Source organism: Populus alba, chromosome 5 (genome assembly GCF_005239225.2).
Source record: "Populus alba chromosome 5, ASM523922v2, whole genome shotgun sequence".
Classification (NCBI taxonomy): domain Eukaryota; kingdom Viridiplantae; phylum Streptophyta; class Magnoliopsida; order Malpighiales; family Salicaceae; genus Populus; species Populus alba.
Window position 1 is genome coordinate 11,045,941 of NC_133288.1, and position 72,089 is coordinate 11,118,029.

General features: G+C 30.7%; 6 protein-coding genes across 16 annotated transcripts in view; 2 read left to right on the forward strand and 4 right to left on the reverse strand.

Moving 5' to 3' along the window:
- LOC118045715 (uncharacterized) overlaps nt 1-153 on the reverse strand; it is a 6,922-nt gene extending 6,769 nt beyond the window's left edge. For all 7 annotated transcript variants that reach the window (XM_073409191.1, XM_073409194.1, XM_073409189.1 and 4 more), the window contains exon 1: nt 1-153. This exon is cut by the window's left edge and continues 106 nt beyond it. The gene's annotated coding sequence lies outside the window, so the exon portion shown is untranslated.
- A 13,047-nt stretch (nt 154-13,200) lies between these two features.
- LOC118045785 (dof zinc finger protein DOF3.4) lies at nt 13,201-14,441 on the forward strand. The gene has a single exon (XM_035054496.2). The coding sequence runs from the start codon at nt 13,445-13,447 to the stop codon at nt 14,195-14,197; it is 753 nt and encodes a 250-aa protein (XP_034910387.1). The 5' UTR covers nt 13,201-13,444; the 3' UTR covers nt 14,198-14,441.
- An 11,258-nt stretch (nt 14,442-25,699) lies between these two features.
- On the reverse strand, nt 25,700-28,129 carry LOC118045786 (pentatricopeptide repeat-containing protein At3g50420-like). Its single transcript, XM_035054498.2, is given in 2 exon segments — nt 25,700-26,063; nt 26,065-28,129. Coding segments are annotated over 2 exon segments (2,088 nt in total). The 5' UTR covers nt 28,039-28,129; the 3' UTR covers nt 25,700-25,949.
- Nucleotides 28,130-34,630: 6,501 nt separating this feature from the next.
- On the forward strand, nt 34,631-40,260 carry LOC118045787 (uncharacterized). 5 transcript variants are annotated; one of them, XR_004687036.2, is made up of 12 exons: nt 34,632-34,852; nt 34,930-34,971; nt 35,058-35,144; nt 35,538-35,624; nt 35,715-36,332; nt 36,704-37,192; nt 37,365-37,426; nt 37,513-37,615; nt 37,753-37,832; nt 38,021-38,350; nt 38,910-39,236; nt 39,516-40,260. XR_004687036.2 is itself a non-coding variant. In XM_035054500.2 (11 exons), the coding sequence occupies exons 1-11, from the start codon at nt 34,745-34,747 to the stop codon at nt 38,941-38,943; spliced, it is 2,040 nt and encodes a 679-aa protein (XP_034910391.1). In that variant the 5' UTR covers nt 34,632-34,744; the 3' UTR covers nt 38,944-40,260. The 5 variants fall into 5 exon arrangements, 3 of the variants coding, with proteins under 3 accessions (XP_034910390.1, XP_073265662.1, XP_034910391.1); XR_012169981.1 differs by having other exon boundaries at nt 38,910-39,201; nt 39,296-40,260; XM_035054500.2 differs by having other exon boundaries at nt 38,910-40,260.
- Nucleotides 40,261-48,917: 8,657 nt separating this feature from the next.
- Nucleotides 48,918-50,705, reverse strand: LOC118045788 (salicylic acid-binding protein 2). Its single transcript, XM_035054501.2, has 3 exons — nt 50,224-50,705; nt 49,596-49,736; nt 48,918-49,512 (listed from the first exon to the last, which is right to left on the reverse strand). The coding sequence occupies exons 1-3, from the start codon at nt 50,596-50,598 to the stop codon at nt 49,234-49,236; spliced, it is 795 nt and encodes a 264-aa protein (XP_034910392.1). The 5' UTR covers nt 50,599-50,705; the 3' UTR covers nt 48,918-49,233.
- A 9,174-nt stretch (nt 50,706-59,879) lies between these two features.
- LOC118045789 (salicylic acid-binding protein 2) lies at nt 59,880-61,555 on the reverse strand. The gene is made up of 3 exons (XM_035054502.2): nt 61,070-61,555; nt 60,437-60,577; nt 59,880-60,353 (listed from the first exon to the last, which is right to left on the reverse strand). Exons 1-3 carry the CDS (start codon nt 61,442-61,444, stop codon nt 60,075-60,077), a joined length of 795 nt encoding a protein of 264 aa, XP_034910393.1. The 5' UTR covers nt 61,445-61,555; the 3' UTR covers nt 59,880-60,074.
- Nucleotides 61,556-72,089: the final 10,534 nt, after the last annotated feature.

Consider the following 72,089-nt stretch of genomic DNA (forward strand, 5'->3'; position numbering starts at 1 on the left):
ACATTACAAAGACAAATGTAAAAGCCAAATTTTACTCTTTTCAGCTTATTATACTTCAGTTTGTCGGTGCTGTCAGCAATAGTAGCGGTTAGGGATTTCAGATTTGGAAATTGGGAAATGGGAAGCGGGAATTGAAAATCATACTTCTAAATTACAAAACTATCCATTCGTTTAAAAAAAAAAAATTCATATATATATATAACAAAAAAACATAAATTCTAACCGTTGGTTTTGGATTAAGAACGGCCCGGCCTGTCCATGATTCAGGAGCCCAAATTCAAGACCCACGCAACTCATCAAAAGGATTGGATTTGAATAAGGGAATCTCTAGTAATTATCTCGTCGGGATAAAAAAAAAAAAAAAAAAACGGAAATAGATGGAACATATGGGATAAGACAAAGATACGGAGTTGTGTTGGCAAGGTTATACAAGATGATGAATATTTTTGTATTTTGTTTGAATGATGAGAAACAAAATAGAACAAAATGTAGAAAAAAGTTTGTTTTATCCTTGATTTACAATGTTTGAAACAATAAATAAATACCAGTATTTTTATTTTAGTCTATAGTGAGGATTATTGTTTTTAACTAACTTGAAATAATAATTTTTTTCATCCATCAAAACCATGCTAAAAAAATTATAATCATTGTAAAAAGAGAATACATTACTAAAAAAATATAATTAAGTTATAATTTACTCAATCATTAAATCATTTTTTAAATATATTTAATAATAAAATAAATAATTAAAACAATAAATTTATCATGCAAGATAATAATTTCATCACAAATATAAATTTTTTATTATCATTCAATCCCCATCTCTTCATCATTAAATACAATTTCTTTCTTTGACAACATGATCAATTTTCATTTCTCTATTATATTAATTTTTCAATAATGATATTAATTTTATTTTTAATTGTTATAAATTATTAAATTGTATAAAATAATTTATTTTATTTTTAGCACTTCATTTTCCCATGGTTTGATGAAATAAGAAAACCAAACTTTTAGTACAATTACATTCTTAAAAAAATAATCATACAAATTAATGTGATGTGTGTGTGATAAAACATATTTGAGTTAAAAAAAAAAAAATTATGTCCAAGCTTATAACCAAGCCCAATCACTACTAGGTTTGGAATTAAACCAAGACACTTGGGCTAAAAAACATTAACAACTTGTTATTTATCATTGTCTTTTCCAAACTCTATTTGGTTTTTGGATTTTTATTATTGAATTTTGATTAACTAACCAATCATTTTGGAAAAATATTAATTTATAGCTTCATTTCATATAAAAAAAATAGATGAAAACACTCCACTTAAAATTATAAACACAAAATTAACATTAAAAATCATTTTTTAACAACTAATCTACATAGAAATTCAATTTTAGATTTAGAACTCCAAATCTATGTATCTCTTGAATGAGATAATAAAATTGCCAAATTAGGTGTCTATGAGCTTCTTATTATAAGAGCTTGCATTTGGTGGGACCTTGTTCAGTAATTTGATTGGAATTCATCTAGTCATCATTTTTTCTTTATTTCTCTTTCTCTTTCTTGCTTATATTTTTCATATTTTTTATGAGTTTTGCATTTATATTTTTTGGTTTTCATATATTTAATAGTGAAAATTAAGTTAATTGAAATCAATGATATGTATCTCAATGTAATGATAGAGATTGAAATTTAGAAGCTTAATGAGACATTTATGGAAAAATAAAAATAATTATATCTCTATTTTTGCCTCTATATCCCTTCCTTTTAGATGGACAATAAAAAAACTAAAAATTATCCCAAGATAAAGATAGAAACCCATTTCTATCTTTATCCGTCTCTTATCTGAGAGTGGTTATGGATTTAAGCTTGACAACATTCTAATCTCCACTTTAACAATTATCAAGCATTGAACTTGCAGGATAGTGAGCTAATGATAGGTGTTGAACCCTTATGGATTATATGGGATCATATTAGTCTAACTCAACTTGATCATAATATCAAGGAAGATGCTGCATATATCAATATGATTATAGACATATATTCACCAATTCAAATACCCAGTGATCAATATATAAGGATAGGAACCGAGAATAGGTCCTCTAATTCTGGATCGAGTTCTCAAAATAAATGAAAGCTTATTCATTAAATATAGAAATAAATATAATACAAGACCTAAATATGTGTTTGCCAATTTGAATACTCGGTGGTCAACATCTAAATATAGAAGCCAATAACATGTCCTTTATTCTTAGGTTGAGTTCTCAAAATAAGTCACAACATATACACCATATATAAAATGAAGCACGTCATGAATGAAAAAAAAATACATATTCACCAATTCACATCTTCGATAATCAATGTCCAATGATAAGAGTAAAAAATGGATTATCTAATCATAAGTTGGGTTCTCGAATAAAAGGCATACAATAAACAACACACAAATATTCACTAACTCAAAGATTTAATGGTCAATATTTAAGGATATGAGTTGTTTAATAAGTCATCTAATCCTACTTTGAGTTCTCGAATAAAAGATAACTTTATACATAACATAGTCGGGGGGGATCATGAAAACAACACGAAGAAATATGTAAACATGTATCAACCAATTCTATCAATAGTCAATGTCCAAGGATAAGATTTGATAACATATCATTTGATCCTAAATTGAGTTCTTGAATAAAATATTATCGATACACAAACACAATCGTATATGCATCAAATTTCTATATCGAGACTAAACCATTACACCTTCGATCATTCAAACTCAAACTTGATCCTCCTAACTCCATTGTAAGGTATTGATTTTTATCCTTATTTCATCTTAAAAAATAAATCTACAATAGCTTCATCTCCTCAGGCTGCTACATAACAATGTAGACACACAACACTTCAAATATTCATCAATATATATATAAAAAATCAATATCATGTTAAAAATTACCCATAATAAATAATCCAATATGTTTCGGTTCCAAAATGACCTTTAAGAGTTACCAATACTAACTAGATACATCAAGACTGAATAATTTTGACGTATAAATAAATCAGGTGAATTGTGACACGAAAGCTTCACGCACCATCACTGGTTTATAAAAAAAAGGTTAAAACCATTGGATGTTGGGCCTCAATATAGGCAAAACAATTTAGGTTATTTTGGCTAGGATTTAATACAGATCTCGGGCTAATTTTTGGGTTGATTTTGGTGAGAAAAAGGTTATGATTTCAAGTTGAGGGATTAAGATAAAAAAGGAGGAAAGGTTTTTATATTATTAGTTATTTAGACATGAGGAATAGGGGTCATGATTGCTATGCCACTTGGTTTAGAGTGGGAGAAGAGGACAAAGGTTATTGTTTGTGATGTTTTTGTTGATGGGTTAGTTGTTTATAAATGGTTTGTCATGGGTTGGTTTGGGCGTATCTATGATATAATGTACGGTTATATTAGGGTTTTTTAATGGATTTGATTGGTTGTTTGGTCAAAGTAGAAATGAATGATGACTAGTAGTTTTAGGTCTGATGGTGATCCCTTAAGTGAAAGGTGATTGATTCAAGTGAAGTGAGAGGGGATGAAAATGGTTGTGTTGTAGTGGTGTGACCTAGTCTATAATTAAGGAGGAGGTTTTCAGTCAAAGAAAAAGAGTTTTTGGGTAGTGATTGTTAGTTAGAGAGAGAAAGGTCACTAACGGTGACCGAAGTGGACCATATGAACAGCCCAAAAGCAAGTGAGCCTGAACACCTTTGGACGGCTCATGCGGCTCACTCCGTTCATCATTTATAACCTTATTTCATATTGTTGAATTCATCTTGTCATGATTGTTTTTATAGTACTCGTGGTGCCATCATTAGAGCTTCAATGTCTTTGTGGTTTTTTTAGTTTCTCTCTCTCCTATCTCTTCATAAATTACAAGGAGGAGAGAGGAAAAACAAAAAATAAAGTGATGTGATCTTGGCTACGACATCAAAGAATCCATTAAGAGTGTCCATTGGGTCTATTATAAAGCCTAAAACAAAATGGATCCAAAAGAAGTTAAATAAGCTAAGTCAAATCCGCTACTCTAAAGTTTTGTTTACTTTTCGAATCATATTTGAAGCTACATGAGGATTTGAATGCGATTCCAATTGAATAAGAAACTAGATATTTGTACATTTCCAATGATATATGGTAGGCCCTTTAATTCATTAAAACGAGAAAAAACGATGTCTTTTAAGTTAAGCATAAAATATGTCAATAAAGTGCAAAAAAAAAAAGAAGATATTGTTTCCTTAAGAGTTATGGATTTCATTCACTACAAGGAGTCCTTAATGATTTTGGGAAACTTATATGACAACCTTTGGCTTACTTATTTTAATTACAAGGATTCCATATCAAACAAAAAGAATTAATTGGTCAAAAATTAATTCTTATTTTACAAGGCATTAGGATTTTATTCAGCAAGGATCCTTTAATAATTATTTATCTTGGGTATTTTTTACTATTATATACGGTAAAGGGTGAAAACTAATTTTAGATTGTTTTATTTATTTTTATTAGTTTGAAACCTTATTTTAATTAGTTTAGGCTTTATTTAAATTGGATGCATGTTTGACCCATAAACAATAGGGGCTAATCTAGGTTGGCTCGCCCTTTAAGAAAAAAAAATTGATGGTTGATATAAAAAAAAAAAAAACCATAAAGCCAATCTTGTTTTAAAAAAACCATTGTCGAATGATGAAAACAAAAAAAAAATACGTGAAAAAAAAGGATGTTGACCACCCGTTAATTTTCAAACTCGTGACTCCAGTCATTAGTTTGAAAGCATCATACATGAAGAAAACGCAAAGCCTAATCCCTTGCAAATTAAACGTTGAGTGATGAAATAAAGAAAAATAATCAATTACATAAAAGAATCTAAGATTAAAAAAAAAAAACAAGCAATTAAAAGAATAATGATGAAAATAGAAATAAAAAAATTAGAAGACAGCCTTAAATTCTGATTGGAGGGTTAAATAGAAAAGAAAATTAATTTTAACAAAAGGGAAAAAAAAGTAAAAAAAAAACACAAGGATCAAATTGAAAAAAAAAAAACATTATACCATAAACTTGAAAAATGAAATTGAAAACCGACAACACTTTTACAAAATATCCAAGGAAAAAAAATAGAAATCAAAAGAATAAGGATTGAATTGAAAAAAACAAAACATGATAAATTGGAATTGAATGAGTAAATCGAAAACAAATAAAGCTTGTATTAAAATTCAAAAAATAAAATTTAGAAATCAAAAGAATTAGGAATTAAATCAAAATACCAAAAATAAAAAGAACTAAGCTGTATTTTTTAAGTAGGAGAGAAAAAAGAAAAAACAAGCTCGTCGGCAACAAACTATCGCACCACCTCTAAGAGAATAAAGGTATAGGCATCTCCCACGCTTTGGCGTATGTACATCACTCATAAACTTTTTAATTTTTAGTATTAACTAATTGACCTAAAAGGACCCCTAATGGTTGTGCAAATAACAAAAAAAACCAATGTGAAAAGATCAAAGTCCTTTGGATGCATGTTTTTATTTTTTTATTGCAAAGCTAAAGATGTCTTTTCACTATATTTAAAAAAGTGAAAGACTAAAATACTCTCAGGTGATAATTTAATTTTTTTTATCTGAAGGGTATTGAATTTATTTTTCTCTTTCTAAAAACATGAAAAAGCCAGATATATCCGTGGTCAATTCATTAATGACCACTAGGTCATGCAAAAAGACCGAACTACCCCCTACTTATAGTCTTCTTATTCTTTCTTGGAAGGGCACAATGATCATTATACTTTAGCAATGAATAATAAATTTAGGCCCTGTTTGTTTGTTAGAAAGTAGTTTACATGGAAAATAGATTCCTAAAAAGTGAATTATTTTTCGATATTTAGTAGTGTCATGAAAAATGAGTTGAAAAAATATTTTTCAGTATTTGGCTATATCATGATAAATGAGTAGAGAATAATTTATTAATGTTTTCATTCTTTTTTCAAGTTTATTAAAAGAATGATGACCAAATTTTACAGATAAAAGAGATAGAGAAGGATAAAAATTGAAAAAAGAAATTCTAAATTCATAAATGATTTCAAATAAAATAAATAACAATCAAAATGATGAAGACTATATTTGAGAGATAAAAAAGTTGCAATATGATGGAATCTTTTCTAAAAAAATTATAATTTCATAAATTATTTCAAATAAAATAAATAGCAATAAAAATAATAGAGACCAAACTTGATAAATAAAAATATTTCAATTAACAAAAGGATAAGAGAAAAGCAAATAATAATAAAAAAAAAATAAGGATCAAAGTTGATATTAAAATTAAATAAAATCAAATTCTAATGGATGAGATTGAAAAAAAATTATTCAAAATAAAATATATAGCAATCAAAAGAATAAGGACTAAGTATGATATAATCAACAAATAACGAGTCATTTATGAAATTTTCACAACTTTTTAAAAGTGTTTTCCACCCAAAATAAAAATGAAAATATTTTTCTGGACATCAAGCTAAATGTTTTTTTATTAGAAAGTATTTTTCGCTGACCAACTTTTTTAATTATAAACAAACATAAAAAAACTTGGAAAATAATTTATAAAAAGTCATATTCCATAAAAACAAACGGGTCTTAAAATATATGAATTGTTTTCTTAACGGGTTTTAGAGTTTTTTTTTAATTGGTGAGGTAGAGCCATCTTGGTTTCCTTTTTAAAGAAGTAGCTATAAAAGTGAATTTTTTTTTAGCACTTTTTTTTAAATGAATAAAATAACAAAGTACATAAAATATTTAGGAATATAGTTTTTTTTTTTTTAAGAAGTGTTACAGTACAAAAATATTCTATATATGTTTTTGTTGGAAATTTAAGTGGATTCCTCGATGTGGTAATTTGTTTTATTGTTTATGGTGGTCTTCCTTTGATACTCGTAGTCAAATTTGTAACAATGCCTCTACTAACTCTTTTGTTCTACGATGGGACCCAAATAAACTGTTCTTTGTTTTATTATGAAATAAGTTTTCCACAACAATAGTCTCACTTTGTAAACGATTGAGATAACGTTTTGAATTCTCAAACCCTAAATTTAATGGATAGGCTCGGGGAAAAACACACTCTACCATCTTGACAATGACTAGAAAAACAAGGAAAGAAAACTGCGAATTGCCCAAAGCCGCCTCAGTCATCGAGATGTTTTGTCAGTGTCCATCCTATTCAATAAATGAAAAGATTTTCTTTTTTCAGGTGAAATAAAAAGATGATGGCATCAATGTATGGATCGATCGAATACAAGTGTTTTCCTTTTCTTTTTTCTTTTTTGGTGAGAATAATGAGTTGCATTTTACCACAGAAAATACAAGGTACAAGTACGTAAGGTAGCCAACAAGAGAATTGCTGCAACATATTCACTTTACAGAAGCAAATAACGAAAAAAACACAAGCAAAAACACTGCAGAGATCCTAGCTTTCCCTTGACATGCAAGTGTTCGAAGATAAATACTACGATGCTCCTGATAAGAGTTTCTTGCCTTCTGCGTCTCACTCCTGACATTAGTGGATTTAGCAAGAACATGACAGGATTTAAAGCTTCAAATTCCAACCCAACGAACTGCATGTTGGATATATATACTATATACAAGAATTCTACTCTGTTGATACCACACGCCCAAACAATACTCTATATCTAATCTTATCTTAACTGTAAGGTTTTATGTTTGTATTTTAGAAATTATTAGTTCGAGTCCTGCGAACTTTAGGGATACTGAAACTAACATAATCATTAATTTCAAGATACATAAAATTAATCAAAATATACGTAAACTGTCTAAAAACTCAATAATTAAAAAATAAATGCTCTATCTATATATCCCATTCAATCTTTGACTGAAACATATAGCTCAGAGTGACTTTGGTTACCAACCACCAACCAGATTCATTTGAATTCATCGCACCCCATGACAGATTGAAATGAAAAGGGTGATGATACATTGAAAGGATAATGTGTGTCCAAAGAAGGAAACAGTGCTGTTTGGTAATGAGAACAGTGAAGCGTAAAATCCGGCAAGAGATTGGTGGTTGTAGGAGAATAGTCAGAGAGGAGAGGAGAGTAGCTATTTGCTGGAAGCTAGGCATGGCTAGCTAGATAGTGGTACGGAGGAGGAAGGGAATCTGATGCCGACGTGACGCGTCCGAAATCAGAGGGAAGACCCAATTATTGTATCCCACGCTGCCCGACACCATGATTCTGTCGGCTCTGTCCCACCACCACCTCCCTTCCTTCTACTTCTATCTTATCAAAAGCTCCTCCCAGTCTCTCAAAATCCCTGTCCTCTGTTCTCACGCTTAGACTTGGCTTCTTGATTTTTATTATTTTTTATTTTGGCTCTCTCTAGCCTGTCCATTAGCCATATTATTTTTTTTTATCCAACAATTTTACTAATTATATAGTTTAGACCTTAGAGTGGGATTATGTTTAGGATCATGTGCAGCCTACCACGAATTCTATGCATTTGGGTGGCAACTAGGGATAGTAAAATATGTAGCATGAACTTGTAGTTTTATATTATATTGATGGATTTGGGTATCTTTGCTTTAGAATTGTGTTGTCACATTCTAGTTATGACTATGGAAGAAAGAAGTCGGCATATATTTTACTATTTTTTTTAATCTCACTGAGATATTATTGTTAAAATCTACTTTAAATAATTGCGTTTGCTATATAATATTAACGCAAGCAATGCTGGGATTTTCTTGCATGGTGAAGAAAAATATTGTGAGTTGCCATCTATAAGCCTTGATTTATTATATAATAGAGAGTAATATAAAATTACATCTTAAAATTTTATCTAATAATTTAAATTTTTAAATTGAAATAATTCTTTGACATGACATTAAAGTTGTGTTGACCAAACAGTTATGATTTCAAATCTACTATCTTTATTCTCTCTTCTAATTAAAAATAATTAATAATACAAGTTAGTATAATCTTGTACAAATTTTAAATTCAAAAAACTTTTACTTGACAAAATGTAATAAAAATTATATTTTATAAGACCTTCCATAACAACTTAATTTTTTTGATCGAGACAGTTCTTTGATGTTAAATCTTTAATTGGAAAAGAAATTAACTTTTAGATGAAATAATTTGTGATTTAGCTAGGTATACCTATGTATTACCTATAATTGCATTAATTAAGGTATAATTAGAACAATCTAAAAGAGAAAAAAAGAAAAGTTGTGTTCTCTTATAATGGCTGTATTATTTGAATTTGGAAGGTAGCTACTTGTTTGGATCTAGCTAATTCTTTTATCAGTACTATCTCTATCAAGCTGTAGTATTCTATCGGCTTGTTGACAAGGTGTATTTTCTTTTTGTTTTTTTTGTTCTCATTTTCCAATCCCATGTTTTTCGAGTTTCATAGCAGATCAACAAAGAATTAAAGTGGTGGTCCTGTTGGATTAATAATGCTAAAGTTTCTACCTAACTTATCACATCTCTTCCCCACCACCAAAGAAACAATGTCATTAAAAATTAAAAAAAAAAAAAAAAACATGATGATGTTGTACATCTTTGTATTATTATTTCGTGTCTTTGAAAAATCTTTGTATTTTTTTATTATATATTTATATTATCTCTATGCGTTGCATGATTATCATGTTTAGGTTATTTCATAAGTTATTATAAGTAATATGGTTAAATAATGATACATTTCAACTGCTCATAATATATAATATTTAATATTTCATTCATTGATGTATATTTTGATCCTAAGTTTTTTTAGATTTTTTATTTTAATCCCTGTATTTTATTTTTTATAAATAAGTCATTAATAATATTTTCTCAATGAAGCCCTATATATCAGATCTTAAACTTGATCAAAATATTTACAATAGATATGTGATGTTATTGAAAACAAAAAGTTTTTATTTTATTTTTGTGAGCATATCTGTTTAAAATCACTTAATTAGTTTCATCAATCAATTTTAATAATATAATTTTTTTATTAATAATAATATATTTATGATGATATGAGAAAAAAAATCAAAGTCAAAATAATAAATAAAAAATCTTGAATGACGTAACAATAGTCATTTATTTTTTTAATAAAAATTATTATTTTTCTATAATATCTTATAACTATTATTATGAGAATATATTTCTTCTATGAATAATTGTACTATAATATCAATGAGCTTGTTTTTTTCTAGACTTAATTTTTTATTAAAAAGAAATTATTATTGTTAGTTCATTGAAATGTTTTTACTCTGGCTTTGATTTTTCCCCCTCATATCATCATAATATTTGTTTTTCTATAATTTAAATGGGTTGATGGAAAAGATAAGGATTAAATCTTAAATAGATGTGACCATTGAAAAAATAAAAGTTATATATCCTCATAATATTCTTATGTTATTATATAAAATTCTTTTTATAGGAAATTAGATTATTATTTGAAATGTTTTTTTTTCATATCATCATAAATATAGACATCCTTTTTCTCAATAGGTTTTTCCAATAAGAATTAAGTGGATTTAAAAAGACATCCTTATTAAAAAATAAAACTTTTATTTCCAACGATATTATATATTTATTTTTACCATTGTGATCAAGACATGTAGGGATTTTACTGAAAAAATCATCTTGGGACTACATTGCTTCTATTGCAAAATACGAGGTCAAAAAATTCAATCAATGACTTATTTGTAATAAAATTAAAATATATGGACAAAAATATACATCAGTGAAAATATTACATGTTATGAGCAACTAACACATGTTATTATTTAATAATATTAGTGACAGTAATTAATGAAAGTAACTAATGATGAAAATTATATAGTATTGTTAATCCATCCTTTTTTTATATATATAGCATACTCTTACTTTCTTTATGATAATGTCATTTAAAAAAAAAACAAGGAAAATATTATTGATAAATTTATTCATAATCGTTAATGTAATTTTACTACACGATTTCCATTTGCAAGACATGATTAATGTGTAAAATCAATATCCTCATTCCTCTAGGCCCTCTTTGAGAGTAAATTACTAATCTTAAGACTGAATTGCATGACACAGTAATTTCAAAGTAATATTTATTTGAATTTTGTAGTTATGGAAAAATGAATAAAAGATTTTTTTTTCATAATTCAATTACAAGAATAAAATAAAATAAAATAAATTTGACATAAATAATACAATATAAACTTGATAAACTAATAACATTGATTAAATAATATTTTTGACGGATCCCGACTCAAGACCAATGTTGTAAATTAATAATTTGCTGAATTTATAAGATAATAAAAAAAATACATAGGTATCACTTAATGTATAAATTAATAATCTTATTATACTCACACACACAACTCAGTAAGATGATCTTTTGATGTAGGAGTAACTATTCAAGATTTGCTATATTTTCCTAATTAATTTAAGTTTTTTTTTTTATAACTCTTTTATTATTTTCTAGCTTTTTTTATGACTCTCATTGCTTTTCTTTTATTTTCAAGTTTTTTAATTTGTTTAGGTTAGTTTTTGAGTTTATTTAAGGAGATGTAAATCTCTTAGAAAGGTAGATTACTTGAAGAGAAAATGCTAAGTAATAAAATTTTTAATTAAGGTTTTTATATGATCCTTATTCAATATAATTTTGTGTTCATATGCTTATTATCTTTCTTGTGTTACTTCCGTATGTCATCTTTGTAAAATATGACTCCAGTGTTACTTGATTTCTCCTTAAATTGATCTCTCTGGACCTCATCTTTAACTTCTTTTAGTGAAAATAAGAAGTTCTAGTGTTGTGTTATTGATTGCCATAAAAAAATATACAATGTAATTGTTTCTTGGAGTGCATATTTGCATGAGATAGGCTCCAATATAGAAATATCATCTTCAATTTCATATTTTATGTTATTTTCACTGATGTTCTCAATAATTTACAAGATTCATTGTATCTAAAATATTTATCTTTTTTTGATTTGAGATCCTAATTTCATAATCTTCTAAAATATTTTGATAAAATCAATGATCATAATGCATCTTAAAAATTCATATGATCTCCATATCCTTTAAAGTATTTTATTACGAGAGAATGACCTAGTTGTAGCCTATAAAACAATAATGTTTTATTCATATTGAAAACATCTTTCATGAGAAAATGATCTAATTTCTCTTGTATGAACTTTAAATTGTTCTTCACAAGCTTTATATCTACTTATCTTATTCTTTGAAATGATAATAGTCTTGTTATCCTATCTTGATTTGAAGTGCTTGATCTAACTACAAGAAAAATATAATTCTAGTGTATGTACAGGGTGCATCATTTTAAGAAATCCCCTTTTCCTTTTTCATGATTAGTTCTTCGGTTATATTCGCATGTTCTTTGTATTGAACAAACCACTAATCAAAAACTTTCTCTACCTTAAGGATTTTTGTGGTTTTGTGTCTCTTGACATCATCTTTTTCAATATTGGTCATTGATATTGTTGTTTGGCTTACTTGCAAGTTAAATTTTTTGACACCCGTGATTACTATTGCTTTTGGTTGCAAGTTGAATTTTTTATATTGCACTCACACAAAGTTTTATGCATTTTATTCTTTATTGTTGATTTTTTTCCACCTTTGAAATGAGAATTCATTGTGTTTTGTTTTACCATTTGTGATATTGTATATTTTTATTTTATAGATGTGTTTGCTTTACCTAATATTCATGAAATATATTAATTCAGTATACATTACAATTCATAATTTTCAAATACAATTAGGTGAAAAAAAAAGTTCAATATATGAAAATAAAATAAAGAATACCTTTATAAGTTAATTTTTTATTAATTAATACATAAATTAATAAATTATTAATTAAATAATATCTCAATTAATTAATAAATTTTCATGGTGTCAATAATATTATACTATAAAGATTTAACTACAATGACAAAAGCTAATGAAATAAAACAACATTATTACATGGACTCCAAGTCAAATTCACCTCATAAACCAAGAAAAGAATAGGCAGACGCTAATCTGAATTGTGTAGTTAAAGACTATTACAAAGCAGCAGCAGCAGCATGTTGTTTCGAACCCACTAGCCGACCCCACCCCCTTAAGAAATCACCCGTTTCTGGAGCCGTCTGAATATGTCGTGTCTCTGCCTGCCTACTCCCGTATAACAGAACACTGTAAAAGTCGCTCTCGCTCTCGCTCTCTCTCCCTCTCTCTTCCCTGCCCCCTCCTATATCCCTCAGAATTCTCAGATTCTCCCCCCCTCGCCACCTCGCTCTCTCTCCCCATAAATTCCCTCTATCACCACCCCCTCTGTCTTCCACATTTCAATACCTGATCACAAACTCTGTTTCTATCTTCAAACACAGGAAAACATAACCAAACTTCAAGTATTCAACACTTTCTTTGCCACCAAAAGCCAAAAATGCCAACAGAGTTATCAAGCAGTGAAAAAACTAGGAGACCACCGCTATCGACAACACCAACATCAAATAAGCCTGGAGGGGCACCACCTCAAGAGCAAGAGCACTTGCCATGTCCACGTTGTGACTCAACAAACACTAAGTTTTGTTACTACAACAACTACAATTTCTCTCAGCCTCGTCACTTCTGTAAGTCTTGCCGCCGTTACTGGACTCACGGTGGCACCCTCCGAGACATCCCTGTTGGTGGTGGCACTCGGAAAAATGCTAAAAGGTCACGTACTTCAGCTGCCTCCTTTGCGGGTCCTATTATCGACAACAACATTGATAACTTACCGTTGCCTGCTACCCCAGTGCTGGTTCCCCTCACAGCTAGTCAGGGTTTTTCGGTACATTTTGGTGGTGGCGGTGATGGGAAGGGCAACGGTGGTTGTGGTAGTGGTGCTCTGGGTGGGAGTTTTACTTCTTTGTTGAATACTCCAGGCCCAGCTGGGATCTTGGCTCTCGGAAGATTTGGACATGGACTTGGGCACGGGCTTGAAGATGTGGGGTGTGGGCTTGGAAGAGGGCTCTGGTCTTTTCCCGTTATAGGAGATGGCGGTGCTGGTGTAGGTGGTCATGGCGGGGTTCCTGTCACAGCTGGATTGGACAACACATGGCAGTTTGGGAGTGCTGGGGAAAATAGTTTTGTTGGCGGGGATTGCTTTTCTTGGCCTGAGCTTGCAATTTCAACTCCTGCAAATGGTTTTAAATGATGGAGTAGTATGTTGTTTTGCTGTATCCTGTTTTTGTCTTCTGGATTTTGGTTCTAATTATGGATTGGGAGGGTCAAATTACTATGTAGTAAGTGTTGAGATAGTAAATTACGCTTGATATTTAGAAACAAAATTACTATGTAGTATTTAAGTGCTGTGATATCATTACATGGCCTTCTTAATTAAGTTGTTTGAGGACAATGATTTACCACTGCCAAGATTAATGATCGTTTATAATCTTCAAGAGCTGTCAGAAAGTGAGTTTGTTTGAGGACACATATTAATTTGTTTATTGGGATAATGATGGATCGGTTCAAATTGGATTACAATGAAAATGGTTGCTTTGAGAAGAAGAAGAAGAAGAAAGCAACTCAGAGAAGAAATGCGAGATGAGAGAGAGAGAGAGAGAGAGAGCGACAGGAGAGAATCGCAATTCATTTCGTTGATATATATTCTTTATGCAGTAATTCCTTAACAATATATCAATTCCATGAAGTATCAAGAGTACCACGACAAAGAGTTCTCCTTTTATTGTTACATAGATTACTTTTAAAATATTTTTTTATTTAAATAATATATTTTTTAATTGTTTAAAATTAATTTTTGATATTAGTACATTAAAACGATATAACAACATAAAAAATAATTTAATTTGAAGCTAATAAAACTTTAAAAAATTTCAAAAATATAGTTGGACCGCAATGTCAAACATCACCTCAGTAAAACAATGTGTATACAAGGCAACTTCTTACACAACTAGAAAATTGATTTACATCGATGAAATACTCTGTCAGTGTATAAACCGTATTTCCATCAATATAATAATCACTGATGGAAACGTCATCTACGAGTGTCTCATCAAGCACCATCAAAATATTGCATATCACTAACAAAATATTCCATTAATGTTTACACACTAATTCAGTCAGAAATAATCTTTTCGATGGAATTAAATACAAAAAAATATTGTAAGAAAACATATCATCAGTGATTTCTATTATGTTGATAAATCAGCCAATAATATATTCTCTAATATCTATAAATATCATGTCAAACAAAAAAAATTACTGGCATCCATTGGGTTGGCAAATCCATCAATGATTATGGCATATTACCGACAAAATAAACCATTGGTAAGTCCATCTGTGATCATATGCATATTACTGACAAAATTAAACCATAAAGATTTACATCTAATAATTGCAGGTGTTGTAGATGTTTTTCCAACTCTCTGTAAAATTTCAAAGGACTTATTATGTTTGTGATTCAAAGTTAGTAATTTCATCAATATTCTATTTAATATTTTTTAGAAAAAATAAAATAAACAAAACAAGGAAAAAATTAAAAAAAGAATAAAAGTAAATTTTTATTATTAATTTAAAAAAACAATATTAAATATAATTTATCTAGTGGACAAAAGATAAATGAGGAGGAGGTGTTAGAGTTAGATCTGTGTTGGAACCAGGTGGGCGATGAGGTAGATCACATGTACTAGTGAGGGTTGATTGCAATTGTTCGAGGACATTCACTTTATCCCTCACATCAGCCATCTCAGACACAAGTTGGGTCGACTCAACACTAAACCAGGTTGTTTGAGCTTCAACTTTTTCTTGTACAATCACCTGGACGGTTGAGGATTGCTGTTTGAACTCGATTGTAAGGAACCAACAGTCAATATACTATGATTTGTCTATATATCCACGGTCCTAGTGTTAGAGATACCATAATCTAATTTCTATTGGGTTCACCAGACGACCTAGCCTTTAACCACAAATTCAGATTGAATTCCGGATGGGTCGAAGGATCGTCTTTGTATCTCTTCTGCAATCACGTGTTATATGTTTTCTAAAAAGAAAAAAAAAATTAAGAAAACCAAAGAAATACAAATAAAAAACCTAATAGAAGAGGTAAAAAAGGAAAGCAATATTATGGGATATAATATGATGAAATTCAATCTAGTCATCTTAAATTTGGTGTTAAAAATAAGTTTGAATCTTGAAAATATGACCCGACAAATATAAAGGGTACAATGTAGACCCATGGTTTGAAAATTTATGAATTAATGATGAATATGGAAAATTTTATAAATCTAGGGTGAAAATGTTTAGAAAAGTATTTTGAATTTTTTAAAAAAACAACTTAATGTATGATTTTACACGTGAATGACTCTAATCGTCAAATTAAGCCTGCGTACAATGACATATGTTTTTAATTTGGAAAAATATTGAGAAGTATAATTAGGGGCACATTTAAGGTATTTGAAATCAAGTTGTGAAATTAAATATAGGTGGTAAGAAATAAAAAAAAAGTTATAACATTAGTTGTCATTTTGAAAACATGTGGAATTTAATGAAAAAAAATAAATAAAATTGAAAATAATATTTAATGATATGGGAGTATTAGGTTTCAGCCAAATGAGATGTTTGGGGGGCGGGGTTCTAATTTTGTGATAGTTATGTAAGTATGTGGATGATTGAAAACTTTAATGTGAAGGTGAAATTAAGCAAAGTATATTGTGCACTACAAATGAAGAAAATTAGGAAATTGTATTAACTTGAACACGTGAAAAATGTTGTAAGAGTTGGAAAGAATACTTAACAACTTGGGTGCTTTTGGTTTTGGCTAAATAAAATAAAATAACAATAGGAAAGAAGTCATTTGATAATATGCAAAGTGTATGTGTAATTATATAACTAAAGCTATAAGCATGCATATGATGTTTAAATGAGATTGGTTAAAAGAAAATCTTGATACCAAAACTTTAGGCATATGCAATGATGTTGTAAAGTCGATGGAAGGAACTATGAGCAATTATTCTTAGTGGCATGTAATTGAATGCTAATTTTAATGATTTTGAAACGTACAGGAAGATGGAAAGGATATTTTTAAATTGGCCAAATTGTTAGTTTAAAGAAATTGGAAAGAATTAAGGAGTTGTATTGAATATTCAATTAATAGGAATGTATAAAAGATGATGTGATATTATTGAAATGATGTGTTTGAGTGTTAAGGAAACATGATCATGAATTTTTATTGGGATGAAATGTTGTATTGGGCATGAATTAAGGAAATTTAAAAATTTTAGTGTGTGTTTATTTACATGAAAGAGTTATTACGGTGTATGGATATGCTAGCAATTTAATTTAATTTCTGATGTAAGTAGTAATGGTATTTTGGTTGGCAATTATAGCAGAAACATACGGAAAGAAACATGATTTCTTAGAAGCTTGGATAACAAGATTTACAGTAAGCGATTGCCCCCTTTGCCTCTTTAATTATTTATACATACTTTTATAATAGTTAGAATTATAATGATAATTAAATTGTGTAGTGTATTATTGTTGTTCTTGCTAATGGAAGTTGCATGCCTTCTAAGTAAAAATTGGTATGTAAATTGTAGTTAATCACATAGGTGGTAAGGTGTAGTACATTATTAGATGTTATTGTCCACAATAAAATAAAATAAAAAACCTTGTATCATTACTGGTTGATATGGTAGGAATCACATGTAATTCATATTAGACTGCCATGACAGAAATTAATGTATGTGTGTGTTTGTGTGAGAGATGAGAACCCTAAAATAACCAATGTGTGAGATAGTTGGTAGGTGAATAAATATTGTTATGGAAAAGGTGTTTGATACCATGATAACTTATTCAACAAATTCATTATTTCAAGTAATGACAAATACATTAAATGTGGTATGTTTTTATTTTCATATTAATATGTATGAAACTAGTTATTCGATAATGAGGTTAGTGTCCGGTAATAGACAGTGGAACTAGTTACCCTGGTTAATAGGAATAGTACCCTAGATAATAGGCTATTTGAGAAACTAATGATCGTAATTAATAGGATTTGTGTCCTGGGTAATGGGCAATCAAAGAAACTAATTACCCTAGTAAATGAGAAATCAAAGAAACCAATTAATTTAGTAATGAAATAAATACTTGGTTTTAGGCTAGAGAGGACATTGATATGTCCTTACATTTTGCTAATTGTATTTATTTGTAAGGCTAAAGGTAAAAAAATAAACTATTTATTAATTGACGTAGTAAATATATAGAAGAAATAATAACAAATAATCATTATGTATAATATTGATTGGATTTGGTATTAAAATGTTTTTAGGTACTTCGCAACATCATGCCGAGTAGTAGATCATGTATTTGGTATTAACAATAACATGTAATTGAGCAAAGTGTAAATGAGTGTGGCTATGTTGACATGTTAATGATTAGGTATTCAATTAGCCCTATAGATAAAGTTTAATAAAAAAGAAAGATGATTTGAGTATGTTTTGCAAGTTTAAAAGTAATGGAAGAGTATGTGATAAATTATAAATAATAAAAATGGACTTGAAATAAATGGAATGAATAATAAATCGAGAAAATTTTTCAATATAACAAGGGTGTTATATGAACTGAAATACGATGTATCATAGATATAATAAATGCTAGCGAAGTAAAATGACAACATGAATTAAATATATTGTGGATTAAATAACGATGTAAATTAAACATGCTTACACAATAAGTTACGATATGCATTAAAGATGGTTGAGAAAGGAAAATAATATATTATTTATGTGTTGATGAAATAAATTGTGGGATAAATCCCATGTGTTATGAAATAATAATATAAACTAAATATATTCATAAAGTAGAAAGAGTTATGAAATAAATTTGAGATGAAAAGAAACATTGTATGAAAGTGTTTAAATGAGTCCAATCAATTTTAAAGTTGTAAGGAATAAATCATATATTGATGTTTTAAACTGGATTATGAATGAAAAAGTTATCATGATGTAAGAATGATAACATGATGGACAAAATGATGGAAATAATATTTTTCAGGGAATTATGAAAATGTATATTGTTGGAAATTGATATAAAATCAACGTTCTTAAATAAAAAATTATGAAATTAGTTTTGATTTTATAGTGATTAAACATTAGTAACTAGAATGATACAAATGTTTAATATGATTTAAATTGTAATTTTGTGTCACGGGTAAATTCCTTTGAGAAAATCAATTTCTTAGGTCACCAAGTTATCTAGTTTATGTAGAAAGAATATTTGTATTTTTAAAGAATGTGAATGTGATTTTAACATGAGTTTTAATAAATTGTGTTCAATATTAAAATTGTTGAAAGGTTTCTGGGACTTTTCTTATAAAAAAAAAAAATTGCTCATATTTTTACACAAGTATCAATGGAAATAAGTAAACACATTAGAATGTGTGGGGTGTTACATTGTACCCTTATATATCTATCATCTCTTTGTATATATGTTTCCATATATAACTCCATCAAAGTTAGCTTGTGCCCAAGTTGTGTAGCTGGAAAAATAACTCATTAGTTAAATACTCTCACAAATAATCACTAGCTTTTGAAGAAAAACATTTAAAAATAACACAAGCTCTTATCGTCGTTTTGTATGGTTAATAAGAGGAAACGATCCATCAATATTCTTGCTAATAAAACCATGAGTCTTCTTATTTCTATTCGAGGACTCACTCTGTGAACACCTCCTAAAACCCTTCGACATCAAGAACTCTGGATATCTTTCCGACTACTCTTAGTGATGTGGGGAGGTCTAGAATTCTTTCACACTTCAAAGTCATTTAACTCTTCTCTTCTCTTAGCATATGAACGTGTGTTATACTTTAATGCATGCAACCTAGTTCAAAAATTCATTAAACTTGAAAAAATAACAAATAAATTACAATTTTATAAAAAAATATAAACTTCACACGTTAAAACTTACCTGGTTGGGCTATGATTTTTCCAAACTCAACCCCACGTTGGGTTTGGACACGACCACGTTCACCTCCATATTGGATCGAGACGCGTCCTTGCCTAACCCCATGTTGGGACTGGATGCAACCGCGCCCAACCCCACGTTGGGTTTGGGCGCGATCTCATTCACCTTCATGTTGGACTGGGACGCGTCCTAGCCCAACCCCATGTTGGGATTGGATGCAACCGTGTCCAACCCCACATTGGCCCTGGACTCGTCTCCGCCCAACTTCATGTTGGGTCTAGATGTGTCCGTGCCCAACCCCACGTTGGGTCTTGACGCGACTGCGACCATCTTCATGATGGACCAGGACACGTCCTCGCCCAACCCTATGTTGGAACTATACATACAACATAGAGTGAAAAATGATATTTTTCTTAAGAAAAAAAAAAAATGCATATGACTACATAAGTAGCTCAAATTAAGCAGAATGACGTGAGTTCTCAATCAAAACCTCATTCCAAAAATTTTAAAACTATGCATGTACTCAAAATCTTAGAAGAACTTTGATTGAACTGAATATATCTCAGCATTTTTTTTTTTTCCGACTCCTTTTCACCCAAAAAAGAAGAGAGGAGAGATTTAAGACTAGTTAACTTACATACAATTAAAAACTAGACATTTTGTATCAAACTCCCTAGAAGTATTGTTGGACACAATCAACCATAAATTTACTTATTTACCAAAGAATTGAAGTTGCCCAATCCGAACAAGGGGACAACCAGAAAAGGAGCAAAAACATGGTAAGAAATGGAATGCAAAAACTTGGTCAGAAATGTTAATTATAGCATTCATAGAAATTGGGAACATCTATATAAAGCTAGACACTCCATTTTTCATTTTTTTTTCAATGCTTGTAGTAATCAAGGCACTTTAAGGTGTTGGGTATGCAACCAAAGTCCCACATTGGCTAGAAATGGGGAGGATCAAGGGTATATAAAGATGGACAAATATCTCCATTGGTATGAGGCCTTTTGGGGTATAGCCCAAGAGCAAATCCATGAGGGCTTAGGCCCAAAGTGGACAATATCATACCAATGTGGAGATAAGTGGTGTCCGTAGTCCCTACAAGTGGTATCAGAGCCTTGCCCCGGAGTTAGCCATGATGGATGAATCCTCGAAATTCCGAACAAAAGGTGATGGGCCCCCCAAGCAAATCACGATGTAATCCGTGGATCAGCTCTATTGGATAGGCGGTGTGCTCCTGGTGCTTCACGGACGTGTCCTGACTCCAACACGGTGAAGAGGAGTTGACCTAGAAAGAGCAAAAACTCTCAAGTCAGGTAGTGCTCTCCGGATGCTTCATGGACGTGTCCTAACCCCAACACGGTGAAGTAAAAAATAAAGAATCCTGGTTGGTAGAGAGTGGACGGATGAATATGATCGTTTGAGGGGAGGCTCGGTGGTCCTTTGTTTGAGGGGAGGATTGTTGGGTATGCAACCAAAGTCCCACATTGGCTAGAAATGGGGAGGATCAAGGGTATATAAAGATGGACAAATATCTCCATTGGTATGAGGCCTTTTGGGGTATAGCCCAAGAGCAAATCCATGAGGGCTTAGGCCCAAAGTGGACAATATCATACCAATGTGGAGATAAGTGGTGTCCGTAGTCCCTACATAAGGTTTAGTTTTTACCCTTACAAGTGCCCATTATAGCTCACCTCATCGATCTTCCATATTATTTTGTTTTTCATATTTTTCACTGAGCTTCACATATTTGTTGGTACGTAATCGTCGGTCTACTAAATCCGTGTGTGCATTAACATTGCAATTGAATTGCTTATATACTCTTTACATGGGTGTTATGCAGAAGTTCAAGGGATCGGTGTGAGTTACCCCAGAAATACAAACAACTTCCAAAAGCAAAAGATGTTGTAGCATATGTAAGTCTCAAAACATTTGGAGAATTCGCCTTCATGATCCAAGGCATGATGTTCAACAAGCGCTGAAAAATACAGGAATAAAAGTTATTCTTTGAGCATGCTATAGTCCAGGTCAAGATTTTATTAATATTTTTAAATTAGTTTTATATAAAAATAAATTTTATAATTCTCAATTGAGTTATTAAAAAATTCTAAAATTTTGCATGGAGCCTTCTAATATGTTGCTTTAACTTGGGTTAAAATTTTAAAAATTTTGGAGAAATTTAAAAATTTAATAAAAAATCACAATTTGATCAGTTTTACATTATTGAGTGTAATTTTCAATCAGATCATTAGATTGAGCTGAAATTTTACAAGGGATCTTAAAATATATTGAGTAAAATCTAGTTAAAATTTTAGGATGAAATAGAGCTTGGGAGTGCTAATAATAATAATAAAAAAAGACCGTCAAATAAAGCAAAACAACTTATTAAGGGTAAAATGATTATTTGCCATTAAAAAATAAAACAAATCAGCTATTCTTTTATTTTATATGTTGTCAACTGGGCAGAAACAGAATAGGAAAAGAAAGAAAAGAAAAGGCAAGAGAGAAAGAAAAAAAGTAAGGAAAAAGCATAAAAAAATCCAAGGAAAAATAAAAGAAAAGTGAGAGAATAACCTTGTAAATTTATAAAGTCCAACTTATACAATACAAATCTAAGAAAGAATCAAGTGAAGGAAGAAGAAATTGAAAGAGGGAAAAATTTTAATTATATGAGATTGTTATTTTATCCCGGTTAAGTGGTTGTTACAATATCGATTTAGATTCGATTATAAATGAATTATATTTCACAAAATATTGAATGATATAATTTTAATAATGAGTTTATTTTTACTTTCATTTAATGTTATATACTTTTAAAATTATTTTTTAATATTTTAAATAATATATTTAAATTAAAACTTTATTATTAACTTTAAAAGTTTATATCCATAAATTAATAATTTATCTTTTAAAAAAGTTATATAAGGAAAAATTTCTGACACCTTCCCAGATCACGAGGTTAGCTACTTATGCAAGATTTGCTAGGACATGGGTCAGAAGAAATGTTTTATGGTTGACACGTTGCATCAACTTCGATGCATTGCTATAGGAGAAGAAAATATTCTGGCTAATACGGCTTTAAAGCAGTACGTGGTTCCTGCCATGATAGGTCTTAGAGAAGCTCAAAAGACAGCCAATGTATCGGTCCTGTGTCCCCTGCGATGCATTCCTCCTTCCTCAGCGTACTTCGAGACTCCTGTCCTTCCAATTGTCCTACCCATTGTTCCTTCCTCAGCGTGTATAGGATGCAGCTTATTCTGCACTTGAAAAGGTTGATGCATTAAATGTCAATCAAGCTTATCAATTTTGCTTTCATAGGTATTTTGCTTTTTTAATTAAAATAAAATATTTTAATTTCAAGATGTTTTGGTATACTGGTCCAAGATTATATTATTTCAAACAAATATTATTATGTAATAAAAATATAATATCAAACAAATATTATTTTAAAATTTAAAATATTTCTAAATAGTTAAGATTAAATAAATCTTTAATTTAAAATAATTCAGTTTAAATAAAATATCAAAATATTATGAAAATAAAATGTTTTAACACAAATATTTTAAATATAAAGCTAGGTCAATATTATTAAGGCTAGTGAGATCTAAAGCATCACTTGTTTTGCTCAAATTCCTACAAGGTGTGTGTGTGTGTTTATATATATATATATAACATGAATATAAACTATATATATTAGTGATAAATCTAATTTTAAAAAAATCAATATCATTATTATTGAAAATAGTAATTAAAAAGAGCTTTTTTATACCTGGATGGTTTAATTAATTAAATTGAGCCAGATTTAATTTGATTCAATGACTTTTTAAGACTGGAACAAAACATGTGAAATGAAACCAGAATATTCCGATTGAATTTTAGTTGAAAAATCTAAAACGGATCGAAATTTGAAATGAGATAAAAATTATTTTGTTTTGTTTTATTTTTTGAATTGGTGTAAAATATTTCTATTATTTTTAATAAAACAAAATGAAATTGACGGTTGCCCGTGCACAAACTTGTAACAACAACTTGATCAAGCGTTTGAGCAATAATGTCGGGACGCCAATGAGGTACCGAAGGGGACTCGAGAGCTATATATTTTCCTTGTTTGTTCAAGAATTCAAAAATGGCAAGAATTGGTACGGTTGTTTTACCCCAACATGACGGAGGTCTCCCCCCGTAATTTCTGGTACGTTCTGCCGTGGAGAGGATGAAGGATCATCAACTTCTGCCACAGACACTCATCTTGTCTGTGTAGAGTACTTGAGCATTGCTAATTGGCTGTGCTTTTTCTGGTTTTTAGCCATGCCATATCCCTCAGGGCTTCTTTTAGCTCTCATCATTCGTTGCCACGGAATTATTATCTTTTACCATCCAAATAAAATAAAAAGAAACTATCTGAAAGTGATATGACTAGCACATTAAAAAAAAAACATATAATCACTCCAATAACAAATGTATGTGTTCCTCGGTCATAAAATACGAAGAATTAACTATTTCCTGCCTTCGAAAAAAAGAGAAAAATTGAAGGTTGCGGAACAAAGATTATAATTATTTTTTATTTCGACATGATTTTACCTATTTGAACAATATTAATTAAGTTTAAAAATAATATATTTTTTGAAAACAAGGTATATACTATAATCACTATCAATGGTATGTACTATAATCACTATTTTATCTATTTGCTCCATCAAAAACAAGGTATGTACTATAATCACTATCAATGATATCTTTGAAAATATGATATTGTTGAGGCATAAAGAAGTTGTACCTTAATAGGACAAACACCACAAGCCCTACAAATACTATATAGTAAGGTAATTGTGGACAAATACTATGTAGTTTTATTTTTATATCCAAAAGATATTTTTGATAATATTTGATGTTTATGAATACATGCAATCTATTGTTAGGTAGAGGGAGTAACATGTATACCTTATTATTAAAAGGAAGTGTATAGTGTTGGCATCTAGAAGAGAAAGGGTAGTTGTTAAGAGTAAGCATAAAAATATATTATTTTTATCCCAATTTATAAAGGATGAAGAGAAGAAAAAGAGTATATAGAATCAGAATAATATAAGAAAAAGTACGATATGGAATAAGCCATTAATTAGTAATTGTTCTATAAAAATTTAGAGTGTTTTGGGAATGCATTTTTGACCTAATTTATTTTAGTTGGTTAACTATACAACGTCAACATGTTACAAATCAATAGAATGCAAAGGCACTAACATCGTTTTTAATTGTTGACAACAATAATAACATAGATGGATAGGTGATTAGAGCTAGAGGACAATTTCTTTCCAATCTAAATTAATGGAGGTGGTTCTGATGAGTTAGTCATGGATCTTCCATAACTAAGCTACGTGGATAGATTTATAGAGATAATTTATAGACTGATATGATAGGACAAAGTATAAAAAAGGCTTGTGTTGTTGAAAATGGTCAATATGAAAAATAAATAAAAAAAGACATAGTTTCGATCCATCCATCAAATTGCTCTAAAATTTGGTGAGGAGATTTTACAAGCTCGATTTTATGAAGGGTTTTCGTTTTGTAACAAAACAAGGTCTAAAAAGCCTTCAAATTAGGCTCATAATATGTTATTAGGGCAAGTTTTTTCGTTAATATTTTTGAGTTTTCTAAATTGTTTAGAATATTTTTTTTCTTATTAGGAATTTTCATTTTCTACTTTGTTTAGCTCTAGTTTTATTTATTTATTTAAAGAGCTGTCAATGTCCTAGAAAAATCTACTATTTGAAGAGAAAATATTTAATAATTCAATTTTTTTATGTGGAGACCTTTTTAGTAATTAAATTAGCAACAGACCTCACAATGTTGACTCCTAGGCTAGAGAGGCATGAAAAGCAATCAGTAGAATGGGTTGTAAAAATAGGGCGGGCTGCTGAAGGCTAGGATCAATTACGCCCATGGAATGAAGAACGGTAGTCTAATCCAAACAAACTATCAATTCTGGAGACTTAAAAGTTTTTTAAGTTCATCACCTCCCCTTCCAATCTAAGCAATTCAGCTCGGGCTTCATCAATCATCGGTTTTGATTGGTCACTGGAATAAAATACATGAATATCATTTTTGTCCTTCAATCCAGCTTAGTCCAGGGTCTTTTTCGATCATCAGTCCACTTATCTTTCTCCTCATTCCGGCAGCAGCCTCCCATCTCCCTGCAGAGGCATAAAGATTTGAAAGCAGAATGTGTGTTGCACTGTCTTCTGGCTCTAATTGTAATATTTCTTCTGCTGCGCGAACTCCTATTTTCAAATTCCTTTTATTGACACAAGAGCTCAGCAAGGTTCGCCATAATTCCAAATGATCTTTGCTGTAAGTTGATTTGATAATCAGTTCTTCTGCCTCGTCCAGCAATCCAGCTCGGCTTAATAAACTAACCATGCAAGAGTAATGCTTAGGACCAGGTATAACATCATTTTTCTTTATATGACTCCACAAGAGCTTTCCTTCTTCAACCAAACCACCATGGCTGCAGGCGGACAGCAGGGACAAAAATGTTACTTGATCAGGTCTTTGACCATTGACTAAAATCTTCGCAAAGATTATCATCGCCTCCTCTGCCTTTCCATGTTGGCTATAGCCCCCAAGCATCGAATTCCAGCACTTCAAATCAGGGTTCGAAACTTGGGAAAATATTGATCGAGCAGCATGAAGGTCGCCATTTTTTGCATACATATGTACAAGACTTCCACAAACAGATACTTCAGCATCACATCCTCTTTTTACAGTCTGAGTATGAATCATCTCTCCTTGGTTTAAAGTTGCCAGGTCAGCACAGGCACTCAAAGCTCCGCTGAGAGCAAAACTGTCAATCTTGTAGCCTTCATGACACATCAAGCTGAATAATTTTATTGCACTTTCCCCACCACCCAATCTAGAATGACCCATAATCATTTCAGTCCAGAGAACAACATCCTTCTCTTCAATCATATTGAAAACCTGTTCAGCGGATTCAGTATCCCCATTTTTCAGATACATTGACAATAATGTAGTTCCTATGAAGACACTCCTCTCCGAACCCACTTTCATAACCTGGGCATGAAGAGGTTTCCCATAACAAGTTGCCGAAAATGCACTAGTAGCGGAAATAACAGCAGCAAAAGTGTATTCATCTGGTTTAGGAAGAAACACTCCTACCAACTGGAGGAACAGATTCATAGCATCCGCGCCCTCTCCATTTTCCGCATATCCAGAAATCATTGAGTTCCAAGATACTAAATCTGGGTTCTCAATTTTATTAAAGACATTAAATCCAGTTTCGGTGTCACCACAACTGCAATACATGTCAAGCAATGCATTTTGCAAAGGCAAATCGGCTAGTACATTCAAAACAATAACTTGTGCATGGATAACTTGTCCACACCTACAATCTCCCAATTTACCACAAGCATTCAATATCATTGAGTATGTGAACTCGGTTGGAACAATGCCATGCCTCACCATTTTACCAAATAATAAAACCCCTTCCTCTAACCTCTCATTTTTCAAATTCCCAAATATCATGGAATTCCACAAAACAACATCCTTCTGTACAACACAACCAAAAACTTTGTTTGCAGATTCCAGATCCCCACAATTCGAATACATCCCGAGCAATGATGTCTGAACAAACACATCATTAAAATACCCATGCTTAACAGATAGACCATGGATCAATGACCCCATAAACCAATCCTCAAGCAAACAACAAGCTTGAAGTGAACTCGAGAAAGTTGACCCATTAGGCGTCAAACCTTGAGTACCCATCAGCGCAAATAACTTCAAACTCAAGAACCCATGATTAGAATCTCTAGAAAAAGCTGAAATTAATGCATTATACGAAACAATATTTCTTTGAGGCATTTTGTCGAACAGTTTCTTTGCGTTGAAAAGAGAACCGCAACGCGCGTACATAGAGAGGATGTTGTTGTTCAAATATGGACATTGTGCATAGCTTGTTGAGATCGTGGTTGTGAGGATTAGAGCGTGGAGTTGATAAGCCTTTCGGAGAGAGGTTATGGTAGTGCATTTTTGTATCAGTGTCGTTAAAGATAGAGGGTTCATATAAAAAAAGATCAGTTAACTGCTGCACCCGCCCACAATTGATCTAAAAAGGGCTTGAATGGAATGATGAACTACATGTCGCTTCATTTTGGTGCCTATGTAAATACGGAGCTGTTCCATGTCGTAAGAGGTTCCCTCATTGAAGGTTACTCCATATTGAAGGTTACTCCATGTCAAATTCTACTTTTTAATAATTACTTCTATCAATATTTATATTTATGAAAGTTGCTTTTTAAGATTTTATAGGGAAAAAATATAGGTCACACCATATAAGCTTAGGATGTTTTTTAAAAAATATAGTAGTGATGGTAATTTAAAATGTTTTTTATTTAGAAATACATTAAAATAATATTTTTTAATTTTTAAAAATTATTTTAATCTGTTCATATCAAAATGATATGAAAATATAAAAAAAATTTAATTTTAAATAAAAATAAATTTAAATTTTACAAGAATGTGGTTTGAACCGCGTTTCTAAAGAGTAAGGGTGATCATTTTCGGTTCAGTTCAATTTTTATAAAAAAAAATAACAAAATCAAATTAAAAAAAAAAACCAAAACCGGTTCAAACCGACCAGTTTTGGTTCGGTTTGGTTTTTTAGGATAAAAACCGGTTCAAACTAGTTTGACTCGGTTTTTTCAGTTTGGCTTGGTTTGGCTTGGTTTTTTTCCGATTCGGTTTTTTCGGTTTCAGGCTTATAAAATTGAAACCGAACCGGTTGGTTTTTTCAAAATTTTAATCGGTTTTTTTTTTGTTTAATCAGTTTTTCGGTTTTTTTGCTCACCCCTACCAAATTGTCTCTTCATCTCCTTTAAAAATCTACAACATTAGAAAGAGAAATGAATAGGGATGAGAAAAAAAACCCGATTAAACCGAAAAAAATAACAACCGAAAAAAACCAAATTGTGAAAAAAAACTGATCCAAACCGACCGGTTTAGTTTTGGTTTTTTAAACCTGAAACCGAAAAAATCAAACCGATCCAAACTAAAAAAATAGAGCCAAGACGGAAAAAAAAAAAGAGTCAAAACCAAGCCAAACTGGTTTGAAATGATTTTTGTTCTAAAAAAATCGAACCGAACTGAAATCGGTTGATTTGAAGCGGTTTTGGTTCGGTTTTAGTTTTTTTATTTGGTTTAGTTATTATTTTTTAATAAAAACCAAACCAAACCAAAAATAATTATCCCTAAAGATAAAGAAAAAACAAAGAGCTCTCTAGGAGCAAAATCATCAAGAAGAAATTGAATTCATAAAAACAAAATGAAGAGAGTTGGGTGCACTATTCATTACTATCAAGACTTAATTTCTAACTACTTCAAACTAACCATTGATGTTTCTCAAATTAAATACACTAAGCTTAAACCCACTGTGTTATTGATCATATAATAAAAGCTAATAAAAGGAGAGTGCTTGAAATAGATGGATCAAACCTGTGGTATTCAATAGAAGAGTAACTAAAAGATATTAACACTACCAGGAAATTAAAAAACAATAACAAAATATTCTATTAACATTTAGACAAATACTTCTTCGTTAATGTTAAATGTTGACAGGATAGGCAACCAAATATTCATGCTACACAATTAGATTTTATTGTTCATTTTTTATTTGCAACTAGTTTCTTGACAAAATTATCAATCACCTATTCCATCAATAAATCTTAAATATTATGTAAGTTTTATAAAAAAAAATTCACATTGGGTGCAAAGATTCCAATGAAATCCCTAATGGGATTTCCTTTCCGTCGACATTTTCATAATTTTATTTTGTTAGATTGCATGTTATTTATGTATTTGATTGTTGTTTGTGTTGGAATCATATTATGTTTAGGATTTCATGATGTGGTTGTTAAATTTAAAAATATATGTAAATTTGTTAGGTTATCGTGTTGTTATTTTTAGATAAAAGTTATATTTGATTTTAATATCTAGTTTCAAAATTAAATGCACGTTGTTGTTTCAAATATGGTTTTTTTTGCATGTATTTTGTGAATTTACTTTATTTTTTATTTTTTTCTAGGACTACATTAATTGCATAGTTATTTTGGCGTTTTATTTATTTTTTGTTTTGAATTCATGGCAAAAAATAACTTAATATTGATACTCTTAGAATCCAAATTGTGGGAGTGTTGGTTGCTACATTAGTTTTTATATGTACATAAAAATTATTTTTTTTCAATAAAAAAATTTTCGTTTTAAAAGTTATGCATGTTAGGATATGATTTTAGTGTCCATTATTGCTTCTTCTTTTTTCCTTCCTGTTTTCTTGGCCCCGATCCATGTCAAACTGCTTGCATTTGAATTTACAATCACATTTGTTGTTTTACATTAAGAATCATATTTTTGGACCATATCTGAATTTAACTATGTTTACACATAATATTGCATTAACTTTAGTTTTACATTAAGAATCATATTTTTGAATTGAAGATCTTGAAATTGAAATTCTTCGATTTACTATGAGTTTAAATCCATGTTTCTTATTTTTATTTTATTTTATATTGGAGTTCTAAATTTAAAGCTATTTATTTGGATTGCCAATGGAGTTTCTTTGCATAAGAATTAGTTAGGTTACCTATAGGATAACTGTATTTATTCTTAACATTTTAATATTTAAAATATTTAAAAATATCATTGTTTTATTATTGTTTCATTCAGGATGTTAAATCTTTAATAGTGCATGGTGTTTATTTTATTTATTTTCTTAGATGTGATAGTTTATTAAACAAGTTTGGTGTTGGAACATGATTTCCTTTCTTTTCCTCTTTCCAAGCAAGCAAATTATAGCTAGCTAGGTCAATTTCACTCCTTCAGGGCCACCAAATGTGAGTAAGGGCTTTAAACTCATTTTACCTAATTTTATTACCACAAAATTTTTAGGTCCAAAACTTTTTGTTATTTATAAGTAAGGATTGACATGTTACTTTAATAACAAACACTTGGTAAATGTTTAAGAATGCGGTATAAATTATATTTTTGAAAAAATTATATTTTTTAAAAAATTTTCAGATTGTTTGATGTGTTGATGTCAAAATAATTTTTTTAAAAATAAAATAAAATTATTTTAATGCATTTCTAAGTGAAAAACATTTTGAACCGCCACCACTGCCACAATTCTAAACGCATTCTTAGTAGGTTAGACAACTTAGCATAAAAAATGTGACTTGCAATGTGGTTCCTTAAATTAAACAAATATATAACAACTTATTTTAGATATGATATCTTAATATGATTTTTATTTGTTATAAGCCTATTATTATAGAATATTTGCAATATCAATCTTAGATGTCATAGTTATTTTTAAAACTGGTGATGGCTTTTATATATTTATTTACCCTTTTGTTCGCCTAATCATGCAGCTTGAATTACATAATTAAGATTGAAATGTAAAGATTAGAAAGACAGAAAATTAAAAGGAATTGAGAATCCTAAAAGTTGCTATAAAAGTCTCACAAGAATATGACAAGTTTGAATAATACTTTAGATATGATAAGTTGAACTTGAATAGACAGGGTTGGAGAATTTGCCAAAAAAAAAAAAATTATAATTATCCAGGAAATTAAAAATATTGTCTAGAACAATGCTATCTATAAAATTTAAAAATAAATAGAAATAAAAATCACTGTGAAAATAAAGTTCTAAAAAGTCATTAAAAATGACAAAAAGCACAAAACTATGGAAACAAAGACTAAATGATGGAATTTAGGTTCCAAAACAATCGCAAATAAGCATAATTAGTTGTCTACGACGTTCACCTCTTAATGAGCTTTTCAAGCTACGGTGGTTTGCATCATTCTGACACCCGAATTAAAAATTATGGCTAAAATACTTAAGGGTGGAAAATATCCCTAAAGTAGATCAAAATTACTATATCATACCATCCTTGTGCTTATGTGCTCGTCCAACACCGTCAACTTTATATTTGACAATTCAGCTACTTCAAAATATCCTACATCACTTACACATCCCATATGAAATCATCGATGAGTAGTTTTAATATGGATCTAGGCATGCATATAACATAATCAAGCCCTTTACCATAACCCAAATATATTGGCTCACCCCAATACCCCTATCACTATGTGGTGCTCGGGTTTGTATGTAGGGTCAGCACGCCCTAACTCACCCAAGCACTCCTAGGCACCATATGACTCTCGGTTCTGATTGCTAGGGAAGGGTCGTCCTAGCACCACGTGGTGATATGGCAATGCAAGATCCATTGATCCATTAAAATGGGGTATAACACAGGACCCAAGACAATTGAGCCCTTTTCCATGACCCAAATGTGCTGGCTCAACCTAAGCCAGTCTCATCACCACGTGGTGCTCGGGTGGGGTTGGCGCACCATGGCTCACCCAAGCACCACTTGGTGCTCGACTCTAATTGCTAGGAAAAGGTCACCTTAGCGCCATGTGGCGCAAGGGCATACCAAGCGTCAGGTGTCCCCTTTCTATTATTATTATAATATTATTACTTATAATAAAAAAATGGTATTATTTGTCTTATAATTATTATTTTTTTTATTATGATTAAAAGTATTAATATTAAAAATTGTATTATTTGTGTTATAATCATTTTTTTTATTATTATAATTAAAAGTCTGTGGGTTTGGACACGTCCATGTCCAACACCAAGTTGGTACGCGTCCACGCCCATCTCGAAGTTGGGTCTAGACGTGTCCCCGTCTAACCCTAAATTAGGTATTTCCTTATAAAATACTATGAATTGCTATAAATCATTATATTCAGTTTTTAAGTTTTTGATTACCAACATAACTTTTTTTTTCATCAGGAATATTAGCTTCATCACACCTTTAGTTTCTATTACTTATTTAACATTGATTCATAATTATAACACTACCAAGCACATTTGTTTCATAGCTCGTGGCAACGCGCAAGCATATCATCTCGTTGTAAAATAAAATAGATGTTATTTTTACTGTAGTAGTTGTTACTATGGATCACACTGTATATTAACATTGCAATCCATAAAATTTCAATTAGGTCCCTAAAGTTTTTAAGAAAGTTCAATTTGATCCCTAAAATTTTTGAATTCTTCATTTTCTTCCCTATAGTCTTAGGTATTTACCTTTTGGTCCTAAAACTTTATTTATCCTACATTTAAGTTCTTTGTATCTTGAAAAAAAAGTTAAATTAAGTCCTAGAAGTTTTGTAAAAAATTAATCCATCCCCAAAGCTTTTGATTTTTACATTTTAGTCCCTATAATTTGGGTGTTTAGTATTTTGATCATGAACTTTATTTTGGTCACTAAATCTTTCAAAATTTACAATTTATCCCTATAGTTTTAAGTGTTTAGGTTTTAGTCTTAAAACTTCATTTACCTCATGTTATGTCATTAATGTTAATAAAAATTCAATTTAATCTTTAAAGTTTTCACAAAAATTCAATTTCATCTTTAAACTTTTTTGATTTTTGATTTTTTATCCTTAAAATCTTATTTCTTTAAATTTGGGTTCTAAAACTTCATTCCCGTCGCATTTCAGTTCATAAATACTAAGTAAAAAGAGAGAGTCATAGTAAAAGAGACAAGAAAGAGATTTTAGCCCACTACATTTAAGCTATAAAAAGATTAATCTTGGTGTTAATGGTTTTGTTTTGGAGATGATAGTTTAATAAATATAATTTTCTCCTTTAACAATGTCGAATAAAATAGATCAAGATCTTTAAATGTATTTTATGTTTGATTTTTAATTTTTAGATTGATTAAATACTATTTTTGGGTTGTAAATAAAGTTATTAAGGATTCTATGATATTTTTAGTGTATTTTGTTTGTTGAAGTTCGGGTTCTAGGGGTTCAAAAATCATGTTGTTAATTAAAAACATGTTTCATCCAATACAAGAAAAAAAAATGTATATATTTAGAATTTTGACTAAATAAATACATTTTTTAGAATTTTAATCATTTGAACTCTTTTTTATATTTATTTTAATTATTATAAAATTAAATAAAAATTGTCTTTGAAAATGATCCAGCTGCCTAAGTTTTATTTCATTATTCCATAGTTCATTATACATATATTACTGTTAATTAGTAGAATAAAATATTTCCATGTGTATTTATTTTTTACTTATTATTAGAAAGCTCACTTTCAACTTTAGTTTTTAATTAATATTCATAGTTTTTTTTTATAATTTATTAATTTATGAGATTTGTGTTAAAAATTAACATCGAGACCTATTTATAACACAACATTGATACAAGATAAAATTTTATAATATTTGGATCAAAATAAACAATCATAACAAAGTTTTTTTTTTTCTCTAAGTTTTTGAACTAAATCAAATAAAAAATCAGTTTAAATTAACTAGTTTTGATTTAGTTTGGTTTAGTTTTATTCTTTTCCAAACTTGTGCAAGCTGAAATTATTTTAATAGAGTTTTTTTTATTGGGCTATATTTTTAAAGGTTTTTATAGTTTATTCACCTTTGTATATAAAAATGATTCAAAAAATAAAAAGATAATATATATATATGTTTTTTAAAATAGCAAAACAACGCAACGCTAAACAGGCGATTAAAGTTTACCCCCAGAAGAAAAGAAGTGGAGTACAATTTAAACCCGTACTTAAAACACAGCGTTTTCATTCGTCAAGGACGATCACCCAGTTACAGTCGGACAGTCACCTTCACAGCGCCACAAAATCACCAATATTTTGAAGCTGAAAGCCAAAACAAATTACCCTAAAAATGTCTCCTGATTCCAAGCTCTCTCTGCTCTGCCGTCTAGTCGACAACCTACCGGAACCGGAAACAACAAAAACGAAGGAGAGGGATCTTCTAATTTCTCTTTCTCAGGTCACCGTTGTTTCACTTATTGAATCCTCTCTCATTCACTATTTCCTTACATTTACATTGAGTTTTTCTTGTCTCAGGTTTTGAAAGTAATTCAGACTTGGATTCGAGAACTTGATAAAGTAAATTACTCTATTCTCTTCCTATTAATTTTGATCGATAAACTTCAAAACAAAAATTTTCAAGCTGTAATTTATTTATTCTACAGGAGACTGAAAGTAAGAAGAAATGTTATGGTGAGTCGGTGCTGCATCATGAGAAGCACAGCTGTTTGATTAAGATAGTAACTGACTTGGTAATCTCATATCTCATACTCTGTTTTCTTTTTTTGAAAAATTTTAGTGCCCTTTTTTTGCTAATTGTTCAAAAATATTAATTTTTATGTGGATAAATTTATGCTGCTTTATTTGCATTTGTCAGTGACAGTGTAAGGGTAAGAGAAGAGAGAAGGGATCAAATTCCTTTCTATCTAAAGGTGGTTTAGATTTTGGAGAGTGGGAATCCTAATGAGACAATAACATGATTTTGGGGGGTGGTTTACGATAAATCTATGCATGTTTTTTCACGTGTGATATGTATTCGAAAGTTTGTTTAGCTACACATTTTTTGTTGTTCTGTTCTTACTTATTATATTGAGCCTGATACTCTGATTTTGTGAAATTCACTTTTGTGGGTTGTTTCTTGACAGATGCTTCTTCTTACAGTTGAGAGTCAATATGTACAACATTTAGTGGGCAACGTTCTTGTAGTCTTTTCTGAGTTTGTGGCTTTGTCTGTAAGTTAATCTTCTTTGCATGTCATGGTTTATGGTGCACCAGTGCGTGTTATGTGTTTTACTGTTGTTAGTATTATGAATGTTTTGCAGGGAAGTGGGTGGGATTCTTTTATTCATTCATTAAGCACTTGTCTTGAATTGGCGATTGCCAATGTGTTCTTGTGTTCTTGGGAACCATCAAGAACTGGAGTTGAGGATTCAAATTGTGATTTTTCAAGTTATGAAGTCTTAAAATCTAGTTTGAAAGGTGGTGACTGGTCCACAGCAGCAGGGATTGTTCGCGTTTTGAGAAATATATTGAAACATTTGAAGCAAGAGTGTGATGATCAACTTCTTGAAGTGTATTTGGGTTCTGTCAGTTCCTTTCTTTCAAATGTGCCTTGGGAGTCCATGGATGAGATTCATGTTGATCAGAGTTGCGACGCTTGGGATGGTGATCCTCAGAATTGCTGTTCTAAGGATGCTTCAGTTTTCAGAAGTTTTGGTGCAAAAGAGCCAAAAGTTCTGTTTCTAGGGATTTTTATTCAGTTCCTTTGCTCTTTGGTTGAGCAAAGTAGTGCTGTGGAAACTGAGGTTGGTTCCCAAGTTCAGTATCCAGTTCTCTCCATGGTCATCAGTCTTGTTCCTAAACTTGCATGCTGGTGCCTTTGCAAGAAAGGGAAGAGTGTGAAGCTGTCAGTCTCTCAATACTTCAGACACAAATTGTTGGTATTGATTTATCTTATTTCTTTTCTTTATTTTTTTTTTTTTTGTTTTTGAGAAATTATCTTTTTTTTTTTTTAATGTATAGAGTGGAGAATATTTTTCAAATAAATTTCTTAGGAAAGTCATATTGAGATGAATTAAAGGCTTACTTGTTTTCGCTATCCAAGCAGGAGGCTTTTCCTTTATGTCTATATGCTAGATGTTGCCTTTGCATTGCATTTTAAATTTTTAATTGTCGTAGAAATGCTTATTGTGTAGGCATTTGCTGAAGTGCATGATAATATTCCACTGATAGGGAATAGTTATCACTTGGCTGTATATATCATTTTTGTTGAACTTCATTATTCTTGCAATAACATAGAAGTGTTCTGCAGATGCTAATGCTGAGAATTAGTTACGTAACCTGTCTAGGTTGCTCTACTCTAATTTTATGGTTGCAACTTCTTCATGAGTACTTCGAAGAGCTTTTGCAGAAACCCATAAGCAAACTCGAGGCTGGTCAGGATGAATGTCTAGAAGGCTCTCCTTTTTTGTTAGGTCTTTCTAATGGAGAACTTGATGGCATGCATTCCAGTCATTTGCAGAGGCAGACTCTGCTCCTTTTTCTAAGATGTTGCTTCAGTCTGATGAGTTTCACAGGAGAGACAAGCAGGCAATGTGTGACTTCAAAGACAATTCTCAAGTCTTGCTTGACGGTTGCCTCAGTCTCAGATCTTGATTATTGTAGCAGAAATAAAGGTTTACTGGAGCTTTATAATTGGCTGCAAGGGCATCTTCCAGATGATAAATTAGTTGATCATGAAAGGTATCTGGAAAAGTGCATGGGCTTTTCCTTATCTTTCCTCCAGTTATATATGCATGAGGTTTGCCATTTAACCCATCAGGAACTGTTCTTTTTAAATTTTGGAAGTTTCTCAGTTTGCAAGCTTGACACAATTAGCTTGATCTTAGATTTTTTTCCTATATTTTTTCCCTTTCATGGATGCTCCATTGGGGCTTCTGTGCTCTAATTGCTTTGTCTACCATGAAATGCAGGATGATGTATTATTTATGGTCCTTTTGCAACTGCTGAGTGTGCCTTTATGTTCTGAGCAATGGTGAAAATTGAATGTGCCGTTTCTTTGCTGTCAATATTAAAATAGAATTGATTAGGGAACATAATGGATTATTCTATTATATTCAGGTTAAATGGAGAAAAGCAGACATCTCAATATCTGAAAGATGCTACTCATCATGTCTCAAACCTCTTTAATCCTGTGCACCTTTTCCATCTATTCCTTGCTGAGGCAAGTGTCGAATTTGATGCCCCCGGCCCCCCGGAAAAGAAAAAGAAAAAGAAAAAGAAAAAGAAGAGAGATATTAAAAGACATTTCTGCAAAATGTGATTTATATTTTGACACCTATGCTTCTTGTTCCCTTACAGTTGCATTATGACCACCAAGTGCTACTTGATTACCTTATTTCTAAAGATGTTGGAATCAGTTGTGCTGAATATCTTTTAAGGTATGTCTTCCAGTCACTTTTGGAACATGCTAATCCTTGCTCCTAACTTGTAAATTATACATTCTCAGTAATAACTTGATACAATTCAGTAGTTGGGTCTTATTAATTTGCTCCTCTTACTCACAGAACTCGACGCTCAATTTAGTGTGCTTCTTACAAATCATTCTTTGTATTTTTTTTCATTATAGGTGTTTGCGTACGGTACACAATTCATGGAACGAATTTGCCACATTTTCTATGGATTGTAAAGTTGTAAATCAATCATGTTGCAAGAAGAGAAGACTTCTGTTGGATGTCTCTGATTTTCAGGGAGAGTTGTCATCTATACCTGTGCAATGCATTTCTCAATCACTTGAGGAAGAAGATGAGAAAGAGTTTGAATATACCTGTGAAAACCACCAAAACAAAAGACAGCCATTCAAGGAAGCCAAAGATTGTTTGATTTCCTTAAAAGCTTCTGTGGAAAGTCTTCATCGAAAGAATTTGTTTCCATATAATCCACTAGTGCTCCTGAAACGGTGTGTTTTCTCCTTAACCGTTATCTGTTACATCATTTATATTTTCATCACAGCAGGATTGACCTTAACGTAGTTTGTTTATTGAACTGAGCCTTTGACATAGTTTATTGTTTTCTTTTCAACATTCTTCCAATAATCTGGAAAAGTAATTATGTGCTGTATGTCTTTTCATTTGCTCAAGTCATGCCCTTTTAAGTGATCAACTGTTGATAAAAACCAAGCATTAAACAACATTTGAAATAGTATATTTGATTCAAATTTTATATGATGTCCTCAAGGGGACCCAAAAACTTGCTGAGAAAACCACTGTATTTCCAACTATGTACCTTAATGATTGACTTCTTGATGCAGACAGATTCATCATATATGCTAGTTATGGAATTTGGTGATTTATGTAGTAATATAAAAATTTGTAAGAGTCTACATGAGACATCTATGCATATGAGTTTAAGACTCCTTGACATGAATTAACCTTGAGTGAGTGTTCATATGCTCCTCCTTATTTAATAAAAATATACATAGATAAATTGACATTATATTGGTTGCTCTTTACTTGCAGTTTATCACAATTTCAGGAGCTATGCCATAGTTGAAAGAATTATTGTCTTCCTAGAATGGAAGAGCTATTAGGAACTTTAGTGGCAATGCCACTATCTCTGTTCCAGAATAAATAGTGAATTTGAGATCCTATTGGCAAGAAGGGTTAGCACTTAGCCGTTCCTCGGAGGTATGAACTGCATAGATTGGAGTATTCATCACGGCAATTGGGAAGACATCCATTCAATGTTTTAAGGGCAATTGTTCAAATATTTTGTTTTTTGATATATGGGTTGAAGGTCGGGTTGTAAAGAGTAAGCTAGTCTCCTCGTGCAATCATGCAGTTAAGGTAGTTTATACTCCATATCCTATTATATGTGGTGCTAATTTCAATTTTTGTTTTTGTAGTAGTATAGGAGGCAAGGAATTTGTTTTTCTTTTTTGGTTTGGGAGCACATCTGAAATTGGGCTTGTCCTGCTTCTGCTCCACGACCATCCTTGTGAAGATTGCATCCACCTGATTTTAACACTTGAATATACATCATTCATCCTTTTGGCAATGATGCCGAATACATACATAATGCATAAAGAAAATTTGATTGCACAAACTGATGTTTGGTCTCTGCAGTTTGGACCACAGAAATCTCCCTCTTTCTCTCTGTGTGGCTGGATGCTGTTTTATGTGAGGAGGATCACTGCTTCTTGTTAACTGGAGATGCTATCAAGGGACTATAAAATGACATTTGGAGGTATCAAGGGACTGTGAAATGACAACAGTAGGTCCATTTAAAAGGCCATTCTTGAATTTTTCAAATGTGACAACAGTTGTGGACCTTTTGTTTTACTAATAACAGTTCTTCCTAAAAGAAGATAAACTAAGCTCCGTTGGCGAACTCGGACTCCTCCAACCGTATTATAACATAGCCAGCAGGACAAAAGACCAAAGACAAGGGATAGGAAAGTAGAGTGGTAGGAGATGGAGAGGCAGAGGCACTCTGTGCTAGTCCTTGGAGCCTGGTATTGGTATAAGGTGGCAACTTTGCTTAAATCAGCTGGTTATGAAGTTACAGCTCTGGACATGGCTGCTTCAGCGGTCCATCCAAAGGGAGAAGAGAAGACAAGGAGCATGGTATTTATACTCTATGCTTTCTTGATGTCTTCTGAAATTACGGGGCTGTTATTTCTAGCCCTGGTTTGTGCTATTTCAGATCTTATATGTAGGAACATTGGATCGACATATGATGGTAGCTTTTTCTTTACCAGCCAGCAAATTAGATTTTAGTGTTTGGTTCCAACTGATTGCTTAGAGTAGCATAGAATGCGATTGTGTTGGCACAAAAAATATCCTGTTTGACAAATCTTTTTTTGTTTTGTTTTGTTTGGGTTAGAGCACTTAAAACATAAACTCGATAGGCACCATTGATGGCCAGGCTGTATGGGAACTCCTATCCCTGAACATGTAGGTTAATGTGAAATGTGCTTTGATGGGTCAAAAATGTTATAAATTTCTAATGTCTAATGGATCCAAACTCTTATAGCGGCTTCCACATCTACCAAACTCTTTTTATTGTATGATGAATATTTTCCTACCTGAGAATATGGATGGGAGAGACTTGCTGTTTCCTCAAAAAGCAACCTATAAAGTTATAACCAGCTTTATTAAAATCCCCTTGCCTGAGATAAGCCTTCTCGCCAAAAGATCAGCTTAATGGGCCTCTTCTTGATGTCCCTTTAATTTGTGCATTGGAGGATGTTTGTTTTTTTAGGTAGTTTTTGTAGTTGTGGTTTTTAAAAAATAAATTTTTAAAATATAGGGTTAGCTGTGGTTAGTTAGATTTAGAAAAATTATGGTTGAAGTTTATGTGTAGTAAAAAATATGTATAAAATGTTTAGTGAAAATGTGGTTGCGGTTGCTTTTCAAAGTATTTTTTACTTGGAAATGTATTAAAATAATATAGATTTTTTATTTTTTAAAAAATATTTTGATATCAGGATATTAAAATAATATGAAAATACAAAAAATATATCAATTTAAAGCAAAGAAAAAAAAATTAAATTTTTTTAAAAGTACTTTTAAAACGCAAAAATAAATAGGATTTTATGAAACTCAATTAAAAAAACACGTAAAAATTGCTTTACAAAAATTGCATTTTAAACTCATCTTTTTAGTGGGTTCCGTAGTACAAAATGCAGTTTGGTTTGTTACCAAACACCTTGCTGTGTTTGTTTCACTGCAAATGCAAAAGCTAGGGAAAAACAAACGCAATCTAAAGCAGGGATGATATATAGCTAAATAGATTCATTGAATACAATAAGGACATTTTAAACTTTACGTGTGATAGCTGGTGATATTTTTTTTCTTTGGAAGTATGTTCTCTGGTAGTGTTTGATATTATTTGTTATTGTGATAATAATTTTTTTTAAAAGTATTTTTATTTTTTTAAAAATTTACTTTTGACATTTGCATATCAAAATAATCTAAAATAAAAATTAAAAAATTAATTAATTTGAGTATAAAAATATTTAATTTTTTTTAAAAGTATGGTACCAATGTAAAAATAAACACTACCTCGATGTGCTGGACATGAGATTAGTGGTTTCCTTGATGGACTCGCTATATATGTTTGGTAATGAGCCTAACAATCCCTCAATATCCTTTTTGTTTTGGCTTGAGTGCTTGTCAACCTAGTTGTATCAGTTCTCCTTTACACAGGTAAAGAATATTTATCTTCCTACTACACAAGTCAAGTATATTTTAATTCACCTGGATTTATCTAAAAATAGGTTGAATGTAGTTAAACTATTTAATAATTTTTAAACTATTAAATAATATAATAAACAACTTTAGAATACACAAGGAACTTGTATCCTACTTTTTTGAATTTTTATATTGAATGGTATTTCACTCCCATTAACTTTATTATTTTTAATGAACTTAGCATTTTTAATTTCAACAATTTTTGTGCTATGTTTAGGAAAATATATATATTTGTTTTTGGATAAACAATGAAGAATCCACTAGTTGTTCTAATTAAATGCAATTTCTTTTTATATAGATTATAAATTTTTTACTTTTGTTGGGTAACCCTAAACATATAAGTGTCTTAAACTAGGTTTCTTTTGGATGCATAATTCATTAGGTGTTTTGGAATTGCTTTACTAGGAACTCTTTTTAGCAAATACCTAGCAATTTTTAATATATACATCAACAATGATGTTGGTACAAATGAAAGACTTAATATACTCCTAACCATGTGTGAAAATACAATTATAGTTTTTTTATGACATAATTTTATTGTGGTATACCTAGCATTGTGTATTGAGCACATATGCCATAATTCATAAAGAATTTGGAAAATAAACCTGGCTATTATCCAATCTTATTATATCTTTTATAATTTTTATAATTTTTATTTGACCTGACAACTTTCACCTTTCTATTTATTTGTCTTTTAAACTTATTAATAAACACTTCCAAGGCATTTATTACTTGAGATTTTTCATGCAACAAATAGACATATAATGCAAGCAGTCATTAACATTCATTAATATGGGTGATAAAATATTTTTTTTTTTATTGAAAGAAGTAACATAAAAAAACTCCATATATATACACGTGTGTGTGATTTCAAATAGTTGCAACATGAATAAATCCATCAAGTATTATAAGAAACCTTAACTAAATTTGATTCCAAACATATAAAAGCACCATGCTTAAATTTCTATCGAACCATGTCTTATATTCATACAATTTTTCTGAAAATGTCTTAATTTTTCATAGAAAATACACTTATTATTCTTATGTTCATTCTGGTGAACTTGGACAAAAGACTCATTTATCTTAAGCGGTCTATGCTTACATTTTCCATACATTTTATTACTTATTAAATGAATGGAATGAGTTTCTTGATTCTTAAATCTCATTTCCTCTCGAACAAGAATAATGTGCAGTTCATACACAATCTTTTTGTTTTTGTTATATATTATTATTATTATTATTATTATTATTATAGTTCATTTAAAAAGAGCCACACTCAAGAGGTAATGAGTTGATGATAATTCTACAAGAAAATTCTCATATGCATTTATTCTCAAGGGTTTAAATCTTGCTACAATATGTCATTTCAATGATATGATCAAGCACGATAGGAGAACTATTAAACTTAATGATGGTAAAAGTAACCATAAATGTCCCAATAAGTGGCCTATCAATAATTTAAGAATGCTCTTACATCAATCTCATTTCAATGATATACTTATGCATGATAAGAGAACTATCATAACTTAGTGGTGGTCAAAGTACCCATTAATATCCCAATAAGAGCTTATCAATAATTTAGGAGTGCTCTTCCATAAATCTCATAAATTGTTTTAGAATATTTAGTTTTAAAAAAGAAGTTAAATTTTATTTACTATACTCATTCATATAAACATTAGACTCATTTTTTTTTTTTTTATCTTTCTTGATATTTTTGGAAAGGTTATTCTTTAGCATTAATATTGTCGGTAATTACAGTAGGTTTTTGAATTTAAAGTGCCAAGTTAAGATCCAAAACACCTAGGTGAAATTGAACTTGTTCACACTAGTGAGAGAAATTAAGCCTATTAAATATGAAAATAGACGAAGTATGCCAATGAAGAGAAAACACGAACAGATATTTCAAGATTAATAAGATGCTAAAATGTTAGTTCTATAAGTCAAAACTTTAAAACATTATACATATTCAAAAAAACAACTCACATAAACAATAAATGTATATTGATGATATTTTTTGGACAATGCAACAATATAAAAAAAATGATCATAATGATACAAATAAAATTTGAGTTGATTTGGTATTTATCATGTTTTAACATATAAACATAACTAACAACACCTTGATTACCAATGATTACATTTATTAAACATAAAACAACTAATCAAGCTTTGGATGATTCTAAAATGTCTTATATTAATGAACTTCAATTTACCCATAAATAAATAATCATCCTAATATTTGTAAACCCTTGGATAAAATTCACAAAATTAATAAGGGAAATATTATGTTAAATGTGTAAAATGAATATTTAAATTACAAGGATGAAGATAGACTTGAGAATTTGAAATTAAATGTTCATGGGTTAAATTAAAATTAAAAATATGAAAATGGTGGGAAAATTAAAATAATAAAGAAAAGCAGATAAAAACCAAATGGAAGAGATCAAAGAGGAAAGCAAGCTTTTGGGATATAATGTAATGAAATTCTATGTAGTCAATTTAAACTCAGTCTTAAAATGCATCTGGACATGAAGAATATTACCCAACGAACATAAAAGGTACAATGTAAACTTCTGACCTGAAAATTGATAAACTAGTGTTAAATATGGAGAATGGTTTTAAACTTGGGGTGAAAATACTTAGAAAAATATTTTAGAACTTACAAATAAATTAATGTTTGGTTTTATGCATGAATGACCTTGATTATCGGTGTAAGTCTTGCGTATATTCACATAGTTTTTAACTTGAAAGGGGATGAAATTTGAGGAGAAATTGTATCATAAATAGGGATGATAGTTCCTAATAAATTATCTTGGAAATCTTGATGATTTAACCATTAAAACAACATGAAAATTTGGATTTTGGCATAAAAAGTATTTGTTGTCTAGTTTTACACTATTAAGCATAATTCTTAACCCGAACATTGGATCAGGATGAGATTTTATGAGGAGTCTCTTGGCATATGTTTCTATCTTGATTAAAATTTCAAGTCGATTAGATTTTGAGGAGATTATACAAATTACCAGTACGTAAGAGAGGTATTTAGAAATTAACAATGATGTATAAAGCATGGATAAATTTGTAATAAAATAAAAAGACCCACCTTCTTCTTTTTAAATATGGACATCAACCATTTTGGAAGGAGGAGAGTTTCCTTCTTTATTTTTCTTGAATTCTCCTTATAGTTATGAAGGGATTTAGGAGTTTTGATGGTTTTAACATGGATTAAAAGGAGAAAAACACTTAAATACAAGATCAAAAGGAGTTTAAATAGAGAGAAAAGAGAAGTTAAAGAGAGAAACTAGAGGAATCAAAGTAGGAAGAAGGATGCTTTGAGAAATTTCTACTGGAAGGCATTTGAATATAAGTTATTCATATAAGTTATTCATATAGAAAGTGATGAAAATCATAACATAAATGGGTGGAAGGAAATGTGATATTATATAAGGGTGAGGGATTAGATAATTTAACTAGGTAAGAATATCATTATGAAAAAAAGTAAGAATTTATAGAAATACAAAAGGAAAATTGTGAGGTGGATGTAATTGTTAAGAATTTAGGAGTAATGGTTGAAAATGGTATACCTAAGTACTTATAAACATGAAAAACCAAAGAAAAAAATATATTTTAATGAATAATGTGATGAAATTATACAACATGAATGTTGATGTATGATGAGATAAAAAAGATATCGATAATGGTACCTTTTATGGATTCAAGAGAAGCACTATGAGTGACATCTTCTACAACTAGAAGAACATGTTCAACTAGAGGTTTAAGTAGGTGCTCAACACCTCAAATTTTAATTAATCTTATTGATACAAAATTCTTTGATTGTAAATGAAAAGGACAAGAAACAAATAAATAGATTGGCAAGATATAAGCCGGTTGTAGGAGTAGGGGCTATTGTTATGGTAAGCTGACTGCAGGAGCAAGGCCTGTAAATATATATATACATAGATAAACTGGTTAAAAGAGTGGGAGTTATTTAAATATGTAACTGATGAAATGGTTGCAAGAAAAGGGGCCATCGTTATGTGAAATTGATTTAGTTGGTTGTAAGAGCAGGGAGTAAATTGTTAGAATGTTAAACTAAATTCAAAATTTATGATTTGGATGTATATGATAAAATTTATTACTCGGTTAAGATTATTGATCTAAGACAATGATAGAACTTTTTTGTGTTAGAATATTGGATGAAATCGTCCATATCAAATAATGAAATGGCACATAGGATGGTTTATTGACAACAAAATTTAATGTGAAAAAATAGAATTCCTAGAAGAACAAACTTTTATATTTTTGGTTTCTAACTTATAAAAATTATTTGAAATACAAGGCCTTACATCATCCTTGTAAAAGAAAAAAAACAGAGGTAAAAGATGATGAAAGTGGTATGCAAGAGGATTGGAGCAAGAATTATATATAAAACTCTGTTAATGAAAGGATTCCTCGGGATTGTTGGGATTCCTCAAAATTGTTGGATAGTAGGGAATGAAGGTTATGCTAGCCAACATGATCATAATGAGACTAGAGGGTTGATAATTTGTTTTACTGATAATAGATTACATGAAAGTGATGATTATTTTAGGGTTGAACAACAAAAAGAAAAAGAGAAATTGTTTGATAACATAATAAAATGTATATGTGTGCACGTTACTATATATATAAAGGATTCTTTAGTCAATAAGAGTTTGTTATAATTTTGTACCGATGTGGTAAACTGAACAAGTAGTGTTGGATGTTGATTGTACAGTAAAGAAATGTTGATTAGAATTTCCTTTTCTTCAAAGCCATATTTCTCCAAGTCATTGTCAGTCACTCTCTTGTTGCATCGGCATCGCGTTGCAGAATTTCCTTTTCTTCCTAGCAATATTTTAACTGTGTTTGGAAATACGATGTAAATTATGATATAAAAATTTTAATTTTTTTATTTAAAATTATATTTTTTTATATTTTTAGATTGTTCTGATATATTAATATTAAAAATAATTTTTAAAAAAAAAAATTTTAATTTAATATATTTCTAAATAAAAATATTTTAAATTATTACTACTACTACAATTCCAAACAAAGCTTATAATAGCCGCTTGTCGAGCATGGTAGGCCGGGGATTCCGCGGTGGGAGTAGAGGTCGTGGTTGAATTTACATTGACTGTGCTGACGATTGAAGAGGCTGGAGAGGCCTTTTTTTTTGGGGGGGTTTCTGAGGCGGCGGTGAATGGGTTTTTTTTTGCCTTTTCGGTGTTTATTTTAAATGACGATTCCCATGGGTGCACTGTTACATTTTATATATATATAATGAGGTGGCTGGAGGGTTTATGTTTTAACGTTTTTTTTCTCCTAAAAAATACAAATCTAAAAAAAATCCTCCATTTCAATTAGTTCATGTTTATTTCTGTATTTTAAAAATATTTTTTTTAAAAATTAATTTTTTTTTATTTTAAATTAATATTTTTTTAGTGTTTTTATATTATTTTGACGAATTAATGTCAATTTTTTTTTAAAAAAAATATATTATTTTAATATATTTCTAAATGAAAAATATTTCAAAAAACAACCGCAACTACACTTTTAAACACACAATATTTTAAAAAGAAATATTAATAATATCACCCTTACACTCTTACATTTGAAAAGAAATTTGTCAATCATGTGTAACTTTTTGGTTCTCCCAACTCCAGTATCACCTTATGGTATTAAATTAAATTCCTTGTTACAAGGAAAAACAAATTACAATATATATATATATATATATATATATATATATATATATATATATATAATTCAAGAAGAATTAGTCGAGTAAATGAAGAGAAAAATTAGTGTGCGTGATTTCATATTTCATTACTGTAATTGGGATTGGGTTTTGAGGGTGGAAATAATATTACCAATAATGGGACATGAAAAAAAAAAACCGCATGAATGAAAATTGTTTTTGCTAATTACTTTTAATTGGGGATAATATCGCATGACTTTGAATTTTAGAAACTCGATTAAACTATACATATAGTTGTTTCCCCTTTTGAGTTTTGTGAATGCGTTGGCAAATTATATACTTTGGTTAGTGGGGACCACAGTGAGCCAGTGCTGGTGGCTACTAGTTATAAAAGTGCTGTGGAGTCAGCCGTAGGGAAATTTAATGCTAAAAGTCTAGAACTATTCAATCAGAAAAGAAAGGGAAATCAGGGTTGTCCTAATATCATTAATACGGTACAAACAAAGGCTTTTTGACACCAAAAGGAGGTATAGTTTAGTGCTTTTTAGAAAATATTCTGGTTTTGGACTGTTATAAAAGACTATGAATTTAATGAGAATCTAAAATAAGGTTTACTGGGGTGAGTTATAACGGTAACTTTATAATTATGATAGTTTAAAGTGATTTTTATTTAGAAATATATTAAAATAATATTTTTTATATTTTTTAAAATTATTTTTGACATTACCACACCAAAAGAATATCATAACCGGTTTATGGTTATCTATTAGAGTTTGACCAAAATACAAAAAATCCCACAATAACTAGTTTGTTACCTGAAACATTAGGAAATAAATGCGACAATAAATCTGGGACTTAGAATGGTTATTAATTAATCAAATAAGATATTTCATCACAAAGAAAGATTTGCCTTGAACCTTAGACAAGACCAACTTATAAAAAAATTAACCTAGAAAACAATTGACAAGCAATGCAGCTTACTTTAAGGTATGGTGTACTGCTTTGCACCTTAGATGAGACCAACATATAAAAACATTGATCTAGAAAACAATTGACAAGTATTGCAGCTTATCTTAGGTAGGGTACACGAGGGGTGATACGTCTTTTCCTTGCACAATTAGTCCCCTTACCCAAACTATTATTAACCATTAGTTTTTCTAGTGACTATAATATTAAGTGACAGATTCATGAATCCTATAATTATAATCTTATGATTAAAACCAAAAACCCCTTTAAAATTTTCAGGAAGCAGCTCCGCCAGTGGACGTAACAACATTCATCCATTTGCTTGATTCGTCCGACAATGTTTCTTGGTTTCATCTCTTCCATGTTGTTTAAAGTGTAACGGAACTTCTTACAGTTTATAGCAGGAGTCACAGTATCACGGGAGACATGATTTTCGGGTTTTGGAAACTTGTTCTGGTGAAATAAATTCCATTTTAGATCTGCTGAACTGCCATGGGCAGAAGTGGACGTATGATGCGAGAAAGCAACTCAGTTTGGCAATCATAATTACAATAAAGGGAAGCAATTGAGGAGCCAGTCAGAGAACAGAACAATAAAGGAAGCAACCTATCAAGTTAAAATCTTCTGAATCTTTGTGAACAAACATAACAAACTCAAATCATAATACTTAATTAGAACACCACCTATGGACACGACCCAATTCCTTCTACAATCTAACACAAATGAATAACCATTGATTTCTCCTATTTTCTTTTTCTTTAATAGCCAAAAATAAAAAATAAAAACAACCCAATTCCTTCTACAATCTCACACAAATCCGAAGCAAATGCAGCCAAGATGGGCTGCACATCTATCACATACATAAAAAGCACACCAGCTAAGGATACGCGGCGTAAACGCAATCTAAGCATGCTTGCGGGCCAACTCCAGTATAGAATGGCAGAGTTCTGCAGGCGTGGAAAAAACTGGCATATGATCTGCAGGAATCTCCATCACTTCCTTTACCCCATTTTGCTCAATCATCCAGCGCTGAAATGAGGCAAGCATCATCAAATCCTCAGTACAAACAATATAAACTCGCGGCACTGATCCATATCTCTCATCAGTGAACTTCTTTGCCTTGGACAGGCTTTCCACAAACAGCGATCCTGGTCTATTTAAGAGCATCTGCAGAGCGAGATCCTGCGAACAAGAACAGTATCATAACTGGTTATTACAATGAAAACTAGTCCAAGATTCATAATTTTTAAGACAGATTTGTGTACCTCAGCGGAGGAAAGATGAAAGGGCTTGCACTTCATAAACTCAAATCCCATGTGAACACATGTATGCGGTTCTTCGGGGGTTCCATGGAATGAAAACAGAGTGTCTTGCCACTCTTCGTCCTTGGGACCGATTTCAGCAAACTAACAAGGAGGCCAAAATATCATTTTGATGATAGAACATGATTGATAATGACTTTTACATTTGCATGTATGTGAATTAAAACCTCATCTTGAATTAAGCAAAAGATTGAAGCTAATCAAGCATTTCGAATACCAATCATCACTTTTAGCCTTTTGGATCTTTCATTAGATCTTATATACAAGAGGCCGATCTCCCTCACACTCTTCAATAACTAATGTGAGGGTTGTGATTCCATAAGATTTGATACTGTTCGAATTGGTATCATCAGTGAACTAAGAAATACTTTAATGAAAAAAAAATAATAGTCTCAAGACCTTAAAAATTATTCTATTTTCAAAATCAGATTTCGTCAAACCTAGGGTTGTTCATAGCATTTACTCGAATAGAGAAACCAAACAAAATAGATCAACCCCTTTTCGTGCATGACCATCTTAATTAGAAAGGGGAAAAGGGGTCTTAATAACAACAACAACAACACAGAGATACCTTTTCTAACATATAAGATGGCTGGTGCACGGTGTCAGGCAAGATTGCAGTAAGAAAAACAGCAAGAGAAACCTTCTCTGGGAATTTCTCCATAGCAAAAGCCAGATTCAAGCCACCCAAACTGTGCCCCACCAATACAACCTTTTCATTTTCAGGTAATTTGGCCATGAACTCCATCAAGGGCTCATTATACAGATCAAAAGTGCGAACTTCTTCAATTTTTTGTGTGTTCACCCCTGATGCAGCCATGTCAAGAGCTGTGACACGGTGGCCAGCTTCCTCTAGCCTTGGCTTGACCTTGTACCATATCCAGGCTCCTGCAACTGAACCATGGATCAAAACAAAATGCTGTTTTTTATTGTTGACCTCTCCCATTCTTTTGATGTTGTGGTTTGATACTGATATTTGCTATTGCTCGGTGGAGTGTATTGGGAGAGAAGATGCTGAAAAGTTGGAAATGTCCAGTCCTAGTGGCCTACTTTTCATCCAGCACCATCTAGGCCATGACGTATATATATTTATCTTTTTTTTTTTTTTCACTGTGAATGTTCAGATTAATTATCTTGATATTTGTGTTGGGTAAACTTTAAAAAAACAAATATAAAATCTGATTAAGTTATATTTTTAAATTAAGTAGGTGAATACTATACCTTTAAAGAAAACCAGAATAAATGATTAGAAAAATTAAAGGAAGATGAATTTGAAAACAATTTTCAAATTCAAATAATTATTTGAAATAAAAGAAATGTAATTAAAATAAGAGGGATTAAATCTCAAGTAAAAATAAATTAAAGAATAGCTATAAAAAACTAAATCAATAGCCATTTTTTATTTTATTTTGTAGTTTAATAAAAATCCTAATGTGCCCGTAATACCACATGACAGCCATAAAAAACCAAGCGAAAATTACTAATAAGCCCTTTAAGAGAAGGATAAATTTTTTCAAATTCTAAGGGCTATATAGTCATTACATTGTGCTTAACAAAGAAAAAAATTCAATGAGCTCCTAAATTCAAGTTAACAAATTTTGTGCCTTTAACGGCATTTAAATAATTCTAATGTGCTATTATATGAAAAATGACTAAGCTATCCCCAATGAACTCAATAATGACATAAAATCCGTGAAAAAACCCATTTATCTCTCGTAAAAACCTTTGTGTTTTTTTGGTTAGAAGAGAAAACTTATCCCTATACTATTCTAATAAAATAGTGATTTCTATAAAAATTTAACCACACCTTTTAGTTATTACTACCATGCCTGCGTGATATTAGAGGCTTGTGGCATACTTGTGCGTTATTGTAGGTTTATGAAAAAAAAAATTATATAAAGAAAAATTGTTGTAATCCACAATGTTTCAAGGAAAAAAACTATAAAGTTAAATTCTTAGCCAGCTTAATATTTAAAAAATAAAATGAACAATGAAAATTTTGAAAAAAATCATAACAAAAAAAGAAACAAAAGGAAAAAAAAACCATGTAGGAAAACACCGTAGCAATCTATAGTGTTTTATGAGGAAATCTATAGTTGTAAATAATAAAATCAATAAAGATAATTTTGAAAAAAAAATCATAACAAAAAAAATCATGTGGGGAAACACTATAGCAATTCACAATGTTTTATTTTTTTAAAAAAAAAAAAACTACAAAGTTAAATTCTCAATCAGCTCAATATGACAAAAAAATAAAATTGACAGACAATTATGGAAAAAAAATCACAAAAAAAAACCATGTGGGGAAACATTATAACAATTCACAGCTAAATTCTCAACCAACTCTATATTAAAAAAAATAAAATCAACAAAAACAATTCTGCAATAAAATAAATGGAAAAAAGAAAATTTTGGAAAAAAAAATAAAAAAAAATGAAAAAATGAAAAAAAAAACATGTGGGGAAAGTTAAAGCTAAATTCTCAACTAGCTCAATATTAAAAAAAAATTAATTCGACAGAGATAATTTAAAAAAAAAAACATGTGAAGAAACACTGTAGCAAAACAAAAATCATGTGGGGAAACATTATAACAATTCACAGTGTTTAAAAAAAAAATTACAAAGCAAAATTCTCAACTAGCTTAATATGAAAAAAAATAAAATCAACAAAGACCATTTTAAAAAAAAAAATTCATATACAAAAAGAAAAAAAACCATGTAGAGAAATATTGTAGTAATTCATGATGTTTTAAAGAAAAAAAACTACAAAACTAAATTTTCAACCAGTTCATTATTAAAAAAAATCGAGAAAAATAATTTTTTAAAAAATATATATAAAAAAAAGAATAATAAAAAAAGAAGACAATCTTGAGAAAAAAAAAATAAACAAAAAAAATATAGAAAAAACTATTATACTTTCCTCATGTTTTAGAGTATTAGATAATTAATGGGAGAGACTTGTTGTTTCCTCGAAAGCAACATGTAAAGTTATAACTAGCTCTACTAAAATCCTTGTGCCTAAGATAAGCCTACTTTCCAAAAGGTCAGCTTAATAGGCCAATTCTTAATGTCCCTCAAATTTGCATTTTGGTCCACGCAATACAGCAATGATATATATTTTTTAACTAAATATAGTACAATACATTGTAAAAAGCTCAGAACAAGGACATTTTTAACTTTTCGTGTGTGATAGCCGGTGATATTTTCTTTCTTTTGAAATATCTTATTAGACAATGTTCAGATAATGATAATTTTTTTAAAGTATTTTTTTATTTGAAGATATATAAAAAATTATTTTTACATCAATACATTAAAATAATTCAAAAATATTAAAATAATTAATTTAAATATTAAAAATTATTTTTTTTCAAATTACTATGCCACTACAAAATCAAACACAGAATCAACATGAAACAAGTGGAATCCTTGACGGACTTGCAATATATGTTTAGTAATGGGCCTAAGAATCATTCAATGTCCTTTTTGTTTCGGCTGACACCAGTTCTTCCCAATAAGGCAATAAAGGTAAAGAGTATTTATCTTTCTACATGATTCAAGTATATTTTACTTCACCATGATCTACCTAAATATGGTTGTATTTAGTTGAATTTTCTTTGATACTGCTGATTTGTTAATCTTTACCAGGATCTTTACGTTGTAATGTTGTTACTACCACCTTTCCATTTGTTTAACATTGAGACAACTAAAAAACAAATCAAGTTTACAAAGGATAAATATGGACCTGCCCACGAGTTTATACAGTGTGTGACCAAGATAACATAACAGATGAAGGATTGAAAATAATCCACCTGATGAAGTAAAGGTTGTCCCTTGCTCTTATCACATGTCATCTTTTCTTTTTAGAGAAGACTAGAAACGTGGCCGCGCTACGTCGCGGGTCAATTTTTTTTGTATAAAAAATATCAAAAAAATTAAGATGTAAAAGTGTTAAGTTTTTCTGTAAAGTTATATTTAAAAATATTAGGTCTGTTTGCTATGCCTGATCCAAAAGTTATATTTATAATATTAATAATAATATTAAACTTGCATGACCCAAGTTTAAGTGAGTTTGGTTGCAACATCAAACTCGGAGTCTTGGATATGGGTCTGGTGCAAGGTTATGTTATAAAAATATGATAATTAAAACAGAAAAAAAAATTACAGAATGAAATTAAAAAAAAAGATTAATTGAAAAGAAAAATAAAATAAAGTAAAGCATTATTCTGATAAATAGTGCTTTGCAAAGAGGGGTGTAATAAAATCCCCTCATGAGATCACAATAATCTAATGAACAGTAAACAAAATAAATCATAAAGTTTAATTCTTAATCAAATCGATATTAAAAGATGAAATTCAAAGAAAAAAACTACTTAAGAAAAAGAAAAAAAAATCTGAATCAACTGGTTTAACCCGTCAAATATGAGAAAAAAAATGTTGATGCCTTTTAGTTATAGTTAACTGCAATATTTAAAGATGAAATTGGAAGAAAAAAACCAATGAAGAAAAAGAAAAAGAAAATCTGAATCAACGGGGTTGACCTAACAAATCAGGTTATAAAGAAAAAAAAGCCTACATGAAGAAAAAAACTAATAAAGAAATAGAAGAAAAAATCTGAATTAACTGAGTTAACCCTTCAAATTAGGTTAACCAGTGAAACCTGCGATTCGTGTCATGAAAGTTTGATTAGGAAAAAAAAAATTTACGGGTTAACCCCGAATTAACCAGGTTAACCCGTCAAACCCGGAATCTGTGACGTGAAAGTTTGATAACTAAATAGAAAAAAAAATTAATTAAAAAGAAAAACCAGAAAAAAAAAATCCGAGTTAACCCGTCCAACCCAAAATTTGTGTCATAAAAGTTTGATAACTAAATAGAAAAGAAATTTAACATTAACAAAGAAATATATTCATTAAAAAAAAAAATAGCCAAGCCTTTTCACTGTGGGTTAATTATAATATTAAAAGATGAAATTGGATGAAAAAAACTAATGAAGAAAAAAAAATCTGAATTAACTGGGTTAACCCTTCAAACCAGGTTAACCCGTCAAACCTTAGATTTGTGTTGTGAAAGTTTGATAACTAAATAGAAAAAAAAAATTTGACGGGTTAACTCAGAATTAACTGGGTTAACCCGTCAAACAAGTCAAACCCGGGATCTGTGTCATGAAAGTTTGATAACTAAATAGAAAAAAAAAAATAACATTAACAAACTAAATTAAATGAAAAAAATAAATTAAAAAGAAAAAAACCAAACAAAAGACATCAGCCTTTTCACTATGCATTGCACTATGTAGTCTACAGTTAAAGGCATAAAAAAAAAAAGAAAAACTAAAGGCATCAGTCAATAACTAAATAGAAAAAAAAATTTAATATTGATGAACTAAATTAAATAAAAATAAAAAATAAAAGGAAAAAAAACTTATAAGAAAAAAAAACTATTGAAGAAAAAGAAAAAAATATATAAATTAACTGGGTTAACCCGTCAAGCCTGAGATCCGTATCATAAAAGTTTGATAACTAAATATAAAAAAAAATTTAACATCAACAAACTAAATAAAAAAAATTAATTAAAGAGAGAAAAAAAGGCATCAACCTTTTTACCATGAATTCTATTGCGCAATCCACAGTGAAAGGCATAAAAAGAAAGAAAAAAACTAAAGGCATCAGCTTTTTTACTGTGGATTATATATAATATTAAAAGATGAATTCAGAAGAACAAAACTAATAAGGAAAAAGAAAAAAAAATTGAATCAACCGAGTTAACCCGTCAAAATTGAGATTCATATCATGAAAGTGTGATAACTAAATATAAAAAAGATTTAATATTAATGAAATAAATTAAAAAAAAAGATTAATTAAAAAGGAAAAAGCAAAGAGAAAAAAAACCTACAAGAAGAAAAAAAAACTAATGAAGAAAAAGAAAAAAAAATCTAAATTAACTGGGTTAACCTGTCAAACCTGGGATTCGTGTCATGAAAGTTTGATAATTAAATAGAAAAAATTTAATATTAAGAAACTAAATTAAAAAAAAAGAAACTAAAGGCATCAACTTTTTCGAAGTAGACTGCACTGTGTAATCCACAGTAAAAAGCTTAAAAAGAAAAAGAGAGAGAGAAAAAAACAACAAAGGCATACGCCACGGGTTAATTTTATTTTCTTGAATAAAAAATATCAAAAAAAGGTTAAGATCTAAAAGTGTTAGGTCTTTCTGCGAAGATATGCTCAAGAGGCTTTGGTCTAGCGGCGATGCTTAACCCAAGATTAAAATTTATAATATTACACTTAAATGACTCAAGTTTAATTGAGTCTGGCTGCAATACCAAACCCAAAAGCCTTGGATGTGGGTGTGGCTGTAAGATTGTGTCATAAAAAATATGATAATTAAATAGATTAATTAAAAAGAAAAAACAAAGAAAAAAAAAACCAATAGGAAGAAAAGAACTAATGAAGAAAAAAATAATCTAAATTAACTAGGTTAATCCTTCAAACTAGATTAACCCGTTAAACCTAGGATCCGTGTCATGAAAGTATGCTAACTAAATAAAAAAAATTTAACATTAACAAACTAAACTAAATGAAAAAGAAATTAATTAAAAGAAAAAAAACACAAAGAAAAAAAGAAAAAAAAAACCTATAAAGGGCAAAAAAAAAAAAAAAGAAAAAAAAATACAGATAGTTTTAGCATATTTTATAATAATAATAATAATATAATTATCTCCAAGGCGTTCTCTGGTGCAAAAAGAAAGAGATGGGATAGCTGTAACTTGTCGAAAAAAACAGACAGGGAGAAATATGGTAAGGAGCTTGCCACGTAGCCACCAAAACTAATGAAAATAAAACTTTCTAATAAATACATTGAATTCACAGTAAAATCAGCACAGTAATCCACAATGATCTTAAACATAATCTACAGGGATTCACTGAGCAGTTTTAATTCTTTTTTTTTTTTAATAATAAGCGGTGCATGATGTTTGTATCCTCAATTAGACTTGCATTGCATACTCCGTTTCTTTTTGGTAGAAGAGGGGAAGTCAAGAACTCTTGAGGAGAGGAGATGCTCCTGCCACAGGCATATATTCTCAACTAATAAAAGAAAAAAAAAAAAAAAAGGATTTGGATTAGGATTAATGGCTGGCACTAACCTACTCTATTTCTTAGTGTCACTAAAACCAAGATCAAGATTAAAAGTTAAGATCTTCAATTCTTTTTCTTTGTAGGGAGATCTTTTTTTTTTCCCACTATAAACATGCAAAAGACAAGATACACTTCTCTTTTTTTTTAAACCTGCTACTTATCACAAAAATAGTGTTTGATATTGTGATAACGATTGGTTTTTAAAGTTTTTTTTTTTGGAAATTACTTCAAGTATTCAAATAAAATTTAGAAATCAATTTGTTTAAAATATAGCCACAAAACATGCCATGAATTAAGCTTTCATATTAGATGTAACAATAATAAACTACTTCACATGCTTTTATGAGATTGCTCCGAAAGGAGAAAATACCATAATATTGATATTTTTTTTCTTCCACACATCTAACAAAATCTTAATTTGAATATGTAACAATTTCAAGTTGATCATATTTTCTATAAGTGGGCATATAATCATTTTTTCTTTGCGAGTATCTCATTACATTATTTAGCATATGCCTGGCTTTCCATCATCAAAACTAATGTTTGGCTTGGTACAAGTTTGAACATACAACAAGCTCCTAATAATGGATTCACAAGAAATTCCATTTAAATATTTTACAACCTGTAAGTATTTCAACAAGGCCATAAACTTTATTTTGTTTTATAGATTTTAATGCATCTTTCATGGTATCTACTTGTTGTTTAGCCATTTATTAGAATTACTTCTATCAATGTCATGGAAAATAAAATTGGATTATCATCAATTTCTGACTCAAATATAATTTAAAATAATAAACTTTCTTTGTCTTTGAGACCTTATTATTACTATTTTTTGTGGCTCATCTATTATAGGGTCATCAACAATGTTCTCATTGTAAGGTGTATAATCATTAATTATTGCCCTTGATAATTGTTAAACTATTCAATAATTTGAGGAACAACTTTAGAATATACAGAGAGTAAGGGAACTTATACCCTACTTTCTTGAATTCTTATATTACACGATATTTCACTCCCATTAACTTCATAAATTTCAATGAAAATAGTATTTTATGTTTAAACAATTCTTGTGTTATGATTAAGAAAATAAAATCTATACCTTGTATATTTTTTTTGGATAACAAAAGAAGAATACACTAGCTATTCTAATTGAATCCAATTTCTTTTCATGTAAATTATAAATTCTTACTTCTGTATGGCAACCTTAAACATGTAAGTGTCTTAAACTAGGTTTTTCATCCGCCCACAATTCATTAGGTGTTTTGGAATTGCTTTATTAGGAAGTATATTTAATAAATTCCTAACATTTTTCAATATATACATCAACAATGATGTTGGTACAAATGAATGACTTAACATACTCCTAACTATATCTAATAAAGTATGATTATACTTTTCTGTGACTTAATTTTATTATGGTGTACTTAGCATTGTGTATTAAGAATATATGCCACAATTCATAAAGAATTTGGAGAATAAACCTTGTCATTATGCAGTCTCATTATATCTTTCATAATATTCATAATCTCTATCTGACTTGACAACTTTCATATTTATAGTTATTTTTCTTTCAAACTCATTAACAAATACCTCAAAGGCATCTATTGCTTGAGAGTTGTCATGCAACAAATAAACATATCCATAATGTGAGCAGTCATCAATATAGGTTATAATGTATTTTTTTTTTTATTGAAAGAAGTAACATAAAAAAGACCACACACACACATGTATATATATATGATTTCAAGAAATTACAACATAAATAAATCCATAAACTATTATAAGAAACCTTAAATAAATTTGTTTCCAAACACACAAAAGCACTAGCACCAGGCTTAAATTCTTTCACCATGCCTTACATTTCACGCAATCTTTGTGAAAATATCTAGGTTTTTTTTTTATAGAAAATATTACTCTTATCATTTTTATAATTCATTTTAAAAAGACCATAATCAATAGGTAATGAGTTGATAAATTGCACAAGAAAATAGGGGTCCTTGTAAGGGTAATTTTAACAGGGTATGTTCCTGAGAACTTCGCTCAAGTACGAAAGTTTTTTATTGCAGTATCCTGAAGATGTATTAAACTGAATAAAGGCTTGATTGCAAAACATATTGTTGTTCTGCTAATTGAGCTAGGATTCAATAATATAGATCGAGGATCAACATACGTCTCTCTCTGCTAACTAATTGATATGCAATCAACATGGTATCCATGGTTGTCGAGGTCAGGTCAACATGGTATTGCGACTCGCATGGAAGAGAGCAGCCATTCTTTCTGTTTCTCCATGTAAGAGACTTTCAAGACAGTTAAGTGATATCTTCTTTTCCAAACTAAAAAGTGCTCTTAAGATAGGGGATTTAGGCTTTTAGCCGTTTTTCTGGCTGCAATACTAGTAGTTATAAATCTGCTGTAATTTGCCAGGTCCTGTCAGTACTGGGACTAAATAGCTGGTTTCCAACTTTATTTGCTGTAACTAGTTAGATTTTGTCCAAGGCATGAAGATTGATGATACTGTTGTATATGCTATGGTTCTGGTTAGAAATTCTTAGAGAATAGGATCGGTTCGATATGCTGTTTGTTATCAATTTAAGTTGCCAGTTCTTTCAGAACAGATGAGTTTAAGTAGCATGAACTAATGTCGAGTAACCTGTTGGTTATGGTTATAGACTTACAGGGAAAGGCATGATGCTGCTTAGAGATTTACTTGAGGAGAGCTTTCTAACATTTTCGGGTTTTTGTTGCTGGTTTGTATTTTATCACCTATTTATATTTTATTAATATATATATATATAACCTTACTTACTTCTCGAAAACATGCAGCCTTCTCAAAGATCAATCTCCTACATGGATACGAGATATGTGTTTGGTAATGGCCCTGACAACCCTCCAACTGCCTTAGTTCTTGGTCACAACTACATCGCCTCCAGGTTCTACCACCATTCCCCACCAGAGTTAAGAGACCTCCTCTTTCACTTTCCAGGAAAAACACAGGGCACGTCAACCTGATCAGGATTATTTTCATTCCCAATCATCACTTATCAAGTAGCTAGGTCAAGTTAAAATCTTTTGAATTCTCTGTGAACACACATAACAAACTCAATCCATCTCCATTTATTTCTCCTATTTTCTTTTTTCTTTTTCTTTAATAGCCAAAAATGAAAAATACAAACAACCCGAATCCTTCTACAATCTAACACAAATCCGAAGCAAATGCAGCCAAGATGGGCTGCACAACTATCACATACATAATAAGCACACCAGCTAAGGATACACGGCGTATATGCAATCTAAGCATGCTTGCGTGCCAACTCCAGTATAGAATGGCAGAGTTCTGTAGGCGTGGAAAACACAGGCATATGATCTGCAGGAATCTCCATCGCTTCCTTTACCCCATTTTGCTCAATCATCCAGCGCTGAAATGAAGCAGGCATCATTAAATCCTCAGTACAAACAATATAAACTCGCGGCACTGATCCATATCTCTCATCAGTGAACTTCTTTGCCTTGGACAGGCTTTCCACAAACATCGATCCTGGTCTATTTAAGAGCATCTGCAGAGCGAGATCCTGCGAACAAGAACAGTATCATAACTGGTTATTACAATGAAAACTAGTCCAAGATTCATAATTTTTAAGAAAGATTTGTGTACCTCAGCGGAGGAAAGATGAAAGGGCTTGCACTTCATAAACTCAAATCCCATGTGAACACATGTATGCGGTTCTTCGGGGGTTCCATGGAATGAAAACAGAGTGTCTTGCCACTCTTCGTCCCTGGGACCGATTTCAGCAAACTAACAAGGAGGCCAAAATATCATTTTGATGTTAGAACATGATTGATAATGACTTTTACATTTGCATGTGTGTGCATTAAAACCTCATCTTGAATTAAGCAAAAGATTGAAGCTAATCAAGCATCTCCAATACCAATTATCCCTTTTAGCCTTTTGGATCTTTCATTAGATCTTATATACAAGAGGCCGATCTCCCTCATACTCTTCAATAACTAATGTGAGGGTTGTGATTCCATCAGATTTGATACTGTTCGAATTGATATCATCAGTGAACTAAGAAATATTTTGATGAAAAAAGAGAGTCTCAAGACCTTAAAAATTATTCTATTTTCAAAATCGGATTTCGTCAAACCTAGGGTTATTCATAGCATTTACTGGAATGGAGAAACCAAACAAAATAGATCAACCCATTTTCGTGCATGATCATCTTAATTAGAAAGGGAAAAAGGGGTTTTAATAACAGCAACAATAATAATTAGAACAGAGAGGTACCTTTTCTAACATATAAGATGGCTGGTGCACGGTATCAGGCAAGATTGCAGTAAGAAAAACAGCAAGAGAAACCTTCTCTGGGAATTTCTCCATAGCAAAAGCCAGATTCAAGCCACCCAAACTGTGCCCCACCAATACAACCTTTTCATTTTCAGGTAATTTGGCCATGAACTCCATCAAGGGCTCATTATACTGATCAAAAGTGCGAACCTCTTCAATTTTTTGTGTGTTCGCACCTGATGCAGCCATGTCAAGAGCTGTGACACGGTGGCCAGCTTCCTCTAGCCTTGGCTTGACCTTGTACCATATCCAGGCTCCTGCAACTGAACCATGGATCAAAACAAAATGCTTTTTTTGATTGTTGATCTCTACCATTCTTTTGATGTTGTGGTTCGATACTGATATTTGCTTTTGCTCGGTGGAATATAAACGGAGAGAAGACGATCCGAGAAGTTGGAAACGTCCAGTCCAAGTGGCCTATTTTTCATCAAGCACCATCTAGGCCATGATGTAGGCCATGATGTATTCGTTGACAAGTCAGTTATTCTAAAGATGTATTCGTTGACAAGTCAGTTATTCTAGATTTCTTTGGAGGAATATCAGCCATCTCCATGGTCAACAAAGATAAATTATGGGTAGATTCAGTCTATCTTATAAATTCTATATAAATTTATAATTACGAAACAAATAGGTAAATGTAGTAATATTCATCTAGTAATGGATAACGTAAATGAAGATGAAAGTAGCCTTGTTTTTGGGTTATAACGGAGAAGAATAGTTGAGGATCTAAAACTAACTCAAATCCAAAAACAACTCTTCCTTCTTATTATTTTTTTGTTTGACTTTTGGTATTTGATTCTCTTAACAAAAAAAAAAAAAAACGTCATATATAATTAAATTAAATGTAGTCACCTGTCATTAATGTTGAACTTAACACATGACAGGAAGCAATCTTATTATTATTATTATTATTATTATTATGTCTTGAATTTAACACAAATTATTTAAAATATACTCTTATGTTGAACTTAACATGCAATTATTTTGTGTATGATTATACTTTTATCATATATGTATGTATTTATTTATTTATTTTTTGATTAATTTTGGTGTCCGAGTCAGCTTGCTCGTACCTCAATTAATCCCACGAACCCTGAAGTTAACGACCATGTAGGCTTCTAGTAGCTATTATATGAGCAATCATAAGACTCGAACATAATACTATAAAGGGAGCAAACTTTTTTATTTCAAACTCTTACCACTAGGCATGTATGTATTTATTAATGTTTATGGTGATTGATTAATTTAGTTTGATGCATTGATGGAGGTTTTGATCCACTTTTCAAATATTTCATAATATACACATAAAAATAACATTTTTATTTTTTTTATACAATTACCAATTTTTTAGCCGACATATAATAAACTGAAAGTTATGGTGTAAAAGAAATTAGTCGGTGGAGAAATTTGTGAAAGTTATCAATTTGGAAAGGCAACACCGTCTTCCATTCAAGAAGTTTTTTTCAAGATGCAAGTCTCCTTTAGCATGCATTCATATGGATTTGACGGGGCCTACACCCACTTCTTCCTGTTCTGGCTATCTCCACAAAGCAAACTTTTACCAAAAACAGGGGAGAAAATATTTACATTACCTTTTTGGCTATGCGACATGAGAATTTTACCTTTATCTTTTTTTTACGCCTGGGAGTTTTTGTTTTTTAATTTTTGTTAATGTCTCTACTGTAAAAGTTTAATTGTTTTGCTTGTTAAACAAAGCGGTATAAGTCATAAAAAAATAAGTATAAAAATAAATGATATCTATGCATTAGGGAATTGATTTTAGAGAAAAATATCTCATGAGCATTTTGGAGAAAGATCTATAATCTTTTTGGAGGTAAGTAGCCGAGAAGATCCTTTGAAGATAAGTGATTTCAGATATTTGAAGAATCATAATAAAGATGTTGTTATTCATTTTTGAATTCCCACACAAAAATCAAGAAAATATAACAAAAAAATAATAAATAATATATTTGAAAGAAATAAAAAATAATAAAAACAAGAAAAGGATGCTGGAATGTCTAAGAAAGGTTAAAATTGGTTTAGAAGGTTCAAAAGTATAAAAGATTAAAATTTAACAGTATATTTTTTACTGATGAGAGCTTTGGGGACAAGGAAAATTCAATTTTTTTTAAAGAAAAGAAAGAAAAGTTCAAAATCAGATGTTTATATACTCAATTAAATTTTATTCAAGGTTTAATTGAACTTATAGAGGGTTTGATTGCAAAAAAATTGATTTTTTAAGTCACTTTAGGCTTTTATTGGAAGGAATTAAATTTCTGGGGTCCAATTATAATTGTAAAGAGTTTATTTGGTCAAATTAGGGGCTTAATTGCATAATTATTGAAGTTTGAGTGCCAATTAGGGATTTAATTGAAACAATTCGAAACAAGGACCAAAACAGAAAATACGCTACAAGTAAGGGACACAATTACAATTTTGTCGGGGGGTTTGATTATAAAACAGCGAAAACTTCAAGGGCCAAAGAAGAAGAACCCAAACGGCGCCGTTTCCACCATTAATGGTCTTCAAACAGCTGTGAATCGGTGACTATAATGGAAGGAGACGTTAGCAATGGAGCCATCAAGGGGCGTGTTTCACGGCTATCATCCCTCTGCAAACCGTTATCAAGCCAGCCGTTACCAGCACAAAGCCTTCTCTGACCTATAAAAGCAGCAGAAGAAGACTGAACCGTGAGGGGAGTAGAGAGCAGAGTGACAGTGAGGAAAAAGGAGAAAAAAAAGTGGCAGAAATACTGTGGGGAGAGAGTGAAGATAAGGGGGAAAACCAGGGGGGGACGAGGCAGAGGAAAGAAAAGAAAAGAAAAAAACGAGAGGGGACAGAAGGGAAAGGAAAGGAAAACAGAGGGAGAGGAAAGTTGACAGAAGTTTTGAAGGGAGATAGAATAGAGAAAAAGAAGAGAACGGACGAAAGAGAAAGACAGAGAGAGGGAGGTTGGAAGGAAGAGAAGCACAGAGGGAAATACAAGAGAAAAGAGTTAAGAAAAAACGAAGCAAGGCCGAACAAGGAGACCGGAACAGAAGAGCAAAGGAAGAGAAACCGGACAAGGGAGCAGAGAACACAGACAGCAGAGGAGGTCAGCATCACCACCGGTTTCTTTTCTACAGAACCAGGTATGTTCATGTCCTTTCTTCGCAACAATTGACTCCAGGTTTGTCTAGAAAAACAAAAACAAACAGGAGAAGAAAGCAAGCCAAAAGATCGCCGTTTTGTTTTTTTTTTTTCTCTGTTAATAACCAGGGGTCTTCAGCTATCTGCAAAAAATGAAGGATGAACAGTCGCACTGTTCCATGAACGCGTAGAATTTTACGCGTGCATGGCTTAGTTATGGGTTGTACCTTGCCAAAAAAAAATTCAAAAATTATTTTAAAAAAATCGGTGATTTTTTGCAATAAAAAATTTACTGCATTTTAATTAATATCTGTAATTTAATCAATATCAGTTTATATTTTTTATATTGTAAAGATACAAATTCAGTATTAAAATACCTGGTCTTCGGCAAAACATAAAAAATATTTTGTTTTCATGCATACGGCCAAGTCTTTAATAAATAAATAAATAAATCATATTGTACTTTCATATAACAAAGAAAAAACTTTAAAAATATATATTAGCATGCATTTTTGTTTTAATAACCAGTTTATTAATGTCACGAGAACTAGCCCAATATTTCAAAAAAAAACTCCAAAAAAATATTTTATTTTCTTTTAATATCTAGGGTTATGATCTTATATGTAAGACGTATTCAAAATATTAAATTCTTTTGTTGATGTTAGAACAGTTATGTTTTACCCGATAAGATAAGGATCTCTTTATCGAAGAAGACTTTTCTTAAACCATAGACGGACCAATAACTAGAAAACACGACAAAATCTTAGATTTTATTAGACAATTAAACAATGTAGTCTACCTTAGGTAGGGTATATTTGGGGTGCTAATAGCTTCCCTTTACGCAACCAGTCCCCATACCTGATTTTTTAGACCAGTTAGGGTTCCTAGTGACCAAAATACTAGGTGGCGACTCCCATTCTATTTTTCCACTAATAAAAGACAAGAATTCCTTGTCTCCCCACATTTGCCATATTAGATAGATTTTGAGGGGGATTTTTTCGCTGCGATGCTACATACGTGCGACAAGAGACATGGAAACTTGCAATGGAGATTCTTTATTGAGACATGGTGTAAACCCCTGACCTAGTAAAAAATAAATAATAAAAATATAATGGTTTTGGAAAAATTAGACTAAAAATAAATAAGTTTAATCAAATGGAATGTTTGCGGACCCTCTAGTCTAGAATTAGTAAAGTAGTGTCAAAGTATAGAAAATCTTGATAGGAGGAAATAATTATTAAAAATAAACAAACAATCCATAAATTGAGGTGAAGTTTTCCCAAAAGTTAAATTGAGAAAATATTTATGGTTGGGTACACTTAAAATAACACTGAAGCGAACAATATTTATATTTTTTAAAATTTTGAAAAATACCCCTTCTCCTCTTTATTAGGGCTGGCTGTTATAATAAAAAGAGAGAGAGAGAGAGAGAAGTTTATCTTTTTCTTTAATTTCTTCTTCTTCTCTTTAAAACTAAGGGTGAGGTTTGACTTGGCAGTGATTTAAGTGAAGATGAGTGAGAGAAAATTATACATAAATTTGCTTGGGGTTAGGGGAAATCAAGAGATCAATTTTTAGAGAGAAAGAAACAAGAAATTTGAAGAGAAATAGAGGAAAGAAGAAGAAAATTGCAAATAATTTCTAATTTTTGTTCCAAATAATTGGATAAAGTGTTATAGTAACTCAATTTCTTGTTAATTTGTGTTTCATGCTTAGGGAATGAAATACCCAATTTATCAATACTAGGGTTTTTGAGTAATTTAGAGAAAGGAATAAGTAATTAAACTAAAGTTGTGAGAAATTAATTGTTATTTTGATGTATATGTATGAGATGTATTATTTGGTATAAGTATTTAGTTTGAAAATATAATGGGTGTTATAGAATTGTAAAGGGAACATCGATTGTGTGTTATAAAAGTTAAGGAAAAAGGTATTAAGTGATGAAATTTAGAAAATTATGTAGAATAAGAGTTAGATTAAGTGGAATTGGATTCAAAATTGAAGACAAATCATGGAATGGTTAGTAGGCTTAGGGCGACCATGAGTAAGGTAAGGGAAATGAAATAATTGAATGAAATTTGATGTAATTATATATTAGTTGATAAATTTATGTCAAAAGGAGGTTATGTGATTGATACTAAGGTTGAGTATATGAGTTATGCAATTTGACTTGTTGAGAAATATGGTTTTATATTATGAAAATGAAAGAAAGATGTTAAAGTTTGTGTGTAATTAGTAAATTGGACACACACACAAACACTGATATAACCATATTATTCGATAGTTTCACCCATATTTAACTAGTGTTTTGCCTATGTTTTAAATAAAAAATGCCTTGATATTCTTTGGTTTATGTTTTGAAGGCATTTTTGGATGAAAGATGCAAAAATGAGTACATTGGAGGTAATTGACATATTTAATCTTCAGTCTATGTTTTGTGCAGAGCATGAGCTCTAGAGGTCGAAATGAAGTGATTCTAGTGACATTAAAAAGCTAACATCCATACTTTTATAGAAATCTAATTCAAAAAATAAAATACAGAAAAGCATGGAAATTGCAGCCTTTAAACTTCCAGCAAACATGTTTTGTGAAGAAACAAGTCCAAATTATGTTATGAAGAATCTAAACTGACATCCAAGTTTTTATTTAAGCAATTTAGCTCCTCTAAGTTAAAGCTTGAAGATTTCATGCAAGGCTATTTCTCCCTTTTTAGAAAAATAGTTATTGAAGTACTTAAATGTAAATTGTCTACTTAAGGGAGGATTATTTTGTAAAATAGAGACTGGGGTTTCTTAGGATATAAAAAGAATGAGAGAAGAGAAGGGGGGGCAATTAGCCAAGAAGATAAAAACGCCTCCTTCCTCTAAGAAACTTGAAGTCATGCATTCTTTCTTTTTTTTGATTAGTTGTTCAACAAACATGCAATGTTAAACTCTTTTTCTTGGTTGTAAATACACGGAAACCTTCAGATTGCAAGAACTGTGAGATTTATTGTACCTTTTCTTTTTAGTTTATATGATGAATATGTTTGTTCTCTTATGCTTATTTTTCATATGATTGTTTATTTTAATTGCTAGAGCGGACTTTAAGTTATTATTATAGGGAATCTATTACTAAGTTTGATATCAAAATTGGAGTTGCGGTATATGAACTTATGAAGCAACTAAGTTTAATAATCGTGGCAAATCTACGTTATTAATCTTAGGAAGAACATTCAATCAAATCAAACATAGATTGCGAACAATTATGTTTTCTTGATTAATTAACTTATCTAGTTCTTAAGGCTGTAGTTGAATTAAATTACTAGTGTGGATACTATGATTGTTTGATGGTTAGAGTTAGTTATACGGCGGATCCGTTAACTAACTAATGTTAAGAAGAAATAAATATTTAGAATATAAATTGATGTTTCGTTTCCATAACCAGATTTGATTTCTGTAGGTGGATGTTTACTTGCAACCAGGGTTTGTTCTCTTTATAATTTTATGATTTTATTTAATTTCACTTGATAGTTTTCTGTTTTCTTTTGCTTTAGCCTAGATAACGTCCAACCTCCCCTAAATTGCATATCATCTAGCAGAAAAATCTGACTTGAACCTTCCTTGTGGGATTGACCCCTTGCTTGCTCTATATTATCTTGTGTGTTGTGTTTTAAGCTAGGGTAATTAATTTGTGCGACTGCGACATTGTAACACACACACATGTTCAGGGGTAATTTTGAAAGAAATTAAGCGTTGAAGTGTCAATTAAAGATTGAATTAATTAAATTTTAAACCAAGAACTACTTTGTAAATGATGCTGAAATCCAGGGGAAAAATTAAAAAGAAGAAGAAGAAGATTTGTATGAATAAGAGCCCAATTTCTAAATGTTATAACTTTAGAGGGCTAAATGAAGATGCCCATTTTAGCCGAACAAACGATGTTGTTCCAAGGAGGATTGTTCATCCTATTACTTCTTGGAACATAGGAACCCATTTGCAAGAAAAAGGGAAAAGAAGAACGAAATGATGGTGGCCTCTATTAAACCCACCATAACCAAAATTATTCCATTTTTCAATCCTCTTTCGCCCCACAATGAGCCATTAAAACATAAAGGAGGCTATGACTAACAGTCCAAAAATGGCAAGACTATTGGTGTCCTCATCCCATCCAAATATGGAACAAACTTAAACCGTGCTTATCTTCATCCATAGGATCATTATCTTATAAGATAAGAGGCAGAGCTTATTGGTAGAATCAGGGATGATCCCTATAATAGCAAAGGAAACTCAGTGTCACAAAGGGGAGAACATAAAAGAAAACAGAGTGAGCTAGAGAGAAAACTCAGCGAGTAAAAAAAAAAAAAACATAATAAACCAGAAGAAGATCTTTGCTCTCCCTTACAACAGACCACTAGTCCAAACTAGAAGACACAAAACCACAAGAAAGAGGAAGAACAACGAAAAATAGAGAGAGCTAGAAAGGGAAAGGGAGAGAACAAACAAAAAAAAAAGGACCAGAAAGAAAGAAGAAACATAAAAGAATGAAAGAAAGATCGAGACAATTGCCCAGTTACTAGTCTCCAGTAGCACCCGACCGTCGCTATTAGTTTCACCTCTAACAACAGTCACACCAAGTATGCCTTTTTTCTTCCCCCCTTTGGCATTTTAATTACCTAGTTCCTATAGAAAGCATGCATGAACAATTCACGCAAGCCTGCTGATAATAACCGGCTTGGTCACTAGGTCGGGTCAGTAACCAAGCCAGGTCGGCTGGATCTAACCTAGCCCATATGGCTCGGCTAGATCCAAACCTTAAGAAAATAAAAAACTATTGAGACCTGTTAGGTCTGGGCCTTAGGCCCACCAACCTAATTTCTTTTGGGCTAAGGTCAAACACACCCTTATGCCCTTTCCCTTTAATTTCACTTTTCTTTATCTTGATATCTAGCCAAACAGGCCTTTTTAGATATCATAAAATTAAAAAAAATAAAAAATTAGGGATTCTTTTTTATTTATTTATGTGTCCCTCGCACCTTTTTTTACTGACTTTATTATGTATTTGGGTTGTAGACTCTTAATGTGAAATGTGAATCTTATATTTGATACATACCTATCTTTTTCTTTTTTTCTTTTAAAAAATATATATATGTTTTCTTTCAATCCAAATTTTACTGATTTATTCAATAGTGCTAGAGTCAGGAAAACCATATTTTTTTTGGTTACATAATATTTATTAATGCGAGAGTTGGAAGTATTTGTTGTCGAATAATCACTATCAGTAAAGTCAGGAATATTATAGGTAAACCATAAAAAAATATAATAAAACATATCTTTAACAATTTAAGACCAAACCAACAATGCAACTTATCTCAGGTAGGACACTTAAGGGATGCTAATATCTTCTCTTTTTGAGTAACTAGTCCTGTACTATAGAATCTTTATTGACTAGTAAGGGTTCCTAATGATCTTAACATTAAACTTTGCCTTTTGTTTGTTATGTTGTGTTTATTTGGTTATTGTTTTTTTACAGCTTTAGCACACATCTTTATTGTTATGCATCACTTTAAGAACATACACCTTAAAATTTAAGATAGGTGGGGAAGTAACGATACCTCAATGACTTTAGTCTGAGCAAGACTTATGAAACCATCCAACTCTCTATTGATTGCTTACCTGAAAGTGGTTGGTATGATGATCTTATATTGACCTTTCAAGGATGATTACTAAGCATGCGAGAGACCCTTTAAGACTAGATAGTAACCTACTCCTTAATGCACTTAACAACTAGAACCTACCTACTAGGTTGTACCTTGTGTAATCTCATTATAGCAAGCCCAACATGTGACATCTTGAATTCCATGACCATTGGGTGGCAATTGATCATCACATAGGATACAAGAGTATGAGTTGTTACAATTGACAAAAAAGGAATTAACTTGAATTGAAAGCTGAAAGGTTTATTAAAAGCTCAAACTTAGACAAGACTGGACAAGGATCCCCTTGTTGGCATGATGATGACATCAGACCTCTAAAATCCATGAATAATGATCGTTGTCACCTCGTGAAGGGCGAGTCTATATTGAATGTCCATTTTTCTTATTGATAACATCATCACTTTTGTATACTTGCATGATTTTCATTTAGCATGTTGAAATATAGGTTCCCCATTGAAACACACCTATAACACTCGACTATGAAAACAACAAATGAAAAGCAAAGAAAAAGCCCAGTTAGAAGCCAAAAAGAGTTAGAAAGTTTTAAAGAAAAAGTCACAAGGTTTACTAATATACTTGAACAGGCCTTAGGATCTAAATTAAAAAAAGCAACATTCACAGCTTAGCCTCCACATATGCCTATAATTTTTTTCAATCCATAGAATTAAGGAGCAAATGTGGTGCCATATAAATCTCAATAGGTTATGTAATTCTAATTTGCTCAATTAGCATATCCTATAAGAATGTTGTCTATTATGGGCTTTATTACAGTGAAGGTATCTAAAAAAGACAAGGTGGTAAAAGAAAATGGCTTGGAAAAATTGGTTGCCCTAGAAGTAAGGATAAGGACAATTGAGGGAACTAGCCTATATGATTTTATAAATGCTACTGAGATGTGTTTGGTGCCCACTGTGGTCATTCCTAAAATGTTTAAAGTGACAGAATTTTTCAAATATACCAGAACTCAATGCCCTATAATTCATCTCAAAGCATACTATAATAAAATGACTGAGGTGGTCTATGATGAGAAACTATTAATTCACTTCTTTTAAGACAACTTGAGAGATGCTGCCCTCACTTGGTATATGTGGTTGGACAGTACCAAGGTGAAACAGTAGAAGGATTTGGTTGATGCCTTCATTAGACAAAGTTCAATATGGACGTGGCCTTTGATAGGTCAAGCTTGCAAGTTATGGAGAAGGATAACAAGGAGTCCATAAGGAAATACGCCTAAAGATGGCGTGAGGAAGATGTACAAGTTAATCCTTATTTGTTTGAAAAAGAGATGATCAGTTTATTTTCTTACACCTTTAAGGCCCCGTACTTTAAATATTTGGTTAAAAGCTCTGCAAAACATTTCATTGAACTGGTTGTCATAATTGAGAGGATTGAACAAGCCATCTGGTTGGGTAAGATTGCTGACTCGAATGAGGAGAAAGGTTTCACTAGAAAAGGAAAAGAAACTAAGGTTTGCAAAGTTGAAGGTGGTTACAAAGGCAAGAGAAAACTATCAAAAAAAAGACACCTACCCCTCTAATAGCTAACTTCTCCACATTGGTCCCTAGAAATCTATCACCCTGATGATGAAGTTATAATATCATTAGGAAGTTATAATATCATTAGGCCAAGAATGGTTTACATATGACTCCAATTGACTATTAGAAAAAATGCCTTTTTTGATAAATTCATAGGATAGGGAAGATTGGGAGATTCTAGAAAATTCCAATTAATGGTTGCTAAGAGTTTATCCCTTTTATGTATTACCTTGCTAGTAACCATAGCTTAAGATGTTGGCATAAAGTCTTTGTTGTTAAACCTCTTTTCTAAAGTTTCAATGAAAAAATGAGTTTGTCTTCAATTGTGTCTTTTTCTTTAATTTACAATCAAATATTATTCATTTTCATAAATCCTAAAAGAGGTTCCCTATAAGAACTCACAAGTACATCTTTGTAGCCTTGCATGATCTCATAGACTCAATTAATTTCTTTTACCACAATATTTTCCCCAAATGAAATTTTGAAAAATTGAACTCGCCTTTTTATTTCAAAAATGATTTGATATTTATTTAAAACAACATTTTGACATTCTATTCGTAGAATGTCAAATGAATCAAACAACTTCTTCATTGAGGTGACC

Excerpts from the sequence above, each read along its gene's own strand:
- LOC118045785 (XM_035054496.2), top strand. The coding sequence starts at position 13,445 with ATGCCAACAGAGTTATCAAGCAGTGAAAAAACTAGGAGACCACCGCTA.
- LOC118045787 (XM_035054499.2), top strand. The coding sequence starts at position 34,745 with ATGTCTCCTGATTCCAAGCTCTCTCTGCTCTGCCGTCTAGTCGACAAC. Across the intron at positions 36,333-36,703 it reads ACTTCAGACACAAATTGTTG|ATGCTAATGCTGAGAATTAG; the intron begins GTATTGATTTAT and ends AGTGTTCTGCAG. Across the intron at positions 37,427-37,512 it reads CCTTTATGTTCTGAGCAATG|GTTAAATGGAGAAAAGCAGA; the intron begins GTGAAAATTGAA and ends TATTATATTCAG.
- LOC118045788 (XM_035054501.2), bottom strand. The coding sequence starts at position 50,598 with ATGGGAGAGGTCAACAATAAAAAACAGCATTTTGTTTTGATCCATGGT. Across the intron at positions 49,737-50,223 it reads CATCTTATATGTTAGAAAAG|TTTGCTGAAATCGGTCCCAA; the intron begins GTATCTCTGTGT and ends CCTCCTTGTTAG. Across the intron at positions 49,513-49,595 it reads TTCATCTTTCCTCCGCTGAG|GATCTCGCTCTGCAGATGCT; the intron begins GTACACAAATCT and ends TCTTGTTCGCAG.
- LOC118045789 (XM_035054502.2), bottom strand. The coding sequence starts at position 61,444 with ATGGTAGAGATCAACAATCAAAAAAAGCATTTTGTTTTGATCCATGGT. Across the intron at positions 60,578-61,069 it reads CATCTTATATGTTAGAAAAG|TTTGCTGAAATCGGTCCCAG; the intron begins GTACCTCTCTGT and ends CCTCCTTGTTAG. Across the intron at positions 60,354-60,436 it reads TTCATCTTTCCTCCGCTGAG|GATCTCGCTCTGCAGATGCT; the intron begins GTACACAAATCT and ends TCTTGTTCGCAG.